The sequence below is a fragment of the Sander vitreus genome, chromosome 10 (genome assembly GCF_031162955.1).
Source record: "Sander vitreus isolate 19-12246 chromosome 10, sanVit1, whole genome shotgun sequence".
Taxonomy (NCBI): Eukaryota; Metazoa; Chordata; class Actinopteri; order Perciformes; family Percidae; genus Sander; species Sander vitreus.
Genome location: NC_135864.1, coordinates 14267795 through 14339883, shown reverse-complemented (window position 1 = coordinate 14339883; position 72089 = coordinate 14267795). Strand labels below are relative to the sequence as shown.

The following is a 72089-nucleotide window of genomic DNA, read 5'->3' as shown; positions in this document are numbered from 1 at the left end:
GTGGAGTGTGGTGTTGAGGGAAACACACACAAAAAAAATAATTCAAATGACATGGAGAGAACAGAGCAGGAAAGGGAACAAAAAAAGTAAAGCAAAGAAGAAAAAAAAGGCAGAACAGAAATATGATAAAAATCATACAAAATATACAAATAAAAGTACTTAAATCACTAATAAAACGGCTGGAGTATGTAAAATGCCAAGGGATGATAAAATTCAAAATTGGATGAGATGCTAAAAGGGAAGACCAGTGGGATTCCAGGCTTTGGCAGTTTATATACTACTTCATACTTAATGCTACACACTTTCTAATTGTAGTAGAATTATAAAATTACAGTCTATTTATCAATCATTGTTTCTAGAAAGGAAATTCATAATCTTTCACACATCTCACACAAAAATGTCACATCTCACACAACCATGTACCTTTTATCCGCCAAGTCTGTTTTGTTCCCAACAAGCATGATAATGACATCACTTCCCCTCTCTGTTCTAACATCATCAATCCACTTTGAGGTTTGCTGAAATGAATTAAGATCTGTGGATGAAAAAACATCCACACAATTACTGTACACATCAACCACAAGTAGCCCCAAAAGACATAAAACATTTGGTATGCTATCTACAGTTAAAAGTGTGCTCAAGCAGGTATTAGTCTTCATTAAAAAGGTTGGTAAGAAAAGCCCGTAAAGTATTTGTGTTAGTCAGAAAACGTATTAAGAAAAGAAGCTTGAAGAAGGAAAGTATACTTAGAGATTTATTAGCAGAAGTACATAAGGTAGCAACTATGCCAAGATAGCTTTCTTCCTCTAGACCCCTACAGAAAGGTTAGAGTACAGCCCTGACTCACTGGTGATGTCATAAACAACCACGGCAATGGTAGAGTCACGGATGTAGCTGGGAATTAGGCTACGAAAACGCTCCTGTCCAGCAGTGTCCCAAAGCTGGAGCCGGACCTGAGGATTGGAATGGAGGGGAAGAAAAGGACAAAGAGATAAAGATGGGAAAGGCAGAACAAGGAATTGGAGAATAGGACAGTCATAAAGGAACTGCAAGCCAAGCAACAGAGATGAAAATGGCCTTTTATGGAGGAATGGGGAGAATCATTCAAATGCAGAAGGGTCAGAGATGACCAGCGTTATGCTGATTAGACATGTAAAAGTAGGCCCTAGGGAATCATTATTTAGGCTTTTTCAGAGAATCTCTGCCCATGAGGTGACATCTGAAGACACTTTCCGTTATTCCTTCCATCAGCCTCATATGTAACAGCATTTAGGAAGCACAGACCCCCCTGGACACTGCTGGAGAAATGATTTAGTATCACTATGGCTGATGCAAAGAGTCTGGAACTACCCCTTATCATGCTGTCCAGTGGGGTTTGCCAGGCTAGTAAATGCTCTTTTTTTGCCCTTCCATATACTAAGTGAAGGACAAGGAGGCGAGGCAAGGCCATGATACCTACTGGCTATGTCATAAACCACCACAGCAGCGGCTGAGTCGCGGATGTAACTGGGGATGAGGCTGCGGAAACGCTCCTGTCCGGCTGTATCCCAGAGCTGCAGCCGAATCTGTGGCCAGCCGTGAAATGAATGTGGGAAGGGGGGGGAGGACATTTCATGACCAAGCCAGTGGATGGAAGGAAAACAAAAACTTGAAATAACGATGGAAGCTAAAACACATGATCACACGTCTAACAAAACGAACAGTAAAATCTAGGATAATGTGAAAACAACATGAAATGGTGAAAGGGGAATAAAAGGTGGCTAATACAAAAAAAAAAGCAAATGCATGCTTTGAGCTTGTTTAGCTGTTTTAAAACTACGGCAATAGGAATGATGAGAATTATAATAAAATACACAGGGCTTACCGTGCGATCTTCTAGGTACATGGTTTTTGACAGAAAGTCAATGCCAATGGTTGCCTGTAAGACAATCGTTGCATTAAAACATTGTTATAGACCCAATACTTGACAATGCATAAGGTCTATATTCAAGAATTAGACAAAGTTGTTTGACTGCAGTCTATATTAAACCTTATCTATAAACCTTTTCCACAACATTTTGACTTGTCATAGTGGGATCAGCACAGGTGGAACTTAAAACATTAACGATGGCTATGTTCCAATTAAGGTGTTCATCATTCCGGTAAGTCATCATGCACACTAACAAAGGATCTGGAAGTGGAAGGTCATGAAACAGCCATAATTAATTAATGCTACTAATTATACCTGTACTTAATAAGTCATGTTTATTAAGAAAAATGTGTTTTGGAAGACACTTTTAGATTAGAATTTATTAGAATGCAATCAATCAGTGCCTTGGCACTCTACTTCTGCGTCATATTGTGATGTTATTACCTGATAAGTGTTGTCGAAACTGTCATACATAAACCTGGTGATGAGTGAGGTCTTCCCAACTGTACAAACACAGTAACAGACACGTTAAGAGTTGATCCTGGCAATCAAAGACCATATTCTACATGCCAAAATTTTCAATATAACATTAAATACCAATTATATAAATTCTAATTTTGTATTATAGAAGAAAAGAAAAAAACGCAGTAAGTCCGTGATACATGCACTGATGCAATGTGCACTGCTGAACCCACTCGCTGAGCTGGCAGTATGGGTGGAGCCACAACATTTTGTGAAAATTAAAATAGCTTGACTTCTTAAATTTGTTTCGTGATGAGGGAGTATGTCACTGCCATATTAGACATGTACCACTAAAATACAAGCACGTTTGCAACTGTAGTGTAAGTGCCAGTCCCTGGTCCCTGTGCGTTAAATGGTCGGAGTAAAAGGCCGACTGGTGGTCTGGACCGACCCACTCACTATTTTCTTTCCTAGGATGGCAAAGGCATAAGGAAGACATGACCCGCCCTACTCTCCCTCTTATTGGCTAGTACTCGTTGCATGCTCTGGCTGGGTTGGTTATATTCAGGCAAGAGGAGTGGGATGGGTAAGGTTAGGGTAATAATGTCATGAAAAGCCAATCTGAGGCAGAGTAGGGCGGGACATGCCTTCGCCATCCTGGGGGAAAAAAATAATTGCCTGGCCGACGTGGCTCTGCAAAGTGCTACCGTAGGAGGCTAACAGCTAGCTAGTGAGTTGAAAAGCGCTATCGTAACACTAACATATACACTTAATTCCCTTGATGCAACGTTATACATGGTCTTATATTTGGAAGCAAATGTTCCTAAAGAACTCTTGGAAGCCACATTAGGGTTCAAATTAAGAGTGAACGTCAATATTAGCTAACGTTACTGATTAGCACGGCTAGCATTAGCTACAGTTAGATGATGCATCACACACTAATGACCACAGCAAGGACAGTGTCCTTTGCTTTAATCAGACAACAACTCAACATGTAGATAAACAACAGATATTAATATGCAACGGCAACTCTACTCATTGTAGGCATTTAACGTTATCGTTAAAGAGCGATATGTTAAGATAGCTAGCGTAACGATTAAGCGTTAGCTAGCTATGAAATGACATCATCACGAGTGAGAAAAAAATATGTGCATAGCGTTATGGTCTTTTTGTCATTTTACTCTCTCTTAAACACCTTGTTAACACTGGAATATCAACATCTCGCTTTGTATTATCACTGGCAGTTAATGACCGGTGGAAACTTTTACTAGCTGGAATGAGCTAATCTTAGCCACTTCTTCTAACATCCGACTGAATTAACACTTTGTTCAAGCACACCGCTCCCTGCTTACCACTCTGTTCGCCCAGAAAGACGAGCTTGAACTTTCGTAGAGGGTTGCCAAACTCTCCGCCGCCGGTCGTAGTTGACATTTTGTCCAGAAAATAAACGGCTAACTAGCTGACTTGGCTATTGGTGTGATGTCTAGACCGGAGAGGAGCAAGTAGTGTATCTTTATCCTGCACTAGCCAGCGCTATTGTTTTCATAAACGTACAGAAGTGAAATAGCACAACCAAGAGGCAACTGCTGAGACACAACATAAATGGTAACATAAAGCCTTCTTTTTGCTGAGAACTATGTATCTAACATTCCCTATACCCCCCTAAAATGAAAGAAACACATTTCATAGTTATGAACGACATGTATCCTTCTAAAGAATGACTTAGGCGTTTTAATATTGATGATAATATGTGCTCATTTTGTGAAATTATATTGAAACCAGAGACATAATATGACATTCACAATTGGACAACACAAAATATGTCATCATTTCCAGCTTCTTTCTCTATAAGTATGATCTTGCAAAACAAAACATTATGATGAATTATGAATCCTGAAGTCATCCCCCAGTTGTTTTTATTTTGAATTTAATTTAAACTGTACTAGACTGTTTATAATTGGTAAAGGAATAACTGCACAAAAGCAGTAGAATATTCTAAAACATTTTCCCACTGTATCAGATAACTGAGATAAAACTGTATTTCCCCAAATAGGAAAGCCTTCTTTTTCTTCTTCTTCAATGGGTTTTAACTGCAGCTTGCAGCCTTAATGTTACATTACTGTCATCCTCTGGAATTATTTAATCGCTACAGTGCCTAGTATGTCAGATTTTTCTCTACAGTATTGTTCTCATTAGAAAGCGGACCAAGCATCTTCTGCCTTGTTCCCTTTCACCACACTTCAGTATGTTCTTTACTCCTGCTCCTGTTATCCCAAATCATTTCATTTCTTCCATCATGTCCTTTCACTCTGATACATGTTTCCTGCAACTAAAAAGCACATGCTCTACAGTTTCTAGTACCTCACAATGATCACAAACACCCAACGAAAAGCCTTATTACATGCCCATATGTTCATACATTGCTATTTATTTTATGTGTCAAACTAAGTATTTTAATTGATTTGGACAGAAGGAGTGAAAATTTACACACCTTGGCCCTCATTTACGAAACAAACGTACGACAGAAAACAAGCGTAAAACCTATACGGTCATTTCCACGCAAAGCTCGGCATTCATCAATATGGACGTGAGCGGAGGCTACGATCAAATCGCACGTCAAGTTTAAACTCGTGTACGCAAGTTTTCGAGTCAGTGTGGACTTGGTTTCTACGTTAGGTTGATAAATGAGGGCCAGTAGGCCTACAATTAGTCACTCTGATTTAGCTGCTGGCATTTTACTAAAGCTAGGTAAGTTAGTGTGTTTGGTGCTTGTTTAGAAAACATTGAATTAAGGGCAAAACGAGAAGGAAGAATTAGAGGTAGAGGAAGGCTCTCTAAACCAGTGGTTTTCAATGTGAGTCACACTTGGAAGAACAAGTGGAAACCACATCAATGTGTTGTAAAAACGTAGCTAATTTTATAGCTACTCACTTCATGATTCAGAGAAGTGCTTTAAAGCAACTACTCTAAGCACCTTTCAGAGAAATGTTTGGGTCAGTGGCTATTCATTTGAGTCCCAAATGAAATATACACAGTTTACATAAAAATAAAAGTGTATATATTTGGCATATTTATAAAAGTAAACAAAGAAACAGCTTTGAGAACAATAATGCCGTTTTAAAAAGAACAACAACTTTGACCTTTGTCAGTAGAGTAATTGAACATCTTTTTTTCAATTTGGCATTTTTGTAATGCACATAATTAAAAAATGAAGTTATCAGTTAAAAAAAAATGTCTTGACATAAAAGTCCATCCATCCATCCATCTTCGTCCGCTTATCCGGTATCGGGTCGCGGGGGTAGCAGCTCCAGCAGGGGACTCCAAACTTCCCTTTCCTGAGCCACATTAACCAGCTCCGACTGGGGGATCCCAAGGCGTTCCCAGGCCAGGGTGGAGATATAATCCCTCCACCTAGTCCTGGGTCTTCCCCGTATATTCCCCAGACATAAAAGTACTGAGCAAAATAAACAAACAATCAAATAATTGGGGAAACAATGTGTTTATTAACTTCTCTTGTTGATGAAGAGAATCTACATTCAGTCATAATATATCTGACAGTAATAAAGATGAAGGCTAAATAAAGTTTTGGTAATCATAACACATATGAAGACAAGTTTACTTTCTATACTATGGGACATTTCTCTTAAAGAAAATGACAATACATGTTGATTTCTATGTAATGCTACAGTATAATGGCATTCTGAAAAATGTCCCACGGAGTTTAGATCTTTTTTTTAGAGACTCTTTTTAGACTCGATTGACGCTGTGCTTTTCTTCATGCTTGTTGAGTTCCTTTATGTTCTGTATTCTCTTAATCGGTGGTGATTTTTCCTTCGCTGGTGGGTCTCTCCAAACCTCCTTGGCCTCAATTGGGATGTCTGCACTGTTGGTATGCAGCGGAAACAACTGATTCTGTGAGTCCAACATTACATTACAAGGTAACTCATGGGACATTTCATCTAATTTTATACAGCTTGCCTTTTTGCATATGGATAGCATGGGCGAATATCTCATGCATTCAGTATTAACTATTGAACAACCCCGCTAATTAAACAAAAAAATCATCTTGGAGGTGGAGCCTTGAGTGTTCAAATGTAATGTTTGCACCGTCAACAGGGTTCTAGGGTGAAACAGTGCTCTCATTCAAGGGCAATTATAGTTCATTTAAGACCTCATAAGCTTTTGCGTCTTACAAATGGAATGGTATTGTTGATATACGCCATGAACGTGATCCAAACATAGTAGTGTCCAAGTGGTATTTATTTCAAAGAGAAGACGTGTTGCTAGCCCTTGAAGAAGGGCTGACCTCACCCTGAACTAAAGGGGCCTTTAATCAATTGGCTGTGGTTCATAAAACACACAAATACACAGGAGAAAATTATAAGCAGCATGTCACAAACATTACAGCCACGGCGGAATACATGTCTTTTTTTTATATAGAGTCTATTTATATACTTACACTTCTGCTCAGGATACCTTATTGACATGCAGGGATTAAAAATGGAGGACATGACATAAAACATGTTAATTAATCCAATCTTGTCTTTGTTTAAGTGAAATGTCCCAGAAGCATTTAAATAGAAATTATGTTGAAGCACTACACATACACCTGCAGGCTTTGGGGACCCATCCAAGGGGTCAGGAAGGCTCACAGTGACATTGATGAAAATGAAAAAAATACGTTATTTAATAAAATATACAAAATAGTAATTTATTCATACTAATAACGTGACGACAGGTGAAGGATAATCAATTTTTACCTTCCTGAAAGGCCACCCAGCAGGCTTTTGGTGAGAGAGAACACAATAAAAGAAACCTTTAGTGTGCACAATTAGAAATATTATGTCGGAATAGGTTCTATTATGTTAAGCCTTACCCTCCGCCGGACACCAATATATTGACCTTGACTTTATAGGAGACGAGGAGTCCCTGCATCTCCTTTTCTCCTTGACTCCTGTGAAGAGACAGGAATAGTTTACCTTTCAGTGCTTGATGATGACACAATGCAGAGTTGCATCACCATCACCACTCAGTAAGAGTATGACAACCTGTCCTGGACTCACTGTAAGCCCTTTGATGAGAGACCTAGAGTGGCTTACAAGGTAGTGGATGCTAGGTGGGTGTCCTCGTCTTTTAGCCGTCCGTCCACTGAAAGACCCCGCTTCTCTTTGTTGTTGGCCAGCAGGGGGGTTATTTGGAAGGACTTCTCCAATGTAGCATTGGTGTTAATTGTTGCTCTGTGTAGGTAGTGAAATAAATAATTAATAATAATAATAATAATGTTTAACTTAACAGTCAGTGTTTGTTTTTATTGACTTTTCCCTCAATCTATACTGAAATATAACCATGACAAAGCATTTTATTTCTCAGTAATAGCTGGGTTGATTAAATGTAGGGGTATTGGGAGGTGAGAATATATTTTTATATGATAGGAGTTTCAGATATTTAATTTGGCAGAAAATGCTAATTCATAAATTAGTTAAATTTGATCTAAAATCCTTCTAATAAGCCTCTTTTGATACACTGAAAACCTTACCCAAACTCCTCAGAGCAGACTGTCTTTGAGTAAGTGTCAGCTGAGAGCACCACACTTGTTAGCTGCTCAACTAAAAGAAAACATGGCTCTGTTAGAGTGATCCCTTCATATCTGACTCTTGAACATATAAACAGACACACTTGAACCCTTACTCATGTCTTGTTCTCTCTTATGAGCTACACACAACACCATTTTTAAAGAATTGATCTCCAATCAAGCTTTAACCCTTTCCTCGTTGCTCACCTGAGACTTTGATTTTCTTCACCACCTTGGTAGTTTCGTTGTTGATTTTTACCTTGACGCTGATGGGATCTCCATGGTAGTAGATCTAAAAAATAAGAATGATTTGTTTGGAATAATTTGAGCAAAGTTATATATATATATATATATATACACAGTACCAGTCAAAAGTTTGGACTCACTTTCCCTTTCACTTGAATGACAAAGTGTCTGGTACTGTATGTATTAAATACTGTAGTATGTAGACTTCAATGTACCTCTTTTTCAAGGGAGGCCTCTAAGGTCACAGGTTTGTCAGTCATCATAAACTTCTTGGCTATATCAGCCTTGGGTCCCACCTTGTTGTTAGCTGGTGCAAATTGTATTTTGCGAATCATCAGACGACACGTGTCCCTAAGATCAGAAAAAGACACGCAATGCGAGTATATATTTCCCTTATTCTGCTACAGCTTAAGTTTAATGCAATATAAGATTGGGCTGACATGGTTTGACTGTGGGTATACATACTTCTTGTCAATGACTTCATCTGCACTGTCAGCTTTGTTTGCAATGTATCCTTTAACCTCAAAGTCCACACCTCAAGCCTACAACAGAACAAGACCCAAATAAACAATTTGTTTGTCAAACATTTAAAGTAGTTTATAACAGTGAATGCAAATGGACGGTAGTACCTTGCCAGCATCGTTTGGCCCAGGCTATAATGAGACTGAGCATGGGAGATTTATTGGCATCTGAAACAAGTAGAAACATGGCACATTAGTGAATGAAATTGTGACTGAAGGAATGATCTGTGGTTGATCAATCTAATATTTTACTGAAGGACAGGAGTTAGTTGATATGTTATATAAAGAATGAGTGAGTCATGATTCCTCCTCCTACCTGAAATGAAAAAGGACATCCTTGCTCTCCAACTTTCTTCATGAGGGATTCCTGCATTGGGGTTTTGGTTGCGTTTGCCCCTGTAGGTGGATACACCTGAACGTGCTGTATCCAGATGTCTCTCCTGAAAGACAGCCCAATAACATACAAATCATCGCTTCCATAGCAGAAGGCACAAGCATGGTAGACAAATACTGCAATGGAAAAGGAAATATTTAATTTAGTGTGTGTTGCATAAATGTAGGGTCTATAACTTTTATCATTGACAGTGAATGAGATAAAAATACCTTTTCTTCCGTTAAGACCAGAAGGGTCCACTTTAATAACACCGTCTGCAAATGAGAGGAAAGCTAATAGCAAATAGCATTAGATTACACAGAGACAAGTATACTGTACGTGTGCATATTTGGGGATGTATGAACAGACACTGTGCCATGCACCAACTACATCCACTGAATCCACATGGTCCACAAAGTCTCTCTTCCCCAAGTACAGGGCAATCTGAGAGAAACGGAGAAAAGCAGAGACGAAAACAGTTACTCCTCCGCCAAGGTTACAAGAGTTTGGAAGTTATTTTTGGGAGCTGGACGAGCTACATACAAAATGCACTCCTCCCTATACCCAAGAGGTAATGACTATATTATAGAGGCCACTTACATGTCCGTTGCCACTGGTCTTCTTAAATACCCTGAAAAGAGAGAAAAAAGGAAAAGAGAGTGAATCAGACTATTATTTCACACTTTTACTTAACTTACTTTAACTTTTAGGCTCACTGAATATATTTGATAAAAACACAGGACGTCAAGAACCAAGTCCAAATGTCCCCCCGTAATGTAATTATTCTTTTCATTATTGCGTTACAATTGTTTAGTTTATTTTTTCTTAGGCAACAGTGGTGTGCACCTACCACCTCCCATAGTTGTCATATCCAATTATAGGATCCTCCCCCCACTCCTGCATGGCTTAGTGCTCAGGATGGAAAGGCTCCTGCTGCCACAAGTGTCTAATCTGGACATAATTGTGAGTTGGTAAATCAATATATTATACTTAGTATATGAAAAATGTCTTGTTTGGCTTAGTATTTAAGATTAGAATTGTTTAAATTCCATACATGGTGCTGACTTGACTGTTGAACACATGGAAGGGGCATATTCCTAAAAATCTCTTGAACTAATCCTATGTTGTGGCATTTTATTGAATGTTGAATATTTTTGGTAAACGTGACATCAATATCACAAAATATTGTTTTACTTAATATTCCTAGTGTTACATAATCTTGTAAGCGGATACCCTTTGCTCCATGTAGCCATAAACAAACAGGTAATCCTTAGTGGTGTTAGCCTCTTTCTTGTGTGTGCCAAGTAATTCTGTTAAAACCTTTGTCTTGTAAACCTCTCTTCCAAGATCAAATCCACACAATCCACCTTAATCAGGATTTATCCATATACTGGAAGTAGTGTAAGAGAAGTCACATTGTATGTGCCTCTGCCAAGATGTTAAATTGTTATGTATAAGTCCACCTTGATCCCTGCGTGGGGCCTGAGTTTCCATTAATTGAGGCAAGTTTCAAAAATCTGTTTATCAAAACACAATATCAAAGAAATGCCTTAAATCAGGGGTGTCGAACTCATTTTCACTAAGGGCCACACTGGAAAAAGAGAATCACACCAAGGGCCAGAAATGTAGAGTTTATTGACGTGCTTTTGTTACTGCATGTCACTTTTTTTTAACATTTTGGTAGCTTTCTTCCTCATTTTTGTTGTTTTTGTTCCCACTCGTTTGTGGCTTTCTCAGACATTTGTCACCTTTTAGCAAATTTGTTGCTTTTTCCGACATTTTTGTATGCTTTTTGTAGCATTTTTGTTGACATGAAGCCCTACAAAAGTCATCAAAACAGTTCGCCATCATAGAATTTAACACATCAAGCAAAACAATGGTACATTTTTTTTTAAAGCAACACTATGTAACTTTTCCTGCTTCGGTCCCCCTACAGGTTGTCTCATTGGAACTACAGCTCGTGCTAAAAGTTACATAGTGTTGCTTTAACAACAACCTGTTTCACAGCCTGAATATGAAAACTCTCTGCTTCTGGGGGAATTTCTGAGTCTCAGAGTCGGCAAATCTGCCATATTCTGCTTTGAATGTCAGGTAATTGCAGTTTAAAAAACACTTTCCTGTGTTTTTGGTATGGCGCACAACTAGGCGGGCCAAAATTTATCGTGAACCCAAATTGATGTATGGGCCGGATCTAAATCTGCAACGGGCCGGATTTGGCCCGCGGGCCTTGAGTTTGACACGTGCCTTAAATTAAATTTAAATTATAAGAAGAATTCAAGGATTAACATTTGGTATTTCCTGTTCATTTTGAGGCAGCATGAATCTGAAAACTGAAGTGCTCAGGCTTTTCCTACAAAGCCCTACACTTCTATGTCCCCACTTTGGAAAAGAAAATTTAAAAGAAACAAAGCAGTCTTAATATAATATTAGTAAATGAATAATGGCCACTGATGTTTGATAGGATTTAGCTTCATCAAATGTCTTTTTGAAACATAATAATGCTTTGAAATGAAAAGGCGTGAATTTTAACCTCTAATGACATAGCTGCAGAATAATAAGTGAAACAGTGAATGATTCTCCTGATACTCACTTTGACATGATCCAGTCTGCAAATACAAATGTTGAAAAGACTGAGTTACTTACTGGTTGGTTTTGGATTTTGGATAGTTATTTTTTTGATTATTTAGTTTATTGTTGGATTTTATACAGAGGCTTTTTCCAAATATTTTTTATCATTAGTATTTTTTTTAAAATCACTACATGATTTACTAATCCAAGAGCATTTCAATCATAAGGACCACTGATGAAGTTCAACAATGAATTATCATTATCAATACATTTCTAATGTGCCGTTGGTCAGCAAGAAAAAAAGCTCACTTACTGTGCCCTCAGTTTTGACAATGAGTCTTCTCTACTGTCTTCTGTAATCCGTCACTGTTGAAAGACACTGTGTAGTGTGTGTGAGTGCTAATAACCTCCCCTTTGCTTTTATACTATGACCTTCCAACCTTGGAGCACACAGAGAGGTTAATCCGATGGATTGGTGGAGGATCTTCTCACTCCTGGTGTAATTCATTGATTAAAGGGAGCTGGATGATGAGTTTATTGGATTGGTTGTCATACCTTGGCAGTGAAGGATAATGAATTAGACTGGCTTAGATTCAACTGTGACATGGGGCCAAAGTTTGAGATCTCTTTAAAGCTGTTACCCCGCCGGATCATCAAGTTAAACTGTTTAAAACATTAAAGCTGCTCTCTTAATCATTCTACATTAGTGCTCGACATATAACTTGCAGCTTCACTCCAATGTATGACTCTAATATTTACACCAGTGCAATGAAATCCAGGACAGCTAAGGACCTGTGGACAGCATGCTTTAGACTGCTGTAGTATACCAGATGTCATTGTAAGAAATTCAACCATTGCTTTTGGCAGAGTGGTGATATGTGGGAGCAGTAGCTCTTTTGAGAATGGCAGCCTTCCCTCTGCTTACCCAGCCTGTCAGAGGGCTGTTTTAGCGATATCTGATTAATTCATTAGGACACTACTATTCTGGTGCACAGCGTGTGTAAAATAACATTGTGTATGTGAGTTCAAGAGAATAAGCTCAGAGGCATGGGCAGTTTTGGGGTTGGAACAGATACGGAGTGCAATAAACAGACAGTGGAGTAAAACTATGTTGGTCACTTGGTCTTTTTTTTTTTTTTCTTCTAAAGTACAAGTGCAGGATGTAAACAATATTGTACTAAACACTTAGTAGGCACATACGGTCCTCCATATTTTCCTATAACTAGTGCAGAAACATCGATATAATCATGCATCAAACCAGCCTATTAATGCATGTCATGTATACTTTGATGTGTTTATACTGAACATTATGCCTGAACAACACACAGTAGTTTATGGTGTTCTATATGACTGTAAGCAGATGTTAAAAAAAACAGTTTTCTTATGAGAGCTGATTAAATAAATAACGGTGGAGTAAATGGCAAACTGTCACTGACATTAGAAGACCTGGAGGGGAAAGATTTCTTGGATTGTAAAAACATGGTTAAAATATTCTTTTTAGTGGCTCAATGATAAAATACTTATTTTACTTCTTTGATCTAAGCTATGAGATGCTATTTGAGCCTCACAAAGGTTAAAGGATTGTCTTGTTTTGAATGGACTATGCAGGAATGTTCAAGGACATCCTTTCTTTTAGCTTAGACAGGAGTAGAGTGGTATTGGTTGGATTTTGGGTGTTATGGTTGCTTGGACACCAGATGGCTCTTCTACTTAGCTTTGTACAATCTGTGCTCATGGCAGGTTTACAGAAATCTAAAAGTGACCTGCTGACTTACTGTTACTGACCTATTCTGATTTTAAAAAATCATCATGTCGATCAATTCCTCAGTTTATAGTTGTCATTTGCAGAGGAGGCACAGGTTGAGCCTGACTTTCAGGTCTTTCAAAGGACCCACATTCATTGGCAGTGAGAAGATCCAGTGGCACACAGAGAGGTTAATCCGATGGATTGTTGGATCTTCTCACCTCCTTAGCCAGATGTAATTGATTGATTAATGAGGGAGCTGGATGATGAGTTTAAAGGATGGGTTGTCGCACCTTGGCAATGATAGATAATTAATTAGATTGGATAGATTGAACTGTGACATGGGGCCAAAGTCTGAGATCTCTTTAAAGCTGTCTAGACAGGACAAAACCAAATTCAACAATTGTTTTTGGAAGAGTGGTGATATGTGGGAGCAGTAGGCCCTTTAAACATAGGGGTTTTATGTAACTCCAAATTTACAGCCACAGTTTGGGCAGATACTAGTCATACAATCTGAAAACTGACAGTGCTCAGGTTTTTAATAAAGCCCTATCTTCTTTTCTGTGTATTCTATTTTTGGAATTTACAGTCATTCTGATACAGCCGCTATGCGCTTCACTGGGCAAACAAAACCACATCTGTGTTGAAGTAGACAAAGGGAAATGGCACTGCCTAAAAGCTGTACATCACAAATGTACATGTTCTAAGGGGGGAGCCACCCTCAATTTAAATGTAAGTTTTAGTATAAGGAGTGCTTTTGGAAGTTTCTAGTTTTGTAATGCCTGCGATCATCTTCAGTTGGGGAAGGAGATCTAGGTTTGGGGGGGTACATGTTATTAAGGGGTGTTCTGGGAAATCACCATGGCAGCTTACTCTATTTAATGTTATGAATGGCCGTTTTTGTTTTGTTTTTCTCACTGTGTGTTCTAAAATACAGCATATGCTTTCATTGTTTATAACTGCTTGCCCTATATGTCTTTCCATGTTGCCAGCATAGATGCCACTGATGAAGGCCATCCTGTGAGGTTTATATCTTGGAATGTCAAGGGGCTTAATGGTCCTATTAAAAGAGCTAAAGTTTTTTCCCATCTAAAACAATTAAAACCGGATATATTGCTTTTACAAGAAACATATCTCAGATTGGAGGATCATAATAGACTCTGTAGAAATTGGATTAGTCAGATCTTTCATTCCAAATTTACTAGCAGGTCCAGGGGCGTGGCTATATTGGTTGCCAAAGGTACTCAGTTTACACCCTCTAATGTAATCATTAGACACTTTACAATTTATATATAATATATATATTTTTTTTGTTAAAACAGCATACAAAACACCATGTACAACATGAACACATCTTTCCCCCCTGAACTCCCCCATTTGTAATCACCACTTACTTAAAGAAAACGAGGACAAGCTAACATAACCACCATAATTATTCAATATAATACAATAAAATAATAACAAAATAAACAGCTGTTTGCAATCCGACATAGGTTATCATGTATCCCAATCCAAAATTCCTGGACCTTATCACAGGACCATAGGACATGAAGTAATTGGCCATCCTCTGTCTTACATTTCCAGCAATTTGGTGTGTCTTTTAGACCAATTCTAAACAATCTGGAGGGAGTCCAATAGAAGCAATGCATAATCTTGAACTGATGAGGCGCACCCTCACATCGCGTGACATAGTTTTAATATTCCTACAAATTCTGTCCCACTCCTCATCATCCACTGCAATGCCCAGATCCCCTTCCCATGTCTTCTTGAGGCCTGACCAGGCTCCACCCCCCAGGTTCTGCATAAGCATAAAATAATACCCAGAAGCCTCATGACCTTTTCCATATTTCAACAGCACCTTATCCAAACATTCTTGTGTCTTCGGGGCTGAAGAACTGGATCCAAAAATCCCCACCAACAGATGGCGAAGTTGCAAATATCTAAAACAATTGAGACCTAGGGATTCCAAACTGCTGTACCACATTCTCAAAGGATTTCAATATTCCACCGAGATACAGATCCCCCAGTGTAACAACTCCCTCTTCCAACCAATCCCTCCAAAAAAGCGGAGATCTACCAATACATAACTTTGGATTTCGCTGAATACTTGATTAAGTATTAAGATCTAAGGATCCAGTTCAAACAGCCAGGCCACTTTAGTCCACACGACTTTTAAGTGAGAGATTATAGGATGTGTTTTTGCCTCACCATACAGTTTGACAGACAAGCTTTGTAAGGGTGATAATGGGTCAAGAACAGATTGCTCAATACAATACCAGGGTGGGGCTCTCTCAGGAGGAATTGAATTGAATTAAGTTAAAAGCATAGTAGTAATACAACATCTTTGGTAGACCCAAACCTCCTCTATCAATTGGTCTCTGTAATTTATTTAAATGTAGCAGGGTTTTTTGGTTTGAGTTCTTTTAAAAACATAATTCAAAATAATTGTATCATGTGGCGCATCCACATGATACAAGCCTTCTGTGACCGTGGTACAGATACCCATTGTCCCCAGAAGATGAACCCTAATGACCTTGGTGATCCTCTGATGTTCCCTCTAGCACCACCAGCAGATCAGTGTTTTCACTTATGCAGTGAAATATCTCAATATCAATTGGATGGATTGGCGCATCATTTGTACCAATATTCATGGTTCCCAGATGATGTTTCCTATTGACGCTGCTAATCTCCCGACTCTTCCATGCGGTTGACAGTTTTGAGTGAAATGTCTTTGGTTAGCTCTTTAATGTACATTTGGGATCTATGATTATGAATTTATGACAACATTTATGACATTCCCCTCAGCCCCAGTTTTACATTGTGTTAAATGTTAGCATGCTAACACATTAAACTAAGATGGTCATTATGGTAAAGATCTCTGACATCGGCATGTTTTCATTGTTATTGTGAGCATGTTAGCATGTCAACGTTAGCATTAAGTTCAAAGCATCACTGTACATCCTCAATGGCATATGATACAGTATATCTTTCAATTATGTGCTGTAGAGTGCTCATGTTAAAAGGAACATATTACAGATTGAGGGTTAAATTGATGTCATCAGATTGGGATTTACTTGTGTCTATTTGTTTTATGGGGCCTGTGGTTAGTGGTCGCACATTTCTGCTGAGTAGTGAGAGGCAGAACAGCAAATATGGGACTAAACAGCTTCCCACAGAGTTATACGCTCCAGCTAATGGAGAAGTAGGGAAGTAGGAGGGCTGAATAATGGGCGAAGTTCTAGGAGGGCAAAAATAAGAAAGTGAAGGATGATCATAACCATATGGAGGCTGCTTTTTGCTGAGAGGGAAGGAGTGAGCAAAAGAGGAAGGGAAGTTTAGGGAGGGTGACAAGAAGAAAAAGGTTGAGACAGGAGAAAGAGAGGGTGAAAGAAAGCAAATAGGCCTGCCAGAGGATGAAACGTCTGAAGGTAAAGATTATAAAAAAAACAAGGAAGAGTCTGAGGATTAGCCAGGCAGGTCACCTGTGTGTGGTAAACTGTGTTTTGTGTTTGGAATTTGAGGGCAGGGGCTGAGAGAGAGAGAGAGAGAGAGAGAGAGAGAGAGAGAGAGAGAGAGAGAGAGGAAGCAGTCTGCTGTTTCACACACTGCTGGTGAAGTTGAGCCCCTTGCAAGAATTCTCCTGGCTATGTCCGCCATCTGGAATGTCAAGTCACTTCCTCTGTCTGCCCTGCGCTCTAACAGGGTTGTCCTCTGCCTTTCAAGCTCCCTCCCTCTGCTCTGACAGCACTCTGAAGAACTGCTGGAGACCACGCCAGTGCGGATGGGACTCTACTGAAAAGACACACGCCAGCACACAAACGTCCAGCATGAAAGTGAGACCCCTGGAGTAGCCCTCATCCAGCTAAGACACACTCTAAATGGAATCTGGGCCTGGAAGAAGCAAAGACAACTGCAGTCATCAGCTGAACCTTTTGGAGGGTGTTCCTATTCCCTTATATGGCAACAGAGCTGGGAAATCATTTGAATTAGTCTGGTTTCTGTTGCATGCCTGTCTGGTTATAGTGCTGACTGAGTTCCATCTGGTATGTTTCTGTCTCTGCTATGTGCGCATGTGAGTGTGTGGGCGGCGTGTGTGTGGCTTGATTTGTTTGTTTTGCCATTCTTGGTTCTTTTGCTGTTGTTTGCATGTAGGGTTTTGTTTTGGGACAAGAGGAGGGCTTGTGTTTGTGTTTAAGCTAGGGGCACGGTCATTGCCTCAGGGGTGGCTGCTTCATTCAGACTGTGCAACACCTCTTGCTTTTTTTCCTTTACCTCCCTCCCTCGCGCTGCTGTGATGGTTTGTGTTTGTTGGAGCAACACACCCACCTGGGTGCAGCAACTTGCAACCAAAAACTGAAACCGGGTCCCTCTACACACGGATATTATCACAGAAAAGTGGACTTCGGTTGAGGGGCAGACTGTTGTAAGAGTGGACTAACCTCACAATCAGCTGATTGTTTCTTCTTTATTCCTCCATTGCAACAGGATGTGTGACCCAGAAGGAACCAACAGGGTCCCAGAGAGTGCTAACTGGAATAGAAAAGGTGATGGGTTGTCTGCTTGACACTTTGATCATGAAGAAAAGGATCATGGGGAAGTTCTAAACACTAAAGTAGACCATTCAACATACACTGTCACTAACAACTTGAGTGACAGTCCGCCGGCGTAATGCTGTCTGAGCAAGTGTGACAGTAACCTTGCGTTAAATTTGTGTTACGTCAAGTTCATCACCTCATGAGGATTATTTTTATGAACATATCTCAGAACATTGATTGCCATGGCTACGGCAACATGGTATCATCGTGACATAAGCCGTGTGCATGCAGAGGACTTGCTGGCACGGGCAGGGAGGGATGGCAGCTACCTAGTGAGAGACAGTGAGTCTGTGCCAGGAGCATATGCATTGTGCCTGCTGTGAGTAATCACACACACACACACACGCGCACACACACACACACACACACACACACACACACACACACACACACACACACACACACACACACACACGTCTATCATCTACTTAGAGGACAGCAAGATTATTTTACCAATCATAATCAAACATATTTGCCTATCGGAGGTACTTAAAGCTCACTTTATCTTAGACCTACGAGCACCTGTGTGCTTGTACTGTAAATGTATTTGTAAGTGTAAAGCTCTTATCAGTAATGCTGTCTAAAACCTAACTTAAAGGAGAAGAAACAGAATGTGATTCTGCACTCACCAAAAATATTTTTTTTATAGAAGTTACTGAATGTTACTTTATGTCTAATTTTATGTGCTTCACCTCTTTGAAAATATTTAATGAATGATTCACTCAGGAAGTAGTAAATGCTTCATCATGTGAGAAGAAACAGTTCTACTTTATGTAAAACCAAAACTAATTACCTAATGTTGCAAAACTTTTCGATTTTGGCATATAGGATTGCAAACTATTCATAAACACAACATTTCTGCGGAATGTCCCCATCTGTAAATTGATTCAGCAGCTTCACTCCCCCTGTCATATCCATCACTTTCTCCTTCATCTGCCAGCAAAGAAAGGCTGCTGCGTACAGGCTGGGCCAACCTCACACCCTCTCCAGACTAGTCACACTGTCCTGTCCGAACACAGTCCATCTCAGCCAGTCAAACCCTGGCCCAGGACTCCCTGTTTCCCCTCTTACCCCTATTTCTTCCCTGGGGCCCCTGAAAGAGGGCGGGAGTTCCAGCGACCGCACTACGCTAACTGCTCATCAGCCTGAGCCAGATACATTCCTGAAAGCTGAGCTGGGCTGCTTGCAGTGCTCCCTTCTTTCCCTTCGTTCTTTTCTCAATATGTCATTCCTTCTTTTGGTAAATATGTCCACACATTTTGTTGTTGAGTTATTCTGCTATCATGGTTCCCCTTTTGTTCAGGTCATATACAGTAGCTGACTGATTTAAAGCTGGCTTCATCTTTAAGTGCTGCCTGAAACTAATTCCTCTGACGTGACTGATGGAGATGATGATCTAAGTGTCTCTCACACATTGTATTAGTAAAACAAGCCACGTCATTAGTGATCTGTAAAACTACTGGCGCCTTGTTAAGAAGGTTACAGTGTCTTTAACTACAGTTAGACATCTGGTCCTTATTTAAACAATACATTTAAGTATTTTTTTCCCTTTGAAAGTTTGCTCAGAAGATGTTGTAGTAATTTGCCATGGCATTAATAACAGAGTTATTTTTGGTCTCCAAAGGTTCCAACGTCACGTTCACACCTATCGTATTCTTCCCGATGCTGACGGCCTCCTAGCAGTTCAGGTGAGTGTTCTTCACCATTCAACATTGAATCCTCTGCCTGACAGGAAAGTGAAACACAATAGCTGTCTTGGCACAAACTGTACACACCATGAGAGGCACAGCCGGTCAGATGGAGTTAGAGGGATCAAACAATGGTTTGTTATTGCCTGTTGCAAGGAGAACAGGAAGATGTTTGTATTTCCTCTCTGTACAGGCTGTGTTAGGACTGCAGTAGCCTTGTTGTTTGAATGGCATCTCTGCCATGTGGCCGCATGCTTGCAGCATTTGCTCAGCAGCATTTGCTCAGCAGCACAGAGGAGAAATTGTTTTTATGTCTCAGAGATTCCTACTCAACCCACATACTAGGTCATTGACCAATGGGTGTGCTTATTTGTTATGTGTATATACGGAGGTGTTTGTATTAAACATAATACGTCTGTTGGATGTGGCAGGGTTTAAGCCAGTAATTGTATGTTTCTGTTTTTGATACTCTGAGCAGGGGGGCATTAAGTCAGCAAATGACCTAATTATTCGATGGAAAAAAACACACACAAGCAAACAGTTTCAAACCACAAAAGCACACACACAGTCGTTGAAAGAAAGCAAGAGTGTCACAAAAAAGAATAGTTTCAGGGCCAAAGCCGCAAATCATTTAGTTTTTTTTAAACTACTGTATGTCTGCATATTAAAGTCCAATAACTTTTAATAATGATTGTCTGGCAGTCGTTTTTTTAAGCCACCGACTTGGAAAAATTCTCTGCTTTCAAATGAAGACCTTAAACTCTATTGCTATTTCAGTTGTGTTTCCACTGCCATCAGTATAAACTCCCAGTACATATTTTCCCTCACTGGATTTGCTCCACTAACTCACAAGTCGCATGCTTGCCTTTTTGTGTTTCCAAGATGGCCATGGAGATATTTTGGGCCCCATTTTGTCTCTCAATGTCTCTTATTCCTTGTCATTTCTTTTTAATTGCTTTTCAAGAGATCCTTGTGGTACAAAAATACTATTTGAAGAGTTCCTGGCAAAACAGACGGGTAGCTCGGGAGAAAAAACGGTTTCTTTCACCGCAAAATGAAAACAAAAACTTCTAAAAAGAGGGCACAAGAAAAGAGCTTGCTCGTTTTTGTGGGCTAATGTGAACCCTCTTGATTTTGTGCATGTGACTGGTAGTATTATGAGTATGTGTGCACAGGAAGTAGCTGTCAGTGATGTCGCCTCTGCTGTTTGGTGTTGGCCAGAGCTTTCTAAACCCCCCCCCCCCCGGGATGCTTTTTATCACAGCAAATCATCTGTGTGTTCCTTTTTCTGTCATGCAAATAAACACTCTTCTCTCTTGTTCTACCAAGCAACGATTAGTAGAAGGGGGGACGGTCATGTAAGGAAACATCCACTAATATCCACACAAAGTATGCAAGTCAGAATTGGGCAGTTATTTCACTTTGTGTTCAATTTAATGCATACAATACAAAATTTAGACATTATAGCATAATAGGTATTCCAAGGATATTTTCAAAGAAAGTTTAATCACCTCTGTTTTATATAAAAAAGTTACTAACAAGAAAGTGAAGTTGCAGTAACATAGCATTTAGTGATGCCTTGACACTGTATACCATTCATCACATATATTTTTTCGCTTTGTATTACACAAAGCAAGTTTCACACAGAGATTCAGGAAGTCCTTTGTACCTGTTGCGGTGAAGGTTTTTAATGAACATGGTCGCTGAGTGTTAGTGTTTATGATGACGATGATGAACTCATGTTGATGACGAGATTGGTGGTTGTACTGAGAATTGTGTTAATGTTGGTGTCATGAATTTGTTGATTTTGATGTCATGTACTAGTAACCTTGATGCTTACACTTTACGGTGCTGTGCTCTCCCCTTATTTTGTATTGCCTTGGGATGTGTATGTCTTCTCCTATTGTCTCACCTGTTGTCTGTCCTATTTGTATGGTGGCACTCAGTTTCCCCCTGGGGGGATTAATAAAACTGTCATAACGTAGTTCGTAAGTTTATCAAAAGCAAAGTAAGAGCTACATTGATTTAAACTGCTACATATATTCAAATATACATGCTTGTGTGTGTGTGTGTGTGTGTGTGTGTGTGTGTGTGTGTGTGTGTGTGTGTGTGTGTGTGTGGCACACGCCTCTCACAGACAACACAGGGGGTGCAGGTAAACTGTTTCAGGACACTGGAGGACCTGGTGTTGGGGTACCAGCATCCCCACAAGGGCCTGGTCACTCCTCTGCTCTATGCTGTTCCCCGTGATACAGATACCGGGGATGAGAGCTCAGGTGGGCCCACTAGTTGTTATCACAACAAATCATCAATACATGTACAAGTGCATACATAATAATATAATACATACCTAATACAAAGGTGTGCTCCTTTCAGGGCTGCAAAATCTATTGCTAATTATTGATATTTGATTTGATGTTTTAATGCCTGCACAGATGATGAGAAGCCCCCTCTAGTTCCAGTTTCTGTCAACACAGTGCCTTTCACAGGACCACCAGCTAAACCAGCCCCTCGTGCCCTATTCCTGGATAAGTTGCAGGAGCTGAACACATCCAGGTACGATTATCCGGCCTAAATGCAAAACAGTGATCAATTTGGAAAAGATGTTCCTTGCATAGTGCCTTTCTATGCTGCATGTGTAGCTTTTCTTAACATATGTGTTCTATTCGACAGCTGCTTTTTCTATGTGACAATAGCAGATCCATTTATAGATGTGACTGTTTATTGACTTGATGGTGGTGGTGATTTATAGTGTCACATTAAAGCTTTACTGTCAGCCGTCTGTTATGTTCAGAACATGTTCTCATTTAAATATGCACCTGTTGGCAATCAAGCAATGAGAAAGCAACATGCGAAACACTTTTTTTGGCCTATTAATAAACAGTACTGATGTAGTATCTGCTCTATGGTTTTTGCTAGGAGATATAACAACTGGAATGTCCAGAAAGCAAAAATGTTTTGCACAACTTAAAAATGTTACAGTCTGAAGTTTGCCTGTTTTACCCTGTTTACAGTACTGCGGGTGAGCTGATCGCTCTACTCAATGACTACCTCTTCACTGAGCTGCCTCTTGACATTGAGAATGTGCACCAAGGCGCAACAACTCTCTGCCACCTCAGGCGTACTCTTGGTACTGCGTGCCAAGGTTTAAACAGGTTTGCATGCTTTTATTGTTAACTATGAACTGTACGTGAAAACTGGTTTACGGACTATTATGATGCAGTACACTGATAATTCTGCATATTTGTATTGTTTATTAAATATATGCAGTAGATGCCCTACACTAAAATGTGTGTAAATGGATGGTATGGTCATTAAACAAATGTGTATTGATCTGATCGACAGTGAGATTGAGCTGACTCTCTCAAGTCTGGAAACCCTGGCCAAGGTCTTCGACCATCCTAGCTGCTCTTTAACACACACCAAAGCACAGGTACAATACAAACCATGCAACATACTTTCCAAAGAGCTTTAACTAACTGTAATTTCTAAAATGCTAACCCAGTACTGTAGGGCTAACAGGTGCGTTCTTACACATAGTTCATTAACTCCTTGCGCCTTTTCATCTTGTATTTTTTGGAACAAGGGCCCAGAGATGGAAATAGACAGCCTGTTGTGCAAGATTTCAGCTTTGGTCAGCCTCCTTTCTTCATTGGAGAAAAAGGTATGTTTGTGAAATTGCACAAATCTTATGTTTGTTTTTTTTGTTTTTTATCATGGCAAGATTCATGATTAATAATGCTCACAGTCTTGTAACTTTTAGTGGTTGTTGAATGATGATGTTTTCACAATGACACAATTGTTTGTGACTACAGCACTGGTTAGATTTTAACACTGCAAATTCTCTGCTCAAAAAGGTATTAAAAGCATTACAAGATGCGGTGACCAATCACAATCTGGCAGTGCAGTCGAACCCACCCCCTCCTGAACCAACACCCACCAACGTTACATCTGTCAAGAACCATGCCAGACAGCTGCCAGTCCACTCCTTTCAGGTAAATCAGGTTGAAAAAGTTACATTTTATCTCTTTTTATCATATATGACATGGGATAAGACAAATCATACAACTGATCTCTGACTATGTAAATGTATTAACAGCTGTTTGTCTTTGTGCGTCCAGGTGAAGATGGTGAGGTATGGCAGACAGACGGTTTCTGTGGATGTGGACGCAGGAGTGCTGCTCTTTGACAGGAAGGCTGGTTCATTTGGTATAGAGAGGGTCTCACATGACAGAAGTAAGAAAATATTTACTTTTTGGTGCCTAAAACATGTATCTTGCTTGCAGATATATTGTATAATTATCTGCTGGCATGTTACCTGTGTATCAGTCCTTCAGATTGTCAAGTTCCAGAGCAGTCCGGCCAAGGTACGCATGGTGGTTGACAGCCACAACAACACACCACGGGAGATGACGTTTGAGAGTGCACGGGTAAGGAAAAATTATTGTCTTTATTATTACCTGGAATCCAGTTTCCTTTCCTATAATTCACTAAGTGGCTCTCATCTCTTTCAGAAATGTCACGCCTTCTGTCAACTCCTCCAGCTGATGAAAACCAGGCACTCTCAGCTGAGGGACCCTGACGTGATCTCTGTGTTTGTTGGCACCTGGAACATGGGTAACCATAAATGTGGCGACGGTCTCTTTCACTGTCAGGCAACAGAAGTTGTATTAGAGGCAGAAAAGAAACTATTAAAAAGATTATTATTGTTTATTGTGTTGTTTTGTGTGCACAGGTGGTTCCCCTCCTCCTCGCAGCCTGCAGTCGTGGGTGACCTGCTGTGGTTTGGGGCACACCCCTGATGACTCGACCGCCTTGCTCCCTCATGACATCTATGCCTTGGGGACTCAGGAAAACCCTCAGGGGGAGAGAGAATGGACAGAACATATAAAAGCAACCCTTCGCAGCTACACTCACATCGACTTTAAACAAGTAATTTTCTTTCTTTTTTTTAACCTAAAATGGTGATACTTATGCTATATAGGTGCATTATCCATAAAGCTACCATATTTTCACAAAAGAAAGATTCACAAATGTACATAGAATAATTAAAGAGGGACTGCACCACTGTCATGCATCAAAGTCTGTTAACAGGTCATGGGGAGAACTACTGCATATGTGAAAAAAGTTGTATAAAGTCTTTTATGACTACTTGCATTTTAGTCTTACAAAGCTTGTATTTTAACTTCATGTCAATCAGTGCCTTATTCATTTTCTAGTATTGTACATTTGAAAAGATGAAAACACGTTATTCAGCATTTCAAAGGGCATCCACCTCAAGTAAAACCTTGAGATGTTACAAGTGGCAGAAAGTATATATTAAGTGTGAAGGAACACACATTTTTCATTCGGAAGGATAATGTTTCTAGCCTAGAAATCTAGACGCACCCTAGCAGCAGAAATGTAATTTGCAGCCAGGGTCATGATGTGGGTCTGGCTTGTCAGGCTATAACGTTTCAGCAGCGTCTCAGATTATAGGAAAGATTGTGACAGTTATTGTGACAGATATTTTGTCAGCATTATTTTGGGAATATATTTATACAAAAAATGTAGTCAGTGATAGGTTATAGTTTTGATGTCAATATTTGTATTTACAACGTTGTAAATCAAAAATGAAAGCAACACTTCATCTTGCTATTTTGCATAATGAGCATCTGTGTCAGTGGCTGTGTTAACTGAATGTGAGCCTGACTTTATAGAAATGGGTCAAATCAATTCAGAAATCTGTAATTATGTGTTCTTTGACTAGTTGGAAACTGTTCTTTGTCACCAATAACAAGTAATACAGAGCATTGTCCTGTAGGTGGCAGTACAGTCCCTCTGGAATATAAGGCTGGCTGTGTTTGTCAAGCCGGAGCACGAAAGTCGCATCAGCCATGTGAACACAGCCAGTGTGAAGACTGGCTTGGGAAACACATTGGGTAGAGGCTGCGCTGCATGATCTCACCATCACAAATACACACAAAGCAAATATAGAAAATGTACAGTGTCATGGCTTCCAGCCAGAAATAATAGTGCACAATTAACAAGAACCAAAATGTGTGTTCATTAACCTGGAGATTTGAGGTTGAGTGTTTCTGTTTCAGGAAACAAGGGAGCTGTTGGGGTCTCCTTTCTCTTCAACGGAACATCTTTTGGGTTTGTCAACTGCCACCTGACCTCTGGAAGTGAGAAGGTCCTGAGGTACATTGTGTGTATACATACGTGTAACACCAAATTTGTGTGCTCCTGTTTCATTGCTAAGCAGAATAAGAAATATTTAGAATTGTCTCTTGTTAGGAGGAACCAGAACTTTGTGGACATCCTCAGACTGCTTTCTCTGGGCGACAAACAGCTCAGTGCCTTCGACATCAGCCTGCGCTTCACCCATCTTTTATGGTGTGGAGACCTCAACTACAGACTTGACTTGGATGTACAGGTCGGACCGATTTCTTTATTATTCATTGCTCTTTTTTAAGTGTTCTAAATAAGCACCCTTGAAAATAAGCATGATGGTCAATTGAAAAAATGCCAAGACATTGATGTTACTGCTTCTTTCTGGTCCTCACTGACTCCAGGACATACTGAAACATGTATCTAAGCGAGAGTTTGAGGAGCTCATGTGTGCAGACCAGCTGACCCGAGAGAGACACAAGAGGAAGTCCTTTCTGAATTTCAGTGAGTTTCAGTTTGCAATTGGCCTTGTTCTGCATTGAAAGCTATATTATCTGACAGTTATTGTAAATGCACTTTAATGCTTTTTTACAATTACAAAATTAATTATTAAATGATAATAAATAAATACCATTTCATTTTGATTCGGCTCTACCTTTGCTTACCTCACTCTGCACTCTTTCTCTGTTTATCGTGGTTAAGAGGAAGAGAAGATTGCATTTCCACCCACCTATCGATATGAACGGGGCTCTAGAGACTGCTACCTGTGGCAAAAGTACAAGACTTCAGGAGTAAGTAATTTCTTGTTACACAAAGGCAGCTTAGAAAAACCAGATGATGTTTAAATAAAAACTCCTCCTGCAGGATGGAGGATATACACACCTCTGAGTAGCCAGCAATACTTCAATAACTTCATCAAGGTTTTTAGCCATGCCTCTGTTGGTTTGTTGTTCTGTTCTCCACTTCGGTCTAGACTGAAATATCTCAATAACTATTGGATGGATTACAAATCAATATTGCACAGACATTCATTGTCCCAGACAATGTATCTATCCTAAAGACTTTGGAGATTAAATACAGCCTCTCAGAGCCACTACCATTATTGTAGAATCTTAGTCCTGTTTATATTAAGTTCCCTGATGAAGATCAATCGATCCAAACATGTGTTCCTATAATTAAATAATCCATCCATCCATCTTCGTCCACTTATCCGGTATCAGGTCGCGGGGGGAGCAGCTCCAGCAGTTAATTAAATAATAATAAATATAATTAAATGTCCTTTTGGAGCCACTCAGTGTTGCATTTATTGCATTTGTTATCCTTCACATTAAGGGCACCTCATCGTCTTAGATTGTGTCTCAGGCCGTTACACTTAAACTCAAATGTAGGTCTCGTGTCATCTGAAACAACATCATCCTGGAAGGAAGCAGAGAAGACCGCCCAACACCGAACCAGCTGGAGAAAGTTCATGAATGACTTATGCTCCCCAAAGAAAAAATAGGTTAAATGAGATCTTGTGTCATCACCCAGTTTCACGGGAGTTCCTCTCCTGAACGAGAGCAAAGGGAACCGGGGCTGCTCTCTGAACTGAGAAGTTTTGCCTAATGCATATGTCTTCTGCGTCCTGTTTGTACTTTCAGATATCAACTTTATTTTACTATTGCAGAAGTTGTGTTAAGTTACTGCTGATGAAGACCCAACATTTTCTAAATGTTGCTGCTTCCCTATAAAAGCTTTTAAATTTCAAAATAATGGGGGACTTTTATCGTGAGGAATTAATAGGAAATATGTGTTTATTACCGTATTAGCAGAGCATTGTTCGTGGCTAGTCTTTAATAAAAACAAGGGGCTGGAGCACAGCAGAGACCTGTCTCCGCTGCTCTTTCTACAAAGCGCGTTTTGTACGGTCCCTGCCACCTTTACAAAATAAAGGAAATATGTATAAAGAAACAAAGAACACTCTCTCGTGCACAAAGTTCCATTTGGGACGCATGCAATAACGTTATATTCACGCGGAACTATATCTGATCACTATCCAATCAGGCAGGTCACATTGAAGTGTGGACCCATATGCGGACACAGCTAAGTTCCGATCCGGCACATCTGAAAATTCGCATTAAAAGGCAAGTGTAACCACGGCCTTAATAATGTTTCTGAATGACATTGTTGTCATAGGTTTATTGTATTTAGGACTGATGCTGAATTTGTTATACATACTGTACCAGCAAAGCAGAACTACAAAGAGAAGACCCTAGAAGCATTCTAAATATACAGTTGACTCACTTAAGATATTTTTACGCGTAACTTAATCCTATGAAGGGGTCTGTAGGGATATGTGACTGACAGCAGCTGCCATGACCACTAAACATAGGAGGTTAAGCGTTAACCCATAGTCTAAAAAAAGAACCTCTGGCATAACGGGAATTAAGGCATTCTTCACTGCATATAGTTTCTATATGGCAGATTAATTTGTTGTACAATACATTGTTGATTTATACCTGAATATGTTTCTTTAGGTGCGAGTCAATGTTCCATCATGGTGTGATAGGATTCTGTGGAAGTCCTACCCAGAGACGCACATGATCTGCACTGCCTATGGTAAGATCTGGAGATTAAAAAAAAAGATTAAATTCAAAAGTAGAAAGGTAAACAGTTAAATAAGGCATAAACAAAATGTATGTATGTCTGTATGTACAGTATGTATGTAAGAGCAGCACAGAGAGGTCGGTGCTTAAGTCTTGACATAGCCAAAGGTTTTGATGCAGCATTCTCAAATTAGATATCTGTGGTCTTTTTTTTTTTTTTCATTTGTACCACTGCAAAATGAGAACAGAAACCCAGAAAAAGGAATACAAAGTACATCCTGGTCTATGGTGCATAAAGAAACAGAGTCATTTCCTCTCATTCTGCCTGAGCTTCTGTCGCTGACTAACCTCAGCAAACTATCAAAACATAACAAATACTGGGGAGTAGCAGAACTACTTTTTGTCTCCTAAATCACTCTTTTGTCACATCTTGTGAAATATCGCTAACCACTCATCGGCCTCATGATGTCGGCCTATTTAGTGTTGTTATTGCATGTCTAATAATAAAGTAATAGGATGGATTTGTCTCTCACCAGGCTGCACGGATGACATCTTCACAAGTGATCACTCACCTGTTTTTGCCACGTTCCAAGTGGGAGTGACATCACAGTTGAGCTCCAAAACAGGTGCTGTCATTGTTGTGGCCCAACAAGATGGAATAGGACTGAATCCCTTCATTAAGTGAAAAGCATTGTCTTGCATTTGTCTCGCACAGATACAAATTCAAGCATGGAGAGGGCCTGGATAGAGCTCGAAGGCATCGAGGCCATTGTGAAGACGGCAAGCAAGGCAAAGTTCTTTATTGAATTTCATTCGTCTTGCCTTGAAGGTATGGTGCTACATGAAAAAGACATTTCATATGAAGCCATTTTGCAGCACAGAGGCAAAAGAGTAGTTCATGTCTTTCTTTGCAGAGACACGACGCTCAAATGAGAATGACTCACAGAGCTGGGATGTTCCCAGGTTTCTCAAACTTGGCTGGTCCTTCAAACAACTGCCAAAGGTTAGAGGCTCATTTGGGCATGGCTGAAAATATTGTTTGTTTTTTAAGTCAAATTCTGAACTTGTGATTTGTTTGTGTCTGTCATAGCTTCTTCCAATCATGTCTGACATGGAGTATCTTCAGGATCAGCACCTGCTGTTGTCTGTCAAGTCTTGTGACGGGTTTGAGTCATACGGTTGGTCACAGGACAAATTTATTTAGTGTAATTAAGTCCTCCATTCATAATGTCCCTCTAGGTTGGCTAATGAGTGCCCTTAGAATGACAGTTTATCCAAAAACATAAAATTGTTTATTTTCTTTTTCTTTTAAACCCGTATTACAGTTGCTATCTACTAATCCAGATAGTTAAGTTATGTTTTGATATGGTTTGCAGATTTCAGTTTGCCAAACATTTTTACAGTTTTTTCATCTCGATGCAAAAGGCAGAAAATGTTCACAACAAAGTGCATAGATTACTGTATTTTCAGGTACTGAACTGAGTGTTATATATAACAGTTTTCTTCTAATTGCTCCAAATCAAATGCAATTGACCTTTATTGTAGTTTAACTACAGTCAGTGTCAAGGTCTGTGGAAATCATGCTGGAACTATTTGGATGGATAGGTTGCACTCCCCACTTAGTTTCAGCGTCTTATTGATCTAATGAATAATCTTTTAAAAATCTTTTTTCATAGGTGAATGCTGTGTGGCTCTGCGCTCACTCACTGGTGCGTCGGAGCAGTTTGAGACATTTTTGAGTCACCGAGGCGAGGAGATGGGCTCCATAAGAGGACGGGTCAGAGTTCATGTGCCCAAGGACAGACGAGGAACTCGGGTGAAGACCTATGGTGAGTCAGCCTGAACTGGTCATCTCCTACGCTCTGCCTTGCTTGCACTATCACTTCCCACTAAACTTTCATCTGCACTGTCACTGCATTCTTTGACTCTCCTGTGAGTCTTACATTGCTTCCTCTATTTGGTTCCCCAATGATCCCTGGCTTGGCTTTACACTTGCTGGTATCTATTGACCGCTTCCTCTTTTGGCTCCTGATTGACTGACCCTGACCAGATGCATCCTGAGACACTGAAACAGGACAGATGAGTTTTATGTCACCAGGTCAGGCACTACAACAACAAACTGGTATGGCTCTTGGCCTGCATGCAGCATACAGATTTTAAGGAAGTCTTGTTCATTATGGGATGTGTTGATCACCGGTGATTCTGTGATTTCCTTTTTCAGACTGGTTCTATTTTGAGAAAGATGATAAAGGTTCTGTGAGGGGACACATGTCTCCTGCATCTACACGGGTCCAAATAAACAGGTGAGAACCTCCTTATTGTTTCTGAGCATCAGTGTAAAGCAGCAGAAAGCCTCCAAGGAAAGGTTCTCTGGAGCTCTTTGAAAAACTTCCACAATCCTCAGCAGATTGTGAGCACGTTTTACCTGCTGTTTTTTTTTAACATAACCAAGCTCAAAGTTAGACTCACTTGCCACTGTATACTTTTATTTAGAAAAAAATCATCAGAAATTTGTTCCCAAATCTTGTGAATCTGATACAGTAGATATTATCTAAATTGTACTGAAAAACTATGAATGCTTTCTCGTGCTATTTGGTTTTTCAATGCCGCTGTGTGGTGTTTTGACATCTGATAAGTGTGTATTACTCAAACTGGACTCCTTTAGATGGTATTTCATCTTCTCACCGTTGACTGAAGCCACATGTCCAAATCAATGCAGCCCTTGTGTTTCTATTAGCACTGTGCCACTATTGGTTTGAACACCCGCAACGTTAACAGTGATGAATGCCAGAGAACACATACAAACTCTTGTAAAGAAAGAACTGAGGACACATTTAGTACCATAAAATTGTAACTTGGTTGGCAAATTCAAAACTTGTATTGCAGGTCTTTGGCAGCTCCTCCCAAACTTACTCCAAGCAGCTACACCAATCCGGCCTACTTCATCTTTGAAGGTGTGTCAGTGGCACGCAGAGTGGAGGAGGCTCTCCCCCAGCGAAGGGACCCTCAGGTGATCTGGTCTGGAAATGAGGCCTTGCAGCTCCCAAAAATCTCAGGACGTCAGGGCTTTGACAAAAGACCCTGTCGCAGATCAGACTTTACAGAGATTGAAATTCCAGCTGTCCTGCCTCAGTACACTCCAACCAATGACCTTCATACACCCCAAACCAACTCCTCCTATCAGCTTTTTCCGGCCAAAAACCCATCTCCCATACCTCCAACCTCAAGTAATGCCATGTCACAGTACCAGGAACAGACTTCACAACCCAGAGACAAATACCAAGGTAAACAGGTTGTTCAAGACTCTATACTGCCCGAGAAGAACCTGAGGAACTTGTATATGAATCACTCAGCAATCATCAGGGAAAAAAACAGAAGGGATCAGCATCAGCTTCTCCCAGAAAGAACCAATCCTATTCGGGCAGCCAAGGCACCGTCAGCTTTCCCCTACATCCCCACTCACATAGCACACTCTCAGGTCTCTGTTCCCTGGATGGTGGATCAGCAGCCCCCTGGACCTACAGGGGACAACTCCCTCACTGCTTTGCAAATGGCCAAGTCCCTCAGTGAAGTGGACTTCTTCCCCACAGAGCAGAGAGGCCCATCCATACTCAACCAGAGGCCAAGTTATAGAAATGGCCCCTCTATGCATGGAGATAGAGGCTACAGCTGGGAGAAAGAGGTATGACACTGCTTCAAAAGACTCTTTTTTTTTATTTTTATTTTTTTAAAGATGTCACTCCTGGTTCTCTGTAAAAGATTCTGTCTGCTTTATCTCAACGCAGGTGTCTGTCCTCCAAGGTGCACCAGAGACCGTGCGGGAGCTTCTCAGTGCTCTGGGTCTTCAGAAATACACCCTGGGACTCAGCCTCAATGGCTGGGATGATCTGGATTACTTCAGGTAAAATGATTTTGGATAACATGTTCCACAAGCCATACTTAGGTAGGCTCATTACTGCACTTATATGCAGGCATGCATATATGGCATATGCACGCAAATAATGTAGTTACTACACACACACAGAGCAGGATACATTTGTTTGTAGCGATAACCTCGGTGTTCACAGGACTGTTGCAATAATCAGTTGTAGGCCTGATGAAATTACTAACGTGCATGTGACAGTCATGCTCATCTGAGTGAGATGATTGAACTTGACAGTCAGGTTAGCATTTGGAGCCTCGCTGGGGCACCAATGTTTAAATTAGGGCTGTCAATCGATTAAATAATTTAATCTAATTAATTACATACTCTGTGATTAATTAATCGAAATTAATCGTATACATAATTAACGGTGCCTGAACCGATACTTTTTAAGAAAGTAAAAAAAAAATAAAAAAAAATAAAGGGTACTAAACAACAGTTGGTGACATTAAAGAACGGCTTGTTTATTGCTAAGGCCATATGGTCAAAATTAAATGATTTAATAATAATGTATAACAATAACAATAACTTATTTCACTAGTAAATTGCTGTTGAACGACAAAAACAACAACCAGATAGGAAATGGACATTTACAATAACTTCAAATGCACCACGAGGCTGTAGTTTACCAGTTTCATTTAACGCACCGTCTGTGTTGTTTCTCCGACGGCAGCTGCAGATTGTTACATCCCGGTGTTGAATCCTCTACAGTAAAACACAGTCACACTTTACACCGTTTAGCGTTAGCTGTCAGCATTTTAACCGTGTTTAATCCAGCTACTAGCTAGCGGTAGGCTAACGTTAGCTGCTGTTGAGTATTGTGTTAACTAGCGTCACGTGCAGCGGGGTTTGTGTTTCCTGTAACGTCTGTTTCAGAGCATCAGAGAAAAGCGCAGACATATCAGTGGAACCAGATTTTCGTCTGTATGCAAACGTCAATATGGAATGGATTAATCTGCGTTAATTTTTTTAACGCGTTATTTTTTCTCAGATTAATTAATCGAAATGAACGCGTTATTTTGACAGCCCTAGTTTAAATACATCCAGTCATGGTGCGTTGATATAAGGATGTTGGCACCACATGTACTTACAAAGACTTACCGGGCTATGAAGTTATATTGAATTTCCAGTCAGGTGTGATTTAGTGTCATTTCTCCTCTCTACAGTGGTATCACTGAGGAGGATCTACGCGCCGCAGGAGTGACGAACCCTTCACACCGACGCAGGATCCTTGAGAACCTGCCCAGGAACTGGAACTGACATACAGAGATGAAAAACATTGCTGGTACGAAGCCTCATAGTCCGCACAATTAGAACTGGAAAAACTGTCAGAACCAGAATCAGCTGGACTTTATCAGAGCCTTGCTTTCTTTTTATTTACTCGGTCAATACTGTAACAATAGTTTGCCTGTGTCAACACAGCAAAGGGAACATAACGCAGGAAGCACTTGTTGCACAATCTGCTTCACTCATCTAGCCATCTGGACAGATAATGAAAGCATTGGGTGATATGAATGGAAAGCCTTAATGTGTACCTCCAGTTACTGACACGTATGCAAATATTGTTTATGATATCAAGGTCTCATTGATTTAATTTTAAGTGAATTTTAAATGACTATAAAAATATAGTCCTTCAATTTCCAGTGTTAACTCAAGGCTAGTGTTTACCATCCACCTCCATGCCTTCTACTGTGTGCTTCCCATTACTCTGCTATTATTGAGCCTGGATCTGAGCTTGTAAAAGCCCTCTATTAAACCTATGAAACATAAAAATCCATAGCTGTACATATCTACTCGAACGTCGGCTGTAAAGTTGGTATAGAAGGACCTGCCATTATCTCATGTTGTTTACTGTTGCATACGGTTGTTATCATGTCACTTAACCACTGTGTATGTGCACAGTCCACTGTGTGTGTTGTATATAACCTTTTTATAAAGTAAAGTGCATAAAGCAACTCTTGACTGTCACCAGGCAATCACATGTGTCATTTTATGCTGTTGAGCAGCTGGGAACAGAGAAATCACTTGCTCAAGTCTTTTCCATTTCAATGCTCAACTCACATCATCGCACCATGCTGCTTGTATGTTTTGTTTAATGTTTAATGCCACCTAGAACGGAGGTGTAGCCTTACCTAAGGCCTTTAGGCCTTACCTAAAGTAGTAGACCTAATAGTCTAATACTGCAATGCATATGGGTTGCAACAGTAAAACCAGAAATGTAATTCATGGGCCAATTATTTGCCACAATACTTGATCAAGATAATGCTTCTCTCTTTGAGTGACAGTCATGCAAGTACCAACACACTGGGCCCTATCTTGCACCCGGCATAGTGCAGCGCAAAGCCCAACGCAAGTATCTTTGCTATTTTAAGACCGTCCAGCGCCCACGTCGTATAGCAAATGCACCTGCGCCCATGGGCGTGCTAGTCTTACAGGGAGGTGTGTTCAGGTGAATTCTTGGCGTATTGCTGTCTTGAGGCAGCGGGAAGTGATTGCGCCATTGACCAACAAAAACCTGGTCTAAAGTCAATAGCGCAGCATTTCATTATTTTAACAGCGCATTAGTAAAATGTACCGCGCAGCAGCACACAAACATCCAAAAGATTACATATTAGGGGCCCACTGAGTGACACTAGCTAGGTTTAGCCAAACATCATAGTCTTTGTTTTTTTTAAAAGTTACAGCAAGTCTGCATATGTTTTCTATTTCTTTCTAGTTTCTCAGGATCTTGTTGAAACATGCATAGATAATATTTTCTTAGTTTGGATAATAACCAGCGCTTTTCCAGTGTAAACAACTTACATAAATATTACATCAGTCATGTTTGTGAATACAGGGTAACTGTCTTGATTGCCTAGTCCATGAATAACAAAGTTGTATTTGTCAGCTTAGTTAAATAATATACTGCAGCAGAAAGAAATGAGACAACTGTGAATCTGATCCAAAAATAACTCTTAAATATTCCACTCGGTGTGTGTGTGTGTGTGTGAGAGTCTATGTGTTTTTGCTTGTAGTTACACATTAAGGCATGATCAAACACATCCCTCTGTCCTCTGACAGCAGGTAGGTATGTCATCACCCGTAGGGCTGCTGTGAATTTTTGGCAGTTTCAGGGTGAACAACAGGGTGGAAAATGTTGATTTCTTTTCTTCACATCATTTTGGCACATGTTTAATAAAACAGGGGTTTAGATTGACATAGTTGGTCTGTGATTATGCAGCAGCATGTTTTAAATGATTATTGGTATTAGTTTATAATATTGTGCTTGACAAATGTGTGCACATATTGACAAAGTGAAGTTTAAAGATGCCCTCCATGTATCAAAATATTATTTGTATAATAATTAGATCAAAAAAGTTAAATTACCTTCCTTCATTGTAAAATCTAGAATCCGTGAATATGCAAATATTTGTCTTTTCGAAAGAACATAACATTTTTAACTTAAATGTCTCCTCTTCTCTAAAAAACAACAGTTATTTGTGTTTGTGTGCTTGTGTTTCAAATTTCTACAGCACTCTTTTCAAAGTAACATAATGGACCAAACTAGTTGTGATGTCGCATTAGGGCTGCACAATATGAGGAAAATATGCTATATGCAATAATGTTGTGGAATTTTGCTATAACGATATTACTTATATAAATAAACAAATACTGAAGTGTACTCAGTTCTGCTGCTTTCAGTATTCTGCTAAAATACAACAAATTGATTATTTAATTTAAAACAAATGAAAGGAAATCATTTTCAAACATTCTTTTTTGAACAAATTCAACATTGAATTGAATATAAAGGCACCACTAAAAAAAGAATGACAGTTACATTATAAAGTGCAGTTTTCTACCGATATTTCCTTTCTACTAACACAAAAAATCGGAGTGTATTTTGCGATATGTCACAGCCTTTCGCGATGTGAATATTGGGCCAGTTGATATCGCGACGACGGAAAAAAATTATATATTGTGCAGCCCTATGTTGCATTATTATGCACATGTAAGTACATGCTTCTAATGACAAACCCTACACACACATTCTGCACAGTAAAGGTCAAACTCCCAAATTAAGTAATAATAATAAGCAAAACACATTCTGGACTGGAGGGGGGCTTAAAGACAAATAAGGGATTTAAGAAAAAAAGTCCTTTATTAACAAGCGACAGTTTAATTCAAAATCTGATAAAAGTAGTTTTGTTTGTCTGTTGATGTTTTCCATCTGTGAGGTACTGTAAACTGATGCTGTACTTTGAATGGGTTTCTGAAGAAGAACATGCTTTGTCAGTGGCCCACTCACATTCCAGACTTCTTACCACAGAAACCCAAACACTTCAGACACAGAAACTCACACTGCTACCACCAAGCTGACCTACCGGTATTCACTCACACACACATTGACTGGGGTGAAGGGGTCTGGACTTTCCATTTGCAAGGGATATGTTTTCAGCTATCTCATACTGACTTTTATACCATATCAGGATTTAAAGTATTTTAGATACGTAATCAGTCCTAAAAATGTATCTTGATTGACTTCCAAATACTGCCAAGATTAATCTTTGAGCCTTTTGAACTTTACAAGGAGATGTCTTTGCATGTCATATTTTACATTATATTGTCTATCTCAATGTAGACCACAAAAGGGAAATTCCAACCAAATATGTTTATAGTCTTTGAAATGGATATGATCCTGTTTGCGACCATGGGTCAGTTTTTGGTAACTTATTAAGTGACTGCCTTATCTCACCTCAGTTTATTGTCAGTCTCTGATACCAGCATTGCTCATCCTGCCTACATTTATTTCTTTACGATTATAATTACACGCCTATCACGTGAATCTTACAGAAAAGCCTGAGATGAGAAAGTTTACTGAGGAGACAAACAAGTTGATCCCTTAAAGCTCCAGAGTGCAACTGTTGCCTTTTATAATGGTCTACTGTATAGCTGTGCAAATATTACCTTCTATAACATTTCAGCATTGAGTGGCATTAAGTGTCATGGGAATGAGACACATAATAGCAATGTTACTCACATATTTTACAGTGCTGGTTCTCCATGTGTTACTGTACATGGGGTGTTAACATGTAAGCAGTATATGTTAGTAGCCTATTGTGGCTGCTGACAGTGCTGAGCTTGTTTATATTCTGTTGGGTGATTTACTCCATAATATTGCATTAATGTCATGAGCACATCATGAATTAGACTATAAATAATATGAATAGGGATTATACTGTATTCCCTCTGAACTATTGTTAAAGAAAATGGTAGCACAAGAATGATCTTTGAATTACTGCACATATTTTAATACAGACTGATGACATTTGAAAAGTCAGAGGAGTACTTATAAGTGTAGAAGTACATGAAAAGCTGCTATAAGGAGAAAAACTAACTTTTCAAGCAAAAGTATGGGGTAGTGTTCATGTTGAATGTGTCAATCAGCTCTGGTAGTAGTTTCACGTGGTTCACTAAATTGAAAGTGACTTGCACACTCAAGACTGTTTTTGGGAGGCAGTTTTGTCCACTCAGCAGCGTGACTTCCCATTTCAGCCGTACACACAGTGTATGTTATGTATGCTCTCCACGTATCCTGCGCTCAGTGCTGACCGCCTCTGCTCTCAGCGCTGCCATGGACTCCAACACGACTTCCACCGAAACATAACTTTTAGTGCCGTGCGTATCTAATGTGCGCCGGCTCGACGAAGAAGACGACGACGGAGTGAGAGAGAGGAGCAGCTATTGATCTCGACTGAAAAGTTGAACGACTTCTCTGGAGCGACGGTATCTAGACCAGCCTGACACCACCGCTGTTTTCCGGATCCCGTTTGGGGTGAGTAGCCGCAGTGGCACGATAACTCGGTTCGTGTGTGTGTGTGTGTGTGTGTGTGTGTGTGTGTGTGTGTGACGGAGGAGAACGATAACACATGACAAAACCAACAGTGGTGGAAAGTATCCAGTGCATTTACTCAACTTTTCAGGTGCTTTACTAGAGTATTTCCACTTTATCACTTTATAACTCGACTCCACTATATTTCAGAGTGAAACATTGTAGCATACTTTTCACTCCACTAGCCTACATTTGTTTGAGTTATAGTTAATAGTTACTTACATTGTTAGACATTATTCAACAGTAAATAAAGCAGTTAGAATAGCTCTACCTTGACCTAGGCCTACAACATCAGATATTGTTTACATGCATCTATAATAATAATAAAAACATAATATAGTATAATTATTATTATTTATATAACACTCTAAAATTTAGAGTGTTATATAAATAATAGCAGATTGCAAATGTACCAGTCTGCAGTAAATGCTTTTACTTTTTCACACTTCATGCTTTTCTGATAATACCGTGGTTCAGTAAAAAACATTAAGTAACTTACTGTAACATGCAGGACAGAGTATGTTTACGCTATGGCACTCCTTTTACGTTTTTAAAGTTCTGTATTTGAAGTTTCAACAGTAAAAGACAAGTTTATAAATACAATACACACTATACATTCTGACGAAACTTTATAAGTGCAGCCAGTGCCAAAAGTGCAACAATAGTGCTGTCAGTTTTTAAGTTCAGTTCGTTCCATGGAAAGAGCCGTTTGTCCAGACTACAGGAGGGGAGGAGGAGAAGAGTTTGCTGTAAAACATCTTGTTTTCTTAAATTTTAAGCATATGACACAGATGATTGTTTGTAGTTCTTTGTGTTTGGATAGCAAGATAGCAATGTATCTTCCCTGATACAATAACAGATAGATTAACAAGTTTAACACTTTTAATTTATCCCAGACTAGCACTACTTTTACTTAACGCTCTGTGGTCCTCCGCTGGTAGAGCAAAGTAGGATTAGAATAAATGTGTCCTGTATTTAGATTAATAGCTTTTTTTTGTCATAAAAGTGTGACTGAAATATTAACAGAAACTAAATGCCAAATAATAAGTGATTTTTAACGTGAATTAGAGATAAAATGCCATGCAGGTTCAAGCAGGGCCGGCCCTAGAGTTTGGGGGCCCTGAGCAGGATTTGGTTTGGGGGCCCTTCACCTTACATGTGTATTTTCGTTTGATATAACGTAAAAGCCATCATATCTCTGTTTCTCTTTTTCCCTTTTGCAGGTTCGATCACCTGCTGTCTTAAAAGTGCTACTAAAAATTTTCATCGCTATGGAAACGGTCATCAGCAGCCCCGGCACGCACAACCAGTCGACAGTTTTCACTTCAATCTTCAACGCTAGCTGTCGCTTTGATGAGGAGTTCAAATACATCCTGCTGCCTGTGTCCTACGGTCTGGTGTTTGTGGTCGGCTTCGTGCTCAATGCAACAGCTTTGTGGTTGTTCCTTAAGATGCGTCCGTGGAAGCCCAGTACCGTGTTCATGTTCCATCTCGCCCTGTCCGACTTCCTGTACGTCCTCTCCCTGCCCACCCTCATCTACTACTACGCCAACCGCAGTCACTGGCCTTTTGGAGTGGCTGTCTGCAAAATGGTGCGCTTTCTGTTCTATGCCAACCTCTACTGCAGCATCCTCTTACTCACCTGCATCAGCGTGCACCGTTACCTGGGCATCTGCCACCCACTCAAAACACTGACCCTGGTGAAGTCCCACCATGCCCACCTGGTGTGCGGCATGGTGTGGGCTGTGGTGAGCGTGTGCCTGGTGCCTAACCTCATCTTTGTCACCACCTCCACGAGGGACAATGACACCCTGTGCCATGACACAACCAACCAGGAGGCCTTTGAGGAGTATGTGGACTACAGCTCTGTCATCATGGTGCTCCTATTTGGCATCCCGTTCCTGGTCATTGTGGTGTGTTACTGCTTGATGGCGCGGGCCCTGTGCCAACCCAGACGGGGAATTTCTGCCAGCCAGCAGGGCGCCGCCTCACGTCAGAAGTCCATCAAGCTCATCATCGTGGTGTTGGTGGTGTTTGCTGTGAGCTTCGTCCCATTTCACATCACACGGACACTCTACTACACCTCCCGTGTTTTAGATCTTAACTGTGAATTTCTCAACATTGTCAACTTTACTTACAAGATCACCCGGCCGCTGGCAAGCATCAACAGCTGCATTGACCCAATTCTGTACTTCCTAGCTGGGGATCACTACAGAGCCAAAATGATGTCTTTTCTGACGGCAAAAAGACAGACGACAAGCAGCCAAACACCTGAACAGGCACACATACAGCCGAACAATAACCATGGCATCGCTCTGTTCTACAAGAACCCACCCTGCCCTGAAAGCCAGTGAAAATTCTGAGAGATAGTGGGAAATCTATTGGAGAAATCTAAAGTATTTCTGCTCCAGGCTTAGCTAACATTTCTAATGGCACATGCAGAAGCACCTGTTTATATTTCCTTTTTTGTTTGCACTGAGAGGTTTGGTAGACTGTACATTTACTTACAGTATTTGCTTTCACTCCATCCAACTTCCAACATCCTGTGTTCAACAGGCATAAAGGCCATGTTTCAATTCCCCTCATTTTCTTGAGGTTATTGTGTTTGTAAGATGAAGTTCAAGTGGGAAAGAGTCTGTACCCAGTCTCCTAGGGATTATTACACCAAACTCAAGTTATAAAAGACAGTATTTAGGCTGCTGTATACTGTTCTTCTGTGTGGGGAAAATTGTGCCATGCAGAAGAAACGTTTTACTTTCAAATTACGGGAACAGAAACTGACATACTTTGAGTTTGAGAGTTTGACACTGGCGGTCACAGGTGCATTAATAATAATAACAAAAAACTTTATTTTTATAGCACCTTTGAAAACACAGTTGCAAAGTGCTTTACAATAAAAACAGAACACAAAGAGAATAAGACAAACTAAAACCCCCAAAACTAAACACATAAGACACACAGCATAAAACAAACAAAAATGTCATAAAACATCAATGAAATCACTGAAAAACTATTTTAAAAAGTGGGTTTTTAATGGAAAATTACAAAAAATGGGATAGAGTTTACAGCCCTGATCTCCTCAGGCAGGTGTTGATAAGCAATAAGTCAGTCAGTGAATTGTCATCAATCGGTCACTCACTGATCTAAATCTAATAATAATTTCAAATTAGGCAGTTATGAGGCAATCCTCCCTGTTGTATCAACAATATCTATGTGTTACCCAGAAACCGCAGCTACTGCCAGCTCTTGATCCCAGCTGTTTTTATCCTTTAACTTTCACAGCTGTCTTTTGCTCAACTGTGGAGAAAAGCAGAGACAACTCAGGACAAGAACCACCCACGCCTCATTAGAGGGATAAGGGATTTTCCTTTTTACCCTTTTACCTTTGGGATTGATACGTGGAATTGAAAGCCCCTTTTTCTTACAGTAGTTTAGGCTGAACTCCTTGATGGTTTTGCAACATGTGAACACAGTTACAGAGCATTGGTCCCTCCACCCTTGTTTTTAATGTTGACATATGAACCAATACTGTAGGAGCAGATGTATTCATACAGCTCTGCATCACACGGTGTTCTCTTGATATTAAGTATGAGCACTATCTTTGAAGATGTTTCTGTAATAACAGTTTGATATGTATCATAAAGTGGTACATCATGAGTAACTGGTGATTACTGTATGTCACGTATGATGATCTGATTATGCAATGACTGTTTCCTGTCTGGTCAGTTTTCAGTCTTCAGTTCAGCCTACAATATCATTAAGCTCTAATTTCTTATTCTTCTTTCAAATCTCCCTCATGAAAAGAGCAATGTTGAGTGATCTATGAATTCAGAGGAAGCAAGAGGAAGTTTGATATTTGTGTACACCATACAACTCATGTGTTTAGCCAGACTGCAACTAACTCCACTTTCTATCACCTGGATAGATACAGTACAGTTGATGTTTAGGAAGTGAAAGCAGAGTGTGTGATCTTTCATGTTATCATCTCCATACATCATTCAACGGCAAGAGAACTATGAATGCTCTTTTTTGGAAAAGGGCACTGGCTAAAAACAACAAACACAATATCGATGATGACAGTGAACAAGATAAAGATTTCCCCCTAAAGTCACTTTAATGTTAAAAAAACCCTACAGTTTCCACACTGTGACATCATCTAATGTGATATTATATTTGTTTATTCCAGTGCATAATTGCAGTCCACACAACATGATTTACAATGACCAACCCATGAAAAGTTGAAGAGATTAAACGTAATGCCATTGCAAATACTATGAATAAATAAAACTATGATTGCGTATTTCCTTAACATGTAACTCAAGGCCAGAATTCACCTAAACTACGTCACTGTAACAATTCAGTGTTTGAGAACATGACCAACTTTTTTTCTCCCATCTTTAGAAATCAATAAAATAATAACAGGAGCGCAGTAGTACCCAGTAGCCTGAAGGCTAATAACAATAATTACAGTGTAAATGGCAATACTGTTCAGAAATATTACTCCATGTTGTCTGTAATTTACAAACAATGGATGATCAGAAACATATAAGCAGCACGGTCAGTCATTCTGAGTTGTTTTGCTTTTTCTCAAAACTTCAGTTCATGACAGACTGCATCGGATAACTCTTTACATGTTAACATTTGCCAGCAGACCTACAAACAGTTCCTTTCACCAGCATCTTCATCTTCATGTCCCCACCAACTATTAGCATGTAAACAGATAAATGATTCAAAGCTCTGCTAATTTGACACATTATCAAATTGGTAATAATGAAAATGAATCTGTAACGAAGGTTTCAAACTGTTCTGTCCACTTTTCAACAGTTTACCTCAATGTGATGTAAGCTTATGAGCACCCCCCTGTGGTCTGATGGTGACAGGAAGTTGCAACTTGCACTCAGTCAGGAGAGCTCAATTTGTCAGATGGGTCTCTCCAGCAAGTCAGAATACTTTAAGCGGGAAAATTACAAAAATGTGGAAATAAATGCTGTATAAGTGCTATTTGGGTATTTTGGCCCTCAGCGCTGTCTAACAAACACAGAACGAGGCCAGAGGAAGGTATACGCCACAGGAAACATTCGACCTGCAAAACTGCTGAGAAAATGCTGGTAGTCACGTGTTTCACCTTACAACCTTAACCTGGAAACACAAAGCATGTGCTCCATTGACCTGGGTCTGGTTGCAACTCTGGAAACAAGTTTTCATTTTTAAAACACATGTATTTTGTGTCTGATATAGGCCTATACATATCTGATGCAGGTTCTGTGTGCATGACATGTAATAGAATTGTGCTAAATTACCTAATTTAGGGATTTTTCTGGTTTTCTGTTTGTGTTACGCTGAATGATATGCCCCTCTCTGAGTTCAGAGAAATCTCCCTCTGTTGGGTTTATGAAACAGTTTAATAACCATATAAACTGAAGATGCATGACCATCAGCCTAAAAAGAGAAGCTGATTTTTACAGTAACGGTAACATTGGTGAGCTACTTTTCTTCCCACTTGACTGCTGCCTAATATGTTAGGAATGTGCCTCTATAACAGATTTAGACATCTTTGTCTCAATCATGCTGTCGGCTTACTTTATGTGTCTGGTTGCCCTTTAGAAGGCAGATTTCATTACATTAAATTATAATAAGGTAATGCTGATGAGATATGTTGGTGACTTGTCACCTCTATATGTGTCTGTCTAGAGTTGTGAACACAATTGTATGCGTTGTATGGTCAGATTAGACATTGCTTTATGAATCTAAAGAAACTAATTGTTCTCTTGAAATTGCTGTTATAATGCTTTAAGGTAGTGTGAGAGAAATGTTTGCTTCTTGACTTATCTACTTGTAATTATCAAATATTGCTACGTGATACAGTGCAGAGTAACTTCACCTTTTTTACTTTTAAATAGAGATGCAATAGTGCTTTTGGTTTGCTGCCATATGCCACCAGGAGTTTTAAAATAACCAGATAACCAATATCAATTGGCTGTAGTAATGTTTTGGGGAAGAAGTCAGGGTCATATGTTACCAGGCCCCACCCCACGCCTGTAAGACAACAACACGGGTATTTATCGCCCTCTCAGAGTAATTGATGTTTCGACTTAAAACGCATATGAAGCATTACATGACCGAGTCTGTCATTTACAGTCTATATAACAGGAGAAGCGACACTGAAACCCGTTAATGGAGGTACATTATGATGGCGATATGTGATAACTAACTTAATTAGTAAATGTAGCGGTTGTCACTTTAATTGTGACAAAGCAGTAGGATTAATTCAAATACAAATATTTTACAAATAATGCACCAGCCAACAACTTCGAAAACGACATAAAAATAATGTATTGTGTCTTTAACTGAGAAAGCAATCAATTATAATGAGCCTTAATAACTATACGTTAAATAATCATATTGAAATACTAAAAGGATGCAATGTTTATACAGGCTATATCTAAAAACCCAATCAGTTGCAGTCGTTTCGGTAAAAGAAAAAGAAAGAAGAAAAAGAAAGAAAGGTTTGATTTGGATCTGTGTGCGTCTCGATTCTCCAGGTTTACTTGAATTTGTGTTTTTTTCTTGCCATTATCGACCAACACAACTGAATAAAGCACTCGATGTCTTTGGACAGTGAGGATGTCTGTGCTCAAGGACGCTGTGGATAGCGAGTTCAATCAATGATCGGATTCACGAAGCAAGTTTTTTTATTCTTATAGAAATATAGAAAAAAAATGACCTGACAGAGGAGCACGTGCCAGACTACTTGGAGAAGTCTATTCAGCTTCATGCATCCATTAGTATTAAACGTAACAGAGTAGCCTTGTCTTACTGACTTTACTGTAAAAAACTTTTGATAAGCTTAACATCAGCTTAAAGTCTTCACTTGCAGAAACATGCATTTTAATTTCCAAAAATGCAAACCTTAAAAGTAATTGCAACTGATTTTAAATCTATAGCCTGTTGGACTGTTTAAAACCAATGTTTTAGAGTTGTTTAATCTGAGAGCATGATTACAGGCGTTCTAAGAGAAAACTGAAGGATTATTATGCCACTAAACAAAGTCAAGGAAAATGTAATCTTAAACCATTCATCAAATACAAAATGTAACTGGATTTATAGAAGTATTTGCTTTTTTAATTACAAGAACATATTCCTATTAGTAAATTAAAATACACTGCATATTGATTGTGAGATATACACCCACACCTCGGCCTAAAGTGATGCATTTGTCAAGCCTTGGCACATTTCTTCTGTGTTTTTCTCTTGTTTGGCAAATTATAAGGCAGAGACGAGGGATTTCAAGGACGCGTGGACTTCAATTTAATCGGAGAGGCTGAGAGTGGAGTCGAAGAGTGACACACATAGGAGAGAAGTTCATTATTCTGCTGAAAAGGAAACCAATGGCTTTCACAGTCGCCATGGTAACTGGCCTTTCTTTTGCCGTCAGTCGTATGATAAGGTACTTCACAGCATTAAGCACAATTATTGCAAGGTAAAAGGGAAATATTGCTTTCCAACGCTAATAGATGTTAGCTATTGATTGGCATGGTGATTCATATAGAAGTGTGCCCCAACGGTTTTACCGGCCTGACTCTCTGCAACCTTTTAATGAAATGTGATAGAGGTGAGGCTGGATAGGCCTTGGTGGCGTTGCAGGCTTCAGCTGCTCTTGCATCTTTACTTTACCTGAATATCCCAAACTTTACTTGTGACAGCAAGAAGATGAAGACAGATTCAGCAGTGAAACAGTGAGATGAAGTTAGAAAACTACAAAAAAAACATGAGGTAGTAATATTGCTTTGTCATAAAAAATCTGAATTGCTGCATGTGTTTCCAGCTCCCATGTTGCAAAATGTCTCATAACATAAATACTAAACACCCGCTGCTTCCCCATCATTAGCATGTCATTCTGTTGTCGAGTGACCCTGCTCGCACTCTTATACAATGGCGGTCGGCCTTGGCAGCAGTGAGGTCAGCCCCAAGCACAAGTTCAGGCCATGGGAGGGTGGTTGTTCGGTGGCTGCCTGCTTAGTTGGTGAGAGGATGGCGGATTAGCATAGTGGAAAGCATGGGAGCTTGTGTGTGTGTGTTTGTGTGTGTGTGTGTGTGTGTGTGTGTGTGTGTTTGTGTGAGGGTGGTGGGGGGCAAATTGTTTTAACCCCTATTACAGCAACTGCATGGCGCTTCTCTTATCTAGGCCGCTGCAGCCACTCATTAATATTCCGTACATATGGCAGTGCTTTCTGTATCATTGTCTATTAATGGGAGGGATAATCGCTCATTCAATTATCAGGCAGTCAGCAAAAGACCAACCGTGCCTGTGCACCCCCTGGTTCACACAGTGGCACAGCCCAAAACAGAGGTGTGCCAGTGAGAAGGTGAGAGCGATAGCAGGGATTACAACATGTTAGCTTCTTTAATAAGTCGGGCGGCGGGAATAATGTGACGCAAATAGAGATCTGTGTTGGCGAACAAGAAACATGCCTGAACTATGTAGCAACAAAGCAGAAGAGGGCAGTATCTTAAACCTTCTTCCTCTTCATTTCAAAACTCACTAATGGCTCTCTCACAAACATTAGTGTCACGGCCTTGAACCATGTGAGTCTCAGAGATGCTTTTAAACAATGAAGCGACTCCTTTGTGGCGATGACCTGTGGTCAGAAAAGGCCTTGGATAGCTGTGTGATGTAGACTCTGACGGCCGTGCTGAATAAAGCTTGACCCTGTCTGCAGGCCAAAGATCTGTGAAAGTGATCAAATGTAGCGTTCGTCCCTGTTGATCTGTGCTTTGTGGCCTCAGGACCTCGGGCTGCCTGTCTCCCTGCTGCCGAGGCCATGGCCCGGATATGAGGAGGTATTGATGATAGTGTGACCTCTGGCTGTTTTGACCTTGTTGAGTCAACTCAAGCACATGAGAGATGGAAAAAAGGGAGAGTTGGAATAAGGTTGTTTAGTGCACTGAGTTTCTTCAGGAGGTGGGCCAGGAGATTGTGCAGAACTGTTGCAAACGGGCATGTTTTGGGGGAAGTGTGAAAAGATAGGCAGTGAAATGTTAACAAAATCTTATAAAATCCGATTTGATAAATTTTCGCATTTTGAATGAACCGAAGGCGGCTGTGGTGGTGGAGAGCCTTTGTTGGAGGTCCCATTTTCTCTCACAGAGCAGCACGCTCACAGGGTCAGCGAAGTTACGAAAGTAATTAAAGCTTGGTGATTCACTGCCTGCTGCAGAGAAAAGAAAGCAAGCTGTCATTCTGATTTAGAAAAATAAATTACAATTTTAATAATGGGGGAGGATGGGGGTGCAAGAACGTCTAGAGCCTCGGTGGGTTGGGGGGAGGCGGGGGTGAGCATGTTGGGTGGGAGGAGGGGTCGAGGGGGTTGCTGGCTGCCTACTTATCAATAGTTGCAATTTTTTGAAACCGCATCGGTAGTACATTGCGAGAGCACAAGTGCCCTTAAAAAAAGAAAACCCTGGAACATTAACATACTGATTTCATGCGCATGGCAAAGGGCCTGAGCCAATATCAGAGAGGACTCAGCAGTCCTATTGTCTGCTGGGACTCTGGTCCCCTCTGATATGAAAATTCAATTATTTTATAACTAGATCTGGCGCTGCGTTTTGACTGTCGACGGTAGCGCCTTGCCAGCTGCATCAGTGTGGGGGACCAGAGGCTCCTGATAGCGAGAGGGAGGCCTTTCAGACATTGACATGTTTTTGGGGGACAAGATTGCCTAAATGTGTTGCATTTAAGGACTGAAAGTTAATCTAATGCACCACCATTATCTCACTCAGGTAATTCCAATACCTTCCTCAATCTATGTTTACGCTCACGCACGCACCCACATTCTCGCACATCCATTCATTCTTCAGCACTTTGAATCTGATTCCCAGGCTTTCTGCATCCAAACAGGTAATGTTTTTATTTATTTTTCTGCAGTGCATATTCTCAGGGAGCTGGAAACTATATAAAATAGAAGTTGTTTTCTAAGAGACATCAGCAGTTTTTAGGTCGTAATTCTGTAGGAAGACACACAGGAAGACATACCCAATATGAAATGGTACTTAAGGAACAGTTTTCCAAGTACTGTTATACTTTTGCATTGCTGGGTAAAAATAGTGTATACATACAGTAGTTATATGCTGAGTTAAATACACTTCCCTGTGAAATGTGGACACAGTTGCCCAACATTATAACAAATATCTTTGTCTGAAAAAAGAAGTATCACTTTCTTTAAGTGGACAGGTTGTTTTATTTATTTATTTATTTTTTAATCCAGCATTTCCTACATGTTAATGTTACATTAGTAGAGACACCAAATATATTAAAGGTGCTATCCACAGAGACACACAAGCTGGCCTATTTTCCGAGTTCATGGGACAAACCCTTTCATTACCTCTGTGGCTCATTGTGAGTGTTCTGAGGGGGGTCTGTTAAGATTAGGGAACAGGAAGCAGCCCCCTGGTATGGAACCTCTCTACTCAGACCCCACTGTGTTGTGCTTATTAACCCAGCCTGGGAGAAGACGTACCTGCCTCCCCTCATTAGGCCGCGGTGGAGTACGCGCTCAGCCCGCAGAAGAATGGAACATTAATTAGTATTCTCTGCGGGGGGAACTGCCATTAGCACTTAATTAGCAGTAAGAGTACCATTCAGTCGGGCGGCCAGTTAGTGTCTTACACAATATGTTCTGTGTCTTTTCCCTGTGTGTCATGGTAAACCGCAGATGAAAGACCTTGTTGTTTGTGCATGTGTATCGAGCAGTGCTGTGTGTTCCTATGTCCTTTTCCTATGCAGCTTGTCAGACCGAATATGTCACACCTTGTTATTTTTATGGTTTATTTCAGCAGAATTTGTGATTGAATACATCTAGAAGAGAGCTATAAATGCGGTACAGTGGCACAGTGAAGGCCTGTGCTCCTAAGTCAGCATGCCTCTATCCAGATTCAACTCTGTGTGCTGCCCTCTCGCTGCTGTTGACCTCCATGAGGACAAATGTTTTATTCCCATCTTCTCGCACGGCTTGGCCCAGGGTGGTAAAGTGGGTGATTAGGGGATCGAGGTCAACTTTTCCCATTGGTCTGAGGGAAGTTCCTTTGATCTGCTGAGTAGGCATTCTTCTCTCTCTTCTCTGTGTTCTCTGTCCAGCACCGTCACCACCGCGGAGGACAAGGGAGGCTGTTAACCCTCCTCGGTCCAGTCCTCGGCCTCACTGGTCCTCACTCCCCCTGTACACACTCCTCCTCCTTCCCCCACTAACAAGAGGCTCAGGCGGTAGTAACTTTCACTTCCCGAAATTTGAGAGGCGGAGAGCTGTCATTTGCCAATTTGGCCTGAATGGGGCGGACAGCGGATTGAATGTCGTTTTCCCACCAGGCTGCGCCATCCAGAGCAGCAGGGGAGGGAGGGGGATACAGGGAGCGGGTGTAATGCTAGAGTAAAATTAGAGCTTTGATGGCAGCTAATAGCGTGTGATGGGTGGCGCTGATGTGGATTTCCAGTAAAGACGCCACAGGTTCTCTCTCTCTCTCTCTCTCTCTCTCTCTCTCTCTCTCTCTCTCTCTCTCTCTCGCTCTCTCTCTCTGTCTCTCTCTCTCTGTCCTGCAGCCAAGCACTGACACACCTATAAGATTATGTGGGCCCTGCCTTATTTCTCAGAGCTGTAATTTCTCCCTGCTCAGTGTAATTATACATCTCCAACTCCAAGCCTGCCTATGTCAAATGGCCAGACCGGTTCTGTTTCTCTGTGTGCTTTCTTCTTGTTCTCTCTCTCTCTCTCTCTCTCTCTCTCTCTCTCTCTCTCTCTCTCTCTCACACACACACACACACACACACACACACACACACACACACACACACACACACACACACACACACACACACACAGTGTGTTTCACTATCTTTGTGGGGACCCGTCATTGACATAATGCATTCCCTAGCCCCTTACCCTAACCATCACAACTAAATGCCTAACCTTAACCCTTACCCTAACCCTAACCTAATTTAAACCCTAATACTAAAACCAAGTCTTAACCCTCAAACAGCCCGGTTTTTGGACCCCACGAATATAGTTAAACAAGAACACACACACACACACACACACACACACACACACACACACACACACACACACACACACACACACACACACACACTGCAGACTGAGACTCACAGATTTTGTAACTGAAGCCCTACACTTTACATTAGTGTATGACACAATAGTAGGTATAAGTGCTGAAATGATTACTCAATTAATACTAATGTTCGGTTTGGGGTGCTGGACACTCTAAGCCATTTTTCTGAGCTCAAAAGACATACTTAACATTGTTTTATCAGCTTGGTACTTCATCACTTTTCTTAATTGTATCTATTTTATTCATTATATTTTAACTCATGACATGTTTCAGAAGTCAGCTACATAAAATTATGCAAAACTTCTGTTTGTGCTAACATATAAGAACATGGTGAAATGCAAAGGCTCTTAAAGCTGTGTTGTTGTTGACTTTTTACGGAGCGCTCCCAAATCTCAAATAAGTCTTTTTGGATTTCTATTATTTCTACTATTGACATTTTTTCATGAAACATGAAATGTATTATATATTTGGTGTAATAATAGTGCTTTATGGTAATTTCTATTTTTTATCACCATCATCAAATGTGCAAGCTCAGTTTGTGTTAAAGGGACGAGTTAGCACTTCAATACTTTTCTACATATTGGGTTTAAATAAAGTCAAAAGAAAATCAAAAAAATTTGAGGGGAAAAAAATAGTTGATTTTATAAGCTTACATATGGAAGTTGATGTTATAATTACTTTTATAGCATTGTGGTATGTGGACACATTGAGTAAGCAAAGCCAATGTCAACGAAAATAGGGTTTATCGGTTAGTCAACTGACGAAAAACTAAACAACAACTTATTGTAATAGTGGATTAATCATTTGAGTAATTTACCAAACAAAAATCCCCCAGCATTTTAAGTGTGAGGATTTGCAGCTTTTTTCTATTGCAGATGATGATAACGTGAATACCTTTGGGTTTTTAAATGACCATTTAGTTGCAGTGCTGGTAGGTTTATTGCAACAGTAAATTCCTCAGCAGTCATGTAAAAAAAGAATATATGTACTGCAATAAGTGAACTTTTGGTTACTTTGAGTTTACAGTATTGTAAGATGTTACTAAATGAGTGAATAGATTTCTGTTGTGCTGGATGGGAAGGGTCTCAGGTATTGCAGCTGTTTCCTTCAGGGGTTTTAAAATCCACATTAGTCACTCAGGCCCTCACTCACCCTGCTTCAGTCGAGACGAGAGACGAGAGACAAGGAGGCACGAAATGCAACACTGGGAGCTGCCTTAGATGTTTTGATAGCTTCTGAGACACCAGCGGCACTGTAATGCTCTGACATATGGAAGCTTAAAGGCTTCTTAAATATCCATATCAATCTGCACGCTTGTCAGCTTGACAATGACGGAAACCGAACACCATTAACAGCGTCAGGCAGTATCGTCCTCATCTGTGCAACATTAGAGAAATAGATGGCCCTCTGGAAGACATTCCACTGGAGGTTAGCTGAGCCAATGCAAAGAGACCTTATTACAGTTTTGACTTTTGTTACATTTCGCTGTTGGGTCTCAATGTTGCATTTGACACAAGTGTTCTCAGGTTTATTTTGTAACAACTCTACCAGAGTGTGTAGTTGGAGCTTCCTTGTTCGGTCCAAGAATCAGACTTATAATATCCTGTTTTTAAAATGGATCTGTTTGCATTGATTTCATTGTTCTGCCCTTTCTTGGTAATGCGTATATGCTTGTGACCATGCGAGGTGATTGTCCTCTTCCTGCTGCACAGAAAGCATTGTACTCTGCTCTCTCGGGATGGGAGATGTTTTGTTTTTTGAGCTCTTTCACACCAGCTCTCCCTCTTTATTTTTTTTTTTTTAACACAATAGCCCTCTCTCCTCTCACCCAGTGTGGCAACCCTTTCAAACGGGGACGCTCCAGGTCAGTTTCCCTTGCCAAGTTTTGCAGCCTGCCATGTTGTCTATTCTGCTCAGCTATTTAAAAAATGTTGAATATCAACAATGGCTTTCACTGGTGCATTGTCAACTTTTGTATGAAGCAATCTTGGCTGAATGAGATGGGTCCCAGAGCAGGGAGAGCTCAGCTGCTGTGTGCACTACCACACCAGTGACCGACCGGCTTGCTCACTCTTTATATTTCTCTGCTGCACTGGGAGCTGCTATGGTGGTGGTGCTGCCGTCTGAATGGCCGTGGTTGAACTCTGGGCTGAGGCTCTGGGCTATGGATGTCACTGCTATCTTCCAGTCCATGGTCCTGGCCCTGGCCCTGCTGACAGCCAGCTGTTGAAGGTGTGTCTAAGAGGCATTGGGAAGCAGCAGCAGCCTTGGGACCAGTCAGACATTGGTGAGTGTCCTCACTTTTCTGGCCAGAGTGGGAGGAGGTTAGTGGTAAAGAGAGAAAAGAAGGGAGGGGGCGATCATGGTGCAGAGAGCTTTGTGTTCTGTGAGTTGTGTTTGCTGTCTCTGTCTCATATATTTGTTACCTGTTGGTGTAGATGTTATTCTGATCAGAAGAACAAAAAATAAGACAGAAACAGTAGAAACTATTAACTTATATAAAATGTTACATCTGGTCTGCCCTGTTGCAAAAATACCGACAGCCTCAGAAAATCAGAACTCATGCTACACTTTTTTTATATGCCAACGTTATACAGTCAGCAACCAGTTTGACACTTTAACAAACACCCTACAATACCAAAGGTTTGCTCCGGCTGATATGCACACTGGATGCATCTGTGACTTTATGCTGAGCTCCGTGGGTTTGCTCAAGCACGTACATCTATGTTTGTGTAAGTGAAGAGAAAGATGAAAGCAAGAATGAGAGCTTGCTTCCAGATAATAGTAGCTTAGGCTCTTTGTCCTGCTGTCAGCCAGGAGAGGAGCTAGGCTGGAAATCGCTCTAATGCAGCGGCAACATCTTGTATGTTTCATTGACATATCAGTCTATGGGGCAATGAGCCGTCGCCTCTGCACTCCTCTGGTTTTTTTTTTCTTTTGTACACCATATTCAGAGGTTATAGCGACAAGAGGTAAGACACAAAAACAACACACTTAGGGATATACAGTAAATACACTGTAGTTCAGTCAAATTTTATTTTTTTTATTTTTTTTTATTGATTTTTGGGGCATTTTAGGCCTTTTATATGTATAGGACAGCTGAAGACATGAACTGACTAAACATTTTTAACATGCTCGCATTATCATTTAGTCCAACTTTCTCATTAATAATTGATCAATACGGTAAAAACATGTTTACTTAAGTGAGATACGGACTTGCCAAACCTTTCTCAAACATTAACCTGAAAGCTCTATACAATCCCGGTAAACAGAGCGGAGACGTGCTACCTTCTCGAGGACCTGCGCTGTCCTCTGTCTCACCTCCTCTGAGCTCAACCCAAGGCAAGGTGACCAAATTCATCTCGGACCAGCCCATCCATTATCTTGTCAACACAGTCAGCTTCCCACCTTAGTTTTCTCTTCTCCCAGAAGACTTACTCTAATGAAATACGCAATAATCACCACACTCATCTCGTCATGCTCAAGGTAATTAATATATTTAGAGGTCGATGGCTAACTCTTAATTAAATTATGCCTCCTTTAATGAGACCTTGACTGGGACTAAATTTATGACCACTATCTGCTTTATCAAGTGCTCTGCACGCAACAAAGATGAGTCATTTTGTCCCAAATCACAGCCAGATTACACACAATGGTACTCATGATTTATAAATCAATTTATGCTTGTTTGTTTCTTTATTTAAGGTTTAATAAATTACCTCCTATAATTACCTAACCTAGTTTTGGGTTCTAAAAAGCCCCAATTTTTGCAATTAATGCTCAGTGCTGTATCGCTGTTACATATTCATTTTGGAGGAGAATACAGATAACAACTTGGTGGCATTAATCATATTACAAAATTGGCTGTATTTAATTAATTAGAAGTTACACTGAAAATGAATTGTGCATTCTCACAATATTATCTTAAACTAATGAAGGCTTGACAAAGAGACGGTTTCATTTTTTTTTTAGATTAGTGGGATCTCATTTATGGCTAAAACAAAAGAGGGCTGCTGTCTTGGGCATGGCACAAAGCAAAATGTGAGGATTCAGCACTTTCTTCCAAACAAAAAACGGAGAAAGTTTCCATTGTTTTTGGAAAAAAACTGAACATGGCAATGATTCAAAAGATACATGGAAAATAATGAGGGCTGTAATTAGCCAGTCAGGCAACAACAGTATTTAAAATGATCATCATATAGAGGTGCTTGATAATGCCATTCACAGGAGGCAGGCAGCAGGCATCTGCTTGCTGACAGACTGTCATAACTTTAGTGCTGGTGAAAGAAAGCATCTGGAGGCCTGTGTTCTCTTTTGTTGCACGTTTACAGCATTTGGTATTATTCTAGAGTGCATCTCATTCTGAAAACGACTGCATAGCAAACTCTTGAAACCAGCAAATAAGATGTAATATGATGTCTGTATAGGATAAATGAAAATTGCACAGATCAGTTTCAAGTGTGAGCAGAGCATTAGCTGAGGAAGTTTAGGCAGCAGACTTTGTTCCTGCACAAACACAGACGTGATCATGTTGCGCACTGGATGGCTTAATCCAGCCTCACCCAGTGGCTCAGAAGCAAAACCATATTTATTGAAATTTTCTGCTTAATTTCAACTGAATTGAAATTAGCTTTCAATGGATAAGAGCTCATAATTCACAGTAATTTAGTATTTTATTTTCCATTTAACGCGTCATATACCAAATGTTTTAATATGAGTGTTCCTCTTAATCTGCTAAGTAAACGTAAAGAGTCTTTGTCTAAGAAATGACTTCAAGGAGCTAATAATCATTGTGTATTCATTTAAAAATGCTTCCACCGATGTCCTCTCCTGTGATATAATGTAATTTGCTTTTAGCTTCATTAGTCAATAACCACAGCAAAAAAAATGCTTGTGTCAATTATGGGAACTCCAAGGGTCAGTGAGTATGTGAATTTTTAACTGCACACTGCTGCACACGATTATATTAAGTGGTCTTGTAACAATGATTAACCCCGGCTGTGTGTGTGTGTGTGTGTGTGTGTGCACTACTGAACAATTTTGCATGCACTTGTGTGTCGAGCATACTTGATAAAATATGTCTGAAATGTGCATCCCTAAATGATAAGTAGCTACATCCCAGAGAGGGTGAGGTGATGAAGTGAAAAACTATTCCCTTGGCTAAGTGAGATGGAGCAGAGTGTTGGGTGGTCACGCCTTGTCTGCTCATGACAGTGGCGGGTTAAAGAGATTACACTGGGTCTGTGTCAGCAGCCTTGGCCTTGCTCACACATAATGAGGAAGGACATGCTTGGCCTGCCGGGGAGAAAAAGAGGCTAAAGTTTGAAGCATTCTTCACAGGCAGCTACAGGAGGCAAAACAGCTTTTTGCATGTTGTTTTACAAGCTGAGGTCAATAAGTAAGACGGTTACATTCCACAGAGCTGAACAAGGTGGCGGACATATCGCTCCTGGGCTTCACTCCCCTACCGCCACGATGAAAATACAAATTACTCTGCTACAGTGGAGGCAAGAATGCAGCGTCCTCTATTAGCCCCCGAGTCCTCCTGACAGACTTGCAACACTCCACAAATGCTCTCCTAAAAATCAATGCATCTGTCCTCTGAGTGTGTGTTGTGGTTCTTTTGAAGGTTTGAGTGACAGTCCCTCCACCTAACGACCGAACTTAGACGCTTTCACTGCCTCAGATGGGCCCACAGTAAGAGATGATCGTCGGGGGTTGCATCCCAACATGGTGAGTTTACTAATCTTCCTGCTTGATCCCTTCCCATCCTCGCTCATGATGACTTAAGCTCCATATTCAGCCACTCTACGGTGGAACAACCGGGGAAAAGTAATGACACCGAGCAGTACTTAAGAAAATCACATTTCTATGAAAGACCTGCTGTCATTTATTCTCTGTCCTGATACTGTACATGCAGTAGAAAAACTGTCAGTCTAAACACCTTCTTCAACCAATCTGCTTATTCATTTTACATTTTGGTCTTCCTTTATCTGGACAACATTTGCACATATTTGTAAAACATTAATGATTTTTCAACATATTAAAAAGGAAAATAAATTAGATGAAATAAATCTTCAGAGCTTTATTTATTTCTTTTAATTTGTTGTTTGCTTCACAACGAGAGTTTGGACTCTTGGACGTCCAAAAATATTCTCATATTATTTTAAGAGATAATGTTTCAAAGTAAATACACTCTAAAAAAACTCACATTAGGTGAAGCTCCTTTTCCTATAACAGATCTGCCATGTAGAGCTTCTGAGAAGCTATCAGTAAGTATAAATGAGGTTTAATGATACCTGTTGCTGGAATAGCTCATAATATTAACGTCTGAATTTTCCAAAGCAGCATCCAGCAATAAAAATGCATTTTATAGAAGCCCTTAGCTTCTTTTTTTTTTAGAATCTTAAGTAAGAAATATTCCGAAATGAATTAATGAACCATGACTGAAGAGTGTTTGTAAAAATGTGTTTAATATCAGTTCAAAGGGTTTTCAAAAAATAACTAAGATCTGACAGAGTATAAATGTTCCTCAGCAATGACTCTGCATTACACACAGACATTAAACATTTTAGGCTATTTTTGTTAAGTATTTTATTGTCTCGTATGGGTCAAATAAGTCAAATTACCATCAGGACTACTAGCCCTGCTTTGTGAAATAAAGAGGTGATAATAGCATCACTTTTATTCCTTTAAATGACCCGTGAATATTATTTTACCTGTGTTGAACTGGGAGGACGCAACCATTCACGCCGACACAATGGGAACAGCAGACCGTGCGTAAATTGCATCTTCATTTGCATTCCTGGTCCAAAAATCATGCAAATCTTAATGAGACAGTCTCCATTGTGTCTGTAATTGAAAACCCATTCTTTGTTAATTACTGTTTCTCAAAGGCCTTGTCCGCAGTCACTGAGCTGAAACAAAACAAAAAAAGTTATTGATTCTGGAGGTCGGGAGATTTATAATGTACACGTACAATAATGTTGTTTATTGTCGGTTTCAGATGCGACTTTCGATTATACAAAAAAAAAATCAAAATTAAAAACAAAAATAAGATCAAAACAAAAACAACTTGTAAACGCTGGCGACAGTGATAAAAAAAGCAATAAAAAGGCAATAAATTACAAGTTCTTATCAGATACTTATTTGCAGCTGAATGGCGGACTGCATGTCCGCCATTCAGCAAATAGCGCTGGTGTCTTGTATAATATTAAAGTTGAGAGCATTTTGTCCGTCATTAATTCACATTGTCTGGCCATAGAGCTCTATTGACAGCCGAGTGAAAGATGCGGACATGCAGAGAATCCAACTGAATAGATTTTAATTCCCCTAAAAACTCTAATATAGCTTACATTTTCGATTGTTTTATTTTCGAGGCCCAAATCCCAGAATATCAACAAAAACTTGTATTTTCTGTAATCAATTTTAGCCACCAGATTCATTGCTGTGTCAACATAAATGTGAAATTTCAACAAAATATTTGCTTTTAATAATCCGATACATCTTTATTGTAACGAAAACGACTAAAACACTATTGTTTTCCCCTCAGAAAGCGGTGGTTTGAGAGAAAAAATTATATTCACAATTTATCCATTAACAAAAATGTATCTATCAATTTAGCTGGTCGCATGCAGGTTATGTCCTCCCATCAGGACATCCACATATTTCCCAACATTCAACAGTGGGACCCTGCAGCCATAGCCCTGAGAGCCCCTTTGGGCTGTTAGGCTCGTTGAGTCTGAATCAGACTGTGCTGGTGGTCCTCCGTTCCTTAATTAGGAAATTAGCTGCACAGAGGCCCTCATTATCAAACTCCTGGTATTTTTTTTTCTTTCTCTTTCTCTCTCTGCTACCGGTCAATTTCCATAAGAAGCTTACAAGCGGATCAGTATTGAGATCTGCCCAGATAAACAAATAACTGGTCCCTGAGAATAGATAGCGGCTAATTGGACGTTAGTTTTATTGCCCCTGCGCTGTTTGTAACGCCCCATTGAACGCGAAAATTAAATCCATGAAGTGATGTCTCTTTTTAGCTGATTTACTACAACTATATGGCTGAGGGACTATAGGCTTTCCCTCCCTGTAAGATAACGCATCATTTTCTTTCTTTCTTTCTTCTTTGTACCTATAGATGAGCCGTCTCATTTGAGAAGTCATACTTTTTTCTTTTCCGTAGCTCTGTTTTTTAGTCACAGTGTAACTTTTATAAACATGTAATGGCTGCAAATTACATTGTATATCCCTTTGTTAAAAAATGTATGCGATATGTTTTAGTTGTATTTTGAAAACTGAAACTTGTCATTATTGGGAAGAAAGAAGAGCACCAGCGACTGACATATGTTATTATAATTTAATAGAAGCAGCTCATTAAAGCCCTAAATAAGATCTGATCTTGAGTCAGTGTTTTCAACTAAATACGCGATTTTCCAACAGACTGGGCTTTGCATTTTAATATTTGCTTTCCACAACTGTGATAAATAAAATTAAAATAAAAAGTCTGTAGGCTCCGGCCCCTCAGGTGCGCTGCATCTATAATACAATGCATGAGGCTTACTTTAGATGTTAAAGCTGCGGGAGGCGAAACGCTCTAAAATGCACAGCTCCCTGCAGAGCTCTTCTAAATACGGAGGTGTTAATAGTCGTTTTCGATGGGCGATTCGCTCATAATCATTAGCAGGTGTGAGCTGTGCCCTGTTGTTGGGCGATTGGTTTCAGCGACGAAGCGGCGTTTCAGGTCGTTTGTAAGGAGACACATGCAAATGAAGGCCTCTCCACGGTAATCATTTTAATAACCATTAACACGGCAGAGCGAAAACAAGTCAGCAAACAGTAGCTGACACTAAACACGACGGAGCGAGCTGTCTGGAAGTCAGAGTCTCAAACTAAACTTTCCCTCAGGGATTCAAGAGATAGCCCGTCCTCTCCACAAGAGGTCGTTGATGTATTAAAGTTTTGCATTGTGGGTACCTTGACGCTGCACAAACGTCCACATTAACGTGCAATTTATTTCATTTGAAAAGGAGTACTGTCTTGGTTAAAACATGTTAAGGTCATGTTATGAGATTAGTATTGATATTGTTGAAGATATTGTTTTAATTATACTAGTTGTGTCATCAGCCTTATTCTGTTTTATTTAGCCTATTTTAGGAGTTATATTGCATTGGAAGATAATTGAGGGATTTCAGCACCTCGGCAGGTTAACTTGTAGTTGATTAAAAGACATGTATTCAGTGTCGAAGGAGACTGAAAAACCTAGCAGGTATTTAAGGCCATCTGTTAAACAAAACAGATATTGTCTATTGAGGTTTTTGACAGCACCGAAATCCCTAAAATAAGACCACTCCTTTTGTAAGGGTGTTTTGATGTTGGCAATATATATTTTGTAAAAGTGTGATTAAAGCAACAAAAGCGTGTTTGACAGCAAGTAGACACGAAAGGATTTCTCTCTGCCAAGGGCACATTTTATTCCAATATTCTATTTTTTACTTAAAGTATGTGCACTCATCTTAGGTGGGTTTTGGCCTGTTGGGATTCGCCTCTGCAATTAATTTATTGACATTGATCCCTTGAGACTTTTGTTTCCCTGCAGCATATAGCAGAATTTATATAGCCTCCTTTTCATTTAAAGGCATAGCCTTCATTGTTAAACTGTCTACAAAACTTTTTTTTTGGAACTTTGACTTTTTCAGTTTTATTCAACTGAGTCCCAAATTTAGAAACCACTTTACAAAATAACCTATTTTGGATGTAATTTGTTCCAAAAACATCCGTTAAATAAGAAAATCAAATCGGCTGCATTTTCTGTTAACTTGTCATCTTCATTTTCACATTATAAAGGTTGTAAATCTCTAACATTTTGCGCTCAGGTTGTGGAGCTGGGCTGCTGTTTTAAAACTTTACCTCTCCCTCCTCCTCCTCCTCTAACCAAAACACAGCGCTGTGTGCTCCAGTTGGTTACACGGTGATATGGGAGCTGCGCGCTGATTGGTCGCCTGCCGCTCATTGTCATGCTGTCAATCCACATCACATGGTCCGGCCACTAGGCCTATTAACATGAGCTGGGCGAACAAGTTTACAGACTTCTGTTTCAGAGCCGTGTGGGACAGAGCAGCTTTGAGCGGAGAGAAACCAGAAGCACCTGCCGACACGTTTGCCTCTTTGGTCACATTTTTTATCCTATCTTCTTTTAAGACTGGTCAGTACCTCTACCTCTTTGACTTCTGGTGCTGTTTTGTGAACTTTTTTTATGTGCCTGTGAGTGAAAACTAAAAGCCGCCTGAATGTATAACATGATGGAAACCGAGCTCAAGACCCCGCTCCCGCAGTCCAACTCGGGCTCAGCGCCGGGCGCTAAGAACAACAGTGCCAGCGACCAGGAGCGGGTGAAGCGGCCGATGAACGCCTTCATGGTCTGGTCCCGGGGACAGCGGAGGAAGATGGCTCAAGAAAATCCCAAAATGCACAACTCTGAAATCAGCAAGCGGCTTGGTGCTGACTGGAAACTTCTGACCGACGCTGAAAAGAGGCCATTCATCGACGAGGCCAAGCGTCTACGCGCTATGCACATGAAGGAACATCCGGATTATAAATACCGTCCCCGCAGGAAGACCAAGACCTTGCTCAAGAAAGACAAGTATTCTTTGCCCGGGGGACTGTTGGCGCCAGGATCCAACGCTGTGGGCAACTCTGTGTCGGTGGGGCAGCGGATGGACGGTTATGCGCACATGAACGGGTGGACAAACAGTGCGTACTCCCTCATGCAGGACCAGTTGGCCTACCCTCAGCATCACAGCATGAACAGCCCCCAGATTCAGCAGATGCACCGATACGAGATGGCAGGGCTCCAGTACCCGATGATGTCCTCGGCGCAGACCTACATGAACGCGGCTTCCACGTACAGCATGTCTCCAGCATACACGCAGCAGACCAGCAGCGCTATGGGACTGAGCTCCATGGCGTCCGTGTGCAAGACCGAGCCGAGCTCACCGCCGCCGGCCATCACGTCCCACTCTCAGCGGGCGTGTTTGGGGGACCTGAGGGATATGATAAGCATGTACCTGCCTCCCGGCGGGGAAAGCGCAGAGCATTCCTCCCTGCAGAGCAGCCGGTTACACAGCGTCCATCCGCACTATCAGACCGCAGGGACTGGCGTCAATGGGACGCTACCTCTCACCCACATCTGAGAGCAACAGAAAGGAAAAAGACTTCTAACTTTAAAAAAATAAATAAAAGTACTTCGGATACTTGAACTTTTTGGTTGCTAAAGAATCAACGTTCAGCAGTTTTGTTAAAAAAAAACCAATTGTATCTCAATATGTATTGAGTTGTCCATTTTAAATGCATTTGAAATGGACCGAAACTAAACGTTGAGCCCATCAGAGTAAATTGCATTGCAAAGAGGCTTTTTATCACAAGTATAAGCAATCAACTTATGTAGAAGAATTGGACTTCTATATTTTAATTAATGCCATATTTTCTCTCTGAAAAGGCATGTGGCCTCATTAAGAGAGGCTGTATTTCAGAAAAGCTGGATGGAAAGTTGGTTCATAAATGTTTACACCTAATTTGTAGAATGTCAGTTGTCTCGACTGTGTCCAAATTTTGTAATCTCTTTATTTTCTCCCCCCTCATGACCTATAGGTTCAAATGAAATGTTAAGACTGTGCGGGTCGCAAACGCAAGTTTTATTTATAGTAAGATTTTGTTTTCTTCTTTTTAGCTTGTGAACCCGATGTTTTGTCACGTGAAAAATGTTCAAATTTTGTTTTTGTAAAATGTTATGATGGTTTTGACAGTGTCATGTTTACTCATTATCCTGAACGAAAATGTTTATTTAAACTGACGTTTCTACATATTTTAAGACCATCCTCTATTCTTAAATGCTGAATAAATTTGTACGAAACATAATTCTTGACTCTGTCTTTTGTGTGTAATATGAGGTTTGGAAATATGACTTGGTTGTTTGGAAAAAAAATCTCAAGTAGGCCTACAGAAAAGTGATTCATTTTAGAAGTATAAAGACGCACTGAATGACAATCTGTTATTTCCACAATGATAATCCTGAAACGATCAAACAATTGGAATCTACAATTTCAACATGTTTGCTCACAATAACTTCATTAATAAAAATACTGGTACCTTTTCACGTTGGTAACACATCTGATTTGTCTTCATGGAGAAGGTACTATACAAATAATTTGGTCTTCCAGTTCTGTTGTTGCTTTCCTGGAAAAAAAAAAATGCTTAAACATCAATTTAAAATTAAGACTATAATTCTTAGGCCTGGGATTTTAATCAGATTTTTGGTAACCATTTATTTTACAGGCAGGTTAGTTTTGGAATTGACACTTGTGGAAAATGAGGCTAATCTTTCTGAATTAGTTTTTGAAATAGCTGGTGAAAAGAAACTGTATTTGTCTTTGTCATATTAAGTTGGAATACTACCCTAAGTTTACAGTTTTCTCCCTTATTTCAGTATTTACTTGGTGAAGAGAGACTATTCAATGCCACAGGTTGTCAGCAGTCACTTTGAATGTGTTTTTCATATTTTATCACAAGAATTCACTTATACTATTTGTGCAAAAAATAAAAATAATTTAAGAATCTAAATAACAAATAAATAGAGACGAGTGTCAAATCACTTCACATTTAAAAGTGGTGTAAACACATTTTTCAAAAATGTTATACAATGTGTAATTACCGATAAACAAGATGCCATCTGAAACCTGTTTTGAAAAGTTTTGTGAATTGACTTTGTCAGTGCTGATATACCAATACCAAAGTGTATACATATATATATATATAATTTGTGACTTTCTTTGGCATTGAAAATAGTGTCATAAATGACTTCAACTTAAGTATTATTTAAGTATTTTGCATATTGACAAGATATTTTCTCATTTAGTCTTTCATATCATTTCTGATGTGCACAGAGAAACTTTAGTTGTGCTCATTTACATTTGGAACGCTTTGAAAACGCTCTGTGGCGATGTGTCCACCTCCGAGATTGGTTCTGTTAAAATATAGTGATGATTCAGGCAATAATCTATATGGTGGTTTTCATTTTTTAGCAAGTTTGTCTGAAATCACATCACATTCTCGAACTTAACAGCCCTCAACAGCACGTACTGTGGCTGACACTAATAATGCAAAGGTGCGTGGAAGAATGGACCAGCCTGCTGTTGCAGCGTACTTTAGGATAAATAAGCTCCGGCCACTAAGAGGGCCGAACCTGTGTCAGTCCTGCTGGCCTTCCCACACTCCCTGTAGGACTTGATCCACAGCTCAGCACAGCGGCCTGGATTAGCCCCACACACCTTTGTGGAGGGAAAGATTATCCAGACCTCCCTGCATTCACTGACAGGGTCTTAAGTCACTCTAGCGTGCCAGCAGCCACCCGTCACATAATCACACTTTCCAACTCATTTTTTTGTGATTAAGCAGCTTTTCTCTTCCTGCTCCTCAGTGTCAGAGGTGTTTGCTGTGGGCTAGACAGACCGATAGTTTTTAGTCATTTATCAAACTCTGAAAATTATGTTACACCTGCACAGAAAGATAAACATGGCAAGTTGTGGGTTAACTTTGAACCAAAACGTTGAGGTTAACAAGTGATGCAAAAGTTGAAACATGTCAGTGATATCTGGGATTGGCACAGAAATGTCATGCCTAATGATGATTTAGGAGTGAAACTCTGTTTGGGGAAAGGTGTGTGTGACTGCACCGTGCATGGCTATTGATTGTGTTTGAATGTTCTGGCAGTGAGCCTGTACGAGTGGGGCTCCCCACCACCTCCACTCCCATCCCCCCCTCACTCTCCCCCTGCTGAGCGCCCAGAGGGCCTCTCTCTCCTGTCATGTGGAGCTCTGTGCCCACTCAGCAAGTGCAGGCATATCCCACTTCCATCTGCCTATGACCTCACAGCCCCTGTTTGTTTAACCCCCTCTCCAAAAACTAACCTAATTATAGCCCTGTAGAACACGGATTCAGCGGATTCCCAGTGGATTCTGCCACTGTGTGCCTACGCGCACCTATGCATGTGTGCATCGCATGCAAGGCTCCAGCTTGACAGTGGCAGTGCTCTAGGCCGTGTTTCAGTCCATACTGTGTTTCACAACTGTCTCTCCTCATATTAGGTTAGAACATGTCCTACTAGTTACACATCTTGTGGTTTATGTGAACTAGGTGGTTAAATCAACAGGAGTGTGTTTTGAGTGTCTCTCTTTATATCAGCATGATGAGTGGAAAAGTCATTACACAAATCTGGCTGACAGACTGACGTTGGTGACATCACTAACTCTCCTGCTCAACTGGATGGGCAACTTCAAGCAGCAACACACCTTCCGCACATACTCTCAAGTCTTTGCGTAATCTCAAACTAAAATCTGGAACCTCCTCTGATGTACAGATCAGACATCACCTACGACATAGTTGTGTGTGAGTGCGGTTAGGGACTCCACCTATGACAGTCGCACTGTATTGATTTGCTGTGGCTGGGATCTCTAGGAGGCCCTGTGAGCTGAGCCTGGAGGGGCCTAGAGTGGCCTGTGCAGCTTGGACAGGCCTGTCCAGAGCGCTGGGACTTGTGTGAGGTACTGAGATTGACGGCAGAGCGGTGTGTGAGTGTGTAGAGGTGCGGGGGTTGGGGGGTTAATCTCCCTGAACTAGGGCAGATGTTGTTAACGAGCTCCTCTCAGGTCGACTCCCTGCGTGGGAAAATGGCATCAAATCCTCCTGGGGTCAGGGCTTTTGGACTGACCCACTGAGAGCCATCCCTCTCCACTGCACCGTCCTCTCAATCCCCTCTCCATTCACTCACCCACTCACGCACTCACTCACTCATTCACTGACAGCACTCACCAGAGACACTAGAAAATCACATTTGACCAGTTTTATACCTCTCCTCTTAAGTACATCCCCAAATTTCAGCTCCTTGCCTGAACGCATGTGAGCAATGACAGACTTGTTCCATGATGCAAATGGCTCATTAATGATAGCTGTGGCTGGATTGCCATGCCTTACACAACCGCAAGGAATGCTGAGTGGGAAAGGCTTCAAAGGCAAGCATGCCGCCACTCAAGAAACTGCATCCACCCAGTAGTGAGTTACTTGTCTTTATGTCAGTTGAGTTTAATTAAGGAATAATAGACTTTCAGGCGCCCAAGCTGCTATAGGGTAGGGTATGTAAAGAATTCATTGAGGGTGCAAAATTACACTTAAAGTTTATCAAATTTGTTCAAGTGGAAAAAAAATGATGCCTGACAGGTTTGTTTTTCCTGCATCAGCTAAAACTTTGGCTTTGATCTGATATAGGAGATCTCTGTTGAAAGATATGTTAGAAACACCTGACACCTGTGTTACAAAGCATGGAGGAAATCAGTCCAAGTAGAACGTTTTAAATTCAGGGAATCAACCAAATATCTACATTAAAAATATTAAAACTGGGGAGAAGAGCACCGGGGCCACAAGGTTGTTCAATCTATGTACAGACTATACACTGTACACATGAGCTAGCTGTGATGTGGCGACTTCTCATCAATCATATCTAGAATGGGCATGTCTCTATCATGTCAACATGCCTGCTTTAGACTTTATCCTGACTTAGGTTTTAATGCGAGGGTCATCCATTAAGTTGTCTGACTCTGAAGGTGTGTTTACTTTGTCCCAGCAGGTGTGTGTGAATATGAGACTTCTCAAATATGAGACAGGATTACCGCCTCTTTTGTCCCAAACAAAACAAATACAAATCACACGAACAGCTGAAATGGGAGGATGCTGTTTTTCCGCTGCCCGGGTTGTATGCTTAGAGTTGTTCCGACAGAGGATCCTTTTGACGTTTTTGTTCAACTAATCACTTCTGAGGTTTACTTCAACTTGTTTTCACTTGTAATTGTGGTTGGAGGAAGACATGTAAAACCACACACACACACACACACACACACACACACACACACACACACACACACACACACACACATATATATATATATATATATATGAGCACACAACCTAGAATGAAACTGGATTATGAGGCCTCTTCCTCAATAACCTGTAAAGGCAATTACATACAAACGGTTGCTTCTAATGTGCGTTAAGGAAAGCTCAGGCACCAAGCGAGACACTCTAGTGTGTAAAAGTGTGTCTTCTGCAGATGGTCCCTTCACACATCATTTTGTCTATGAACACTGAAGCATGTAGCATTGCTTCTAATTTGCCAAAGTTCTGACCCCACTTCTGACCTGTCTTGGAAACATAGAAAAAAATGGGCCAAGTGTATATGTGCTGATGTATATACTATGCCTAGGGACAGCAAAGTGAATATGGGACTGCTGCAAGACAATGCAGTCTGTGGGAAAGGACTTAAGGGGGTGACATGGGGGGAGATTAGGCCTCTCATCTAGGCCACATATATTGATTACTGTTCGTCGAGGACAGTGAGAGGGAACACAGATTGACAGATACACAATGGTGGTGTGATCTGATCATATCGCTATTGTCAGGAGTCATTCAGTAACCTGTACCCACGTGTGTGTGTCCCCCTTAAACACACACAAACGCTCCAAAACAAAAACACTTGCACATGTTAAAAAAATGTTTGTGGCATCTAAAGTAGGATAAAAGATTTATTTTCCTGGGGGGCACTGGTCAGGTTGGGGGCACTTAGTTTTTTAGTGTAGCCTTGGCTGTATACATATATATATATATATATATATATGTGTGTGTGTGTGTGTGTGTCTGTGTGGTGGTTTATGGTAGTGTAACCCTGGGAACATGGGGGAGGTGGAACTCACTGGGCTACGGGTCAGTCCTGACTGACTCTGTCACTTATTGATTAGTTGCCATGGAGAGTTAGTCAGGCCATCTCTCTTGGAGGTGTGTCCCTGAGGGCCAGCAGCACTGCCCAGCTATTGTCTGCAGGGGGTCAGTGTGTGTGTGTGTGTGTGTGTATATCTTGTGTACACTGTGTGTGTGAGTGAGAGCGTGTGACCTTGCTAACTCTCACTCGCGCTTCCTTCATCCTCATCCCTCTTCTTTGGACCCCCTGTGGTACTTCTTCTCGCACTTTAGGCGCTTTTGCATCATTCTCCTGAGTGGACCAAACTCCCAGCTAATCTGCTAATATCTAAAATGCATCAATATTTATATACACCTACTCCCAAGGGGCCTGCAATAATGGAGGTTGTAAACAAATTGTCCAAACTTATTGAGCTGTGAAATCCCCTTTATAGCCTCTGGATTTGCCTACTCATATGATCCTCTCTCATCTCTGTTCTTGTATTGTCATTGTTCCCATCAAACGTTAAGAAGGAGGGGAAACAGGAGTGGGTGCACGAGGGAGAGGGATGGTCAGGGCTCAGTGGTGCCAGAGGTCCACCTGCAGTAGCTGACGACTCCACTGACAGCCCAGCAGGGGACGGTGAGGGTGATGGTCTTCACACCTCTCTGAAATAATAAGGAGGCTTGCTTGGGTGTTCAGGTAGGGAATGGGGCAGCATACCTGTATCTACTTAAAAAAAAACAAGGTGGAGAGATAAAGAAGCTCAAACATTACCGTATTTTGGCAGCTGTAAACCTTTATTATTTTTGATCAAGATCACCCAGTTTTAAAGGATTGTTTTGCAAGTTATCTTTGTAACTTCGACAAATTCTTCTAGTATTTAAAATAAATCTGTATTCACCAAGTTAATTGTCGAATTAGGGGATCATGGAGACATCGTGATAAAGATGTCAGAAGAAAGTCACACAATCAAAAAGGTCCAAAAGTGTGAAAATAAGACCTAAATTGTAATAAACTGCATTTATCCTTTATTCCTGTTCCTATTGAAGCATCTGGCTGTACATTTTCCAAAAGTTTCAAACAAAGTCTTTAAAGAGAAAAATAACATGTTGGACTTGATTTTTCTTTAAAGTTGTAAATTTATAGTCAGAATAATGTAAACTTCTTCTCCTTTTAAGAATATGCGCAGAAACCGAAACTTGACGATGGGCCCCCACTATTCCTCCTTAATATCACACCTTGGATGCATAAACATGCCTGTGCTCTACACATCACCCCACAGCGGGGGGGCCTGCATGGCTTTAGTGCCTCACTGTGACACCAATCAGGGGAGATGGCGGGCTCCTTTGTCATGCAAACACCAATCGCTTCTTGTCTTATTCAAATGTCTGCCCCCTCTCTTTCTCCTCTCCCTTACTCTCGATCAACCCTTACCCCGCTTCACCCTCCACCCCCGACTTCAGGCCTCTCTCTGCCTCTCCCTCCTTCTCAAGTCCAAGTAAATCCTTGCTGAGAGAAGAGGGAGCCTCCAGGCCCGGAGCTGCTGAGGCAGGCCTCTCTCCTGGGGGTCAGCCTGTGTCTCAGCGCATGGGGCTGTTTCCAGGCCCAACCAAGTCCATTTCATATTCAAATGTTACAATCAGGCCTCTGATCCACAGGGGGCTCTTTATGGTTGCGGCCCCAGGTCGCAGGGTCAAGATGGTGATTTAATAGCTCAGGCAGAGGAAAGGAATGGGGGGAGCCAAGTGATTTAGGGCATGAATGAGTAATAAAAAAGCATTTTTCCTAAGTTGTCATGTAAATTTCAATCCGTATTCAATATGAGGCTCCCTCCACACTAGAGGCCTTCCTCAATGGCTTTCTAGTGGACTTTAGTCATTCAAAATTAAGAAAGTCCATTTTCTGATTTTACTCTTGACTTGTGCTTGGTGTAAACAGTAGCTGACGGCGAGCGGTTGAGGATTAGGGATGGAGATAAGGAGACGTTAAAGAGTCATCATGCTTGTATGGTGCCACTGTCTCAGATGTCCTCATGCTCTGGAGTGGCCTGTTATTCCTGTCCCTGAGGGTGTGTTCCCAGCCCAGCAACTCCAGTAACAGGCAGATTTGTGTGTTTATATATGTATGTGTGACGGAGAGCCAGCTAGAGTACTATTATAAGTGTTTAGAAGGTAACTCGTATGGCTTTTTGTCTACAGGTGGAAACATGGAGGCACATACAGCACTTGGACCTGGCACGCCAAATTTTTTCAGTTCGGCACAGTTGGCAGCATACCATAATCTGCTTTATCTGTGACTCACATGGTGTGTACTGTTCAGGCCGTCCCTAAACCTGACTCATTGAACCATAAACAAACCTTTCCTTTAAATCTATGATGATGAGGCTGGTTTTATTTCTTTTACCTTTTTTCCACACATAATTTTGGTTTTGAGCCCAGTCCCTACTCTTGTTAACATTTTCAGCTCAAGATATGCAGGTGTACACAGATTATTTATTAAGAAATAACAGAATAAAGATAAAGATGTAATTTAAAGGTGATAAAACACAGCTTGACACTACTGAGTTGCATTAATGAATGACATTTTGTGTCTTGTAAAAAGGATGACACACCCTACCAGGGCTATAAAACACCATCCAATAAACAGCTAAAAGAATGAATCTACAAATACAAACAGACTACATATGCAGATGGAAATGATTATATATAAAACATACAGTATGTCACCTCAATGTACAGATTTAAGATTTTAAATGTTGCACTATGCATCAAACAAACAAACAATGCAAAAAGGTCACTTTCATTCTTCACTTTTACTTTCTTTGAACTTAATAACCATTTCACTTTTATTTCCATTTCTTCAGTGTCCCACGCTAGTTGTGGTAAAGGGAACAATATACCAATAAAACAAAATCAAATTCACCATTGTTTATCCCCATATCAGTCAATCCTGTGACATAATTGAATTTAGATAATCAATTAGTTGTTTTTTAAGCCAAAATGGCTGTGTCTCCAATGTGAGTATTTGCTGCTTTTCTGTTTTATATCACTGTAACTGAGTATCTGAGGAATCCCACAATTGTTTAACAGAAGAAAAATACTGGACATTCATACACGCTAGCTTTACCTAAATGGTTGCAGAGGCCAGAAGCAGAGGGCAACATGGTGAAATGAGTTTGAGGGGCCACGGCAGGGCAAGGTAGGGCAAGCCTCAGTGGGCACAGCTGTAGCTCATAGTCATTACTGCTCCTCTACTGGTTTAGAAGAAAAGGGCCACTACCGCCACATGGCCACCCTGCCACACCTGCCCCCTGTCCCCTGCCACAAACACCCAGGAAGGCCTGGTAGCGCCAGGCGGCACCACTCGCAGTTTGCACTCCTGTCACGTGTGGCAGGGCAGTGGAGCAAAACAGAGAGGCGTTGCAGGGGTAGGGACACGGCCGTGGTGAGGGGTAGGATGGGTGGGTGTAGAGGTTAAACCAGGGTAGGGGGGCTCTGTTCCTTCCTCTCTTATCTCCCGACTGACCATTCTCTTTCCCATCCCCTCCTCCACCCCCCCCCGCCCCCCCCCATTCTCTCCCTTTTGTGGCCTATGCACCTGCAGCCCTTGAGTCTGGGCAATAAAGCTGAAGGATTTGTCTACATGAGGTTGGAGGAAAAGTGGGGGAATCATTAAGCATGGGGAACACAAAAGCAACAGGTTCAAACTGTGGTTGTTTGATATGCTGCTATGCCATATTCCAGAGTGATGGGCTTGACGTAATGCAGTTTGACATAAAAGGAGTGAGTTTAAGCAGATTTGCGTCCAGATTTACACCCTGTTTGGGTAAGTGTCATTATGAATCAGTTTGATCTGACACATGATCAGCTTTCAACCTTTGGCGTGCTTTATGTCCATTTAGGGATTACATGTATGTCAAATGAACAAATCACAACTGCAACATGAATACCATGCATCTCCAAAAGGTACATTTTCATGAGCTAACAAAAACCGCGCTGGTTTCAGCTTTGTGACAAAGCAGTTTTAAAATAGTTCAATGCTTCATGAAGTAGAAGGGCGAGTAGGATTCAAAATCACCAGAATTGGAGATACATGGTTTTCACTAAATAAAATGTGAAATGAACTGCCACAATAATAGTAAAGCTAAGTAAAACTAATTTCATTATATTAAATCAACACAAAATAGTTGTGAAAATGGTTGTAGTTTAATTTATGACAAAATACATTTAAAGAGTGTCTGTGTAAGTTTAGGAAATGCATCAATAATTATAATCCAATCATATAACAAAATACAATATTCTGTAATGGGCTGTTCTGCATAATGAGTACTTTTGCTTTTGGCACTTTAAGTATATAAGTAAGTATAAGTACAAGGTAAAAGTATTAATATCAGGCTAATACTTTTGTACTTTTACTCTGTACTTGTACTTTGTTTTTTAAATTTGACTTGTAACAGAACATTTCTACACAATGATATTGCTACTTTTACTTTTTAAGTATGAGATTTGAGTACTTCTTCCACTGGATAACAGCAAAAATTGTATTTTATAGTAAATGCCAACTGTAAATGTAAACATTTGTTTGTTCAGCCTCGATCGTCCATTTGAATCCTTACTCACTGTTATGTTTCTGTCAGGATTGCTTTAAATCATAACTAAGAAGACGTGTCAGGGTTGTTATAACCCCAAACTCCTTAAAATAAAAATAAATAATAAAAAATGATTATGAGGATGTGAGTTTTACAAACAGATTATATAGTTAATGGGTAAATTCGAAACTAAATGGATTGTTTTTTGTATAATTAACCCTATAGTTGTTTCACATGCACATTCATGTAGTATAGTATAGAAACACTACAAAACAACATCTACATTAACTTAAGAATTCATTAAAACATGTTTATGACATCACTTTGTATATGTTTTATCAACTGATTTAGGTGTCTGTAGCTAAACACACAGTGATGGAGACATGAAGATACC

At 40.4% G+C, this 72089-nt stretch overlaps 5 protein-coding genes and 1 long non-coding RNA gene across 8 annotated transcripts in view; 4 read left to right on the top strand and 2 right to left on the bottom strand.

Moving 5' to 3' along the window:
• The window catches only part of rab41 (RAB41, member RAS oncogene family), a 7656-nt gene extending 3743 nt beyond the window's left edge, over positions 1–3913 (bottom strand). The window contains exons 1-5 of one of the 3 annotated variants that reach the window (XM_078260392.1): positions 3724–3913; positions 2354–2412; positions 1865–1918; positions 848–953; positions 424–535 (exon numbers count right to left, since the gene is read on the bottom strand). In XM_078260392.1, coding sequence (XP_078116518.1) covers positions 424–535; positions 848–953; positions 1865–1918; positions 2354–2412; positions 3724–3802 — 410 coding nt within the window. In that variant the 5' untranslated portion in view covers positions 3803–3913. Of the gene's footprint in view, positions 1–423; positions 536–847; positions 954–1459; positions 1566–1864; positions 1919–2353; positions 2413–3723 lie in introns of all 3 variants that reach the window. The other 2 variants (XM_078260391.1, XM_078260390.1) reach the window with 2 other exon arrangements.
• Positions 3914–6118: 2205 nt separating this feature from the next.
• On the bottom strand, positions 6119–10328 carry arr3b (arrestin 3b, retinal (X-arrestin)). The gene is given in 15 exon segments (XM_078261421.1): positions 6119–6283; positions 6979–7033; positions 7132–7155; positions 7248–7325; positions 7471–7608; positions 7908–7977; positions 8151–8235; positions 8405–8540; positions 8655–8731; positions 8819–8878; positions 9027–9220; positions 9314–9358; positions 9467–9527; positions 9684–9752; positions 10317–10328. Coding segments are annotated over 15 exon segments (1269 nt in total).
• Positions 10329–16757: 6429 nt separating this feature from the next.
• Positions 16758–34306, top strand: inppl1b (inositol polyphosphate phosphatase-like 1b). The gene is made up of 27 exons (XM_078260385.1): positions 16758–18309; positions 19615–19678; positions 21816–21954; positions 22114–22234; positions 22693–22833; positions 23024–23111; positions 23265–23342; positions 23536–23673; positions 23800–23914; positions 24008–24108; positions 24193–24295; positions 24414–24610; positions 25482–25599; positions 25765–25861; positions 25958–26096; positions 26236–26335; positions 26534–26622; positions 28348–28429; positions 28953–29042; positions 29132–29245; positions 29331–29419; positions 29507–29594; positions 30093–30245; positions 30638–30719; positions 31303–32098; positions 32202–32317; positions 33505–34306. The coding sequence occupies exons 1-27, from the start codon at positions 18173–18175 to the stop codon at positions 33596–33598; spliced, it is 3669 nt and encodes a 1222-aa protein (XP_078116511.1). The 5' UTR covers positions 16758–18172; the 3' UTR covers positions 33599–34306.
• A 3526-nt stretch (positions 34307–37832) lies between these two features.
• On the top strand, positions 37833–41864 carry LOC144524245 (P2Y purinoceptor 4). The gene is made up of 2 exons (XM_078260384.1): positions 37833–38150; positions 39431–41864. The coding sequence occupies exon 2, from the start codon at positions 39479–39481 to the stop codon at positions 40559–40561; it is 1083 nt and encodes a 360-aa protein (XP_078116510.1). The 5' UTR covers positions 37833–38150; positions 39431–39478; the 3' UTR covers positions 40562–41864.
• Positions 41865–52349: 10485 nt separating this feature from the next.
• LOC144524244 (uncharacterized) lies at positions 52350–69405 on the top strand. The gene is made up of 3 exons (XR_013502592.1): positions 52350–52617; positions 55960–56063; positions 69306–69405. It is a non-coding gene; the product is annotated as an uncharacterized LOC144524244 (long non-coding RNA).
• On the top strand, positions 60394–62240 carry sox3 (SRY-box transcription factor 3). Its single transcript, XM_078260383.1, has one exon. The coding sequence runs from the start codon at positions 60614–60616 to the stop codon at positions 61514–61516; it is 903 nt and encodes a 300-aa protein (XP_078116509.1). The 5' UTR covers positions 60394–60613; the 3' UTR covers positions 61517–62240.
• Positions 69406–72089: the final 2684 nt, after the last annotated feature.

Excerpts from the sequence above, each read along its gene's own strand:
- inppl1b (XM_078260385.1), top strand. The coding sequence starts at position 18,173 with ATGGCTACGGCAACATGGTATCATCGTGACATAAGCCGTGTGCATGCA. Across the intron at positions 30,720-31,302 it reads ACACGGGTCCAAATAAACAG|GTCTTTGGCAGCTCCTCCCA; the intron begins GTGAGAACCTCC and ends CTTGTATTGCAG. Across the intron at positions 32,099-32,201 it reads GCTACAGCTGGGAGAAAGAG|GTGTCTGTCCTCCAAGGTGC; the intron begins GTATGACACTGC and ends ATCTCAACGCAG.
- LOC144524245 (XM_078260384.1), top strand. The coding sequence starts at position 39,479 with ATGGAAACGGTCATCAGCAGCCCCGGCACGCACAACCAGTCGACAGTT.
- sox3 (XM_078260383.1), top strand. The coding sequence starts at position 60,614 with ATGTATAACATGATGGAAACCGAGCTCAAGACCCCGCTCCCGCAGTCC.